General features: G+C 45.8%; 1 protein-coding gene across 1 annotated transcript; it reads left to right on the top strand.

Annotated features, from left to right (window-relative positions):
* The first annotated feature begins 17867 nt into the window (after positions 1 to 17867).
* On the top strand, positions 17868 to 44230 carry CUNH16orf78 (chromosome unknown C16orf78 homolog). Its single transcript, XM_028755470.1, has 6 exons — positions 17868 to 18014; positions 21649 to 21753; positions 22251 to 22374; positions 36936 to 36968; positions 41122 to 41377; positions 44083 to 44230. Exons 1-6 carry the CDS (start codon positions 17868 to 17870, stop codon positions 44228 to 44230), a joined length of 813 nt encoding a protein of 270 aa, XP_028611303.1.
* The last annotated feature ends 27859 nt before the right edge of the window (positions 44231 to 72089 follow it).

The raw sequence follows: 72089 nt of genomic DNA, 5'->3' as shown, positions 1-72089 counted from the left end.
ACCCAAGAGCTCTGCTGGCATGGCACTTTGGACATGGCTTGCTGTGCCACATACTTCCTGGCCTCCGTTGGACACATGTACAGTGAAAACTAAACAGGCTCCACTTAGCCACACTCTCCTGCCACCCCTGACCTTCCACATCAACAGAAAGATGAAAAAGAGCCCAGCAGGAAGAGACAGAGAAGACATGGAGAAGCCTGAGTCTTGAATGCACTCCTGCAGTAGGCTGCTTTTAAAATAGCTCTCGTACCTTCTCCTCTCAGCATCCTGTGCCGTTCCCTCTATCTGGGAGCAGCTGACAGAATGACTTGTTTCTCATAAACAGAATATGGCATGAATGATGAATGTTGCTTACCAGGTAAGGGTCCAAGCTGCCGGCTTCTGCTTAGGCCTCCCTTTTCCTCTCTTTCTTCTCTCTTGCTTCTTGGATTCAATCAAGTTACATTGGAGAGAGGTCCATCACTTAGGAACCACAGATGGCCTCCTGCCAATTCAAGCAAAGAACTGATGCTCTCGGTTCCTGGGCTCTGTAAGGAACACACTCCTCCACTCAATACATGCAGCTTGGAAACAGATCTCTCCCATGTCAAGGCAATACCCAGGCTATAACAGCCTTTCTTAGAGGACCCTGTGAAGGCCTCACAAAAACTGTGAGATCATCAGTGTTTTGTCTTAAACCATAGAACTACCGGATAACAGGTCACTGGTATGGTCCCCTCTTCTTAGGAGAGGACCAGTGGCTTTGGCCTGCAATATGTGATCAAGTCCTGTCAGTCAGTCACGCAGAGACAGTGAGGACTACTATGCCTGCATTGAGAAGCAAGAATATAAAATGCTAAATCATAAACATTAGCAGGTTCACTCTAAGACAGAGAATTTACAGCCTCTCTTCAGGCAGGAACTACAAGATTCTCAGAGCCTGAGTGATTTCTTAAGTAAAAAAAAATAAAATAAATACGGTCTGAGTTGATGTAGGCAGGGATCAGAATCCATCAAGACTTAATCTGAGGAAGTCTCCTGTACTTCTGCTGGGTATTAAAGTTTTGCTGTATGTATACATTGCAGTATTGTCCAACTAAGGTATTTAGCATGCACTCTGTATAATTATTAATATGTTGTGACAATATTTTAATGTCTAACTTTCTTGCTGCAGAGAACAGCAAGACAAAAAGGCAGTGGTGAGCACAGACAGGAAATCGACATCAACAAGGAACCCTGAAAGCACTTGACCCAAGAAACCCACTGCCCACCAATGCTTTCTTTAAAACTGGAGGGAGTATAACTGCATTGCCATGCAGCAACAAAGCTCATCAGTGTTTGTAAAGTGAATGACTTCAGATGCAAAACAAAACCCATTCTACCTATGAGCCCATTTGTACAATGTCCAAAATAAACAAACACAGTAACTTAGAAGTTAGATGCCCCTGAGGGCAGCCAGATAGTCCTGCGCCAGGGGAGGTACCAAGGTGTGAAGTCTGTTGATAATTCTGACAGACTGGCTGCATTCATCGGCTACTCAAAAAAACTGATCTTATCAGCCCTTCCCTACTGGACTGCCTTATCACTTCCTGTGTTTCCCTGTATTTCCCGTCTGCGCAGAACTCCCGACCTCTAAGGCCCTGTTTTTGGCATCATTTTTAACATAGCCATTATGGCCTTTGTTGATCCTTAAATATGACATACCCCCACTCTCCGCCCTGGGGCACATGCTCATCCATCTGGATGTGTATTGTACATTGGTGTAACCAGAATACCAGAGCTCACAGTGCCTGATACCACAAATGTCCATGAGCAGAAACATTTTAAATTAATTCTGTGAGAATTTCATACAATGTATTTCACCAGCCACCCAACTTTGCGTCCTTTTTTTTTTATCCTATCAAGTCCAAATTGTACTGCCCATTTACTCTTAGGTGTGTTGACATATGAGAAGCCATGCCCTTAAAAAAATTGACTCTTCTACTCCCAGAAGCTATCAATAGCTCCTCAACTAGGGGTGGGACTTCAAATCCCTTTGTTCTCGTTGCTGGGATTTTGTCTAGCTTGACCTTGTTCAGGTCTTGAGCATGCTGTTGGACAGCTGTGAGTTCATATGAGCAGTTGCCCAGGTGTATTCAGGAAATATTATTTCCTTGTAGCCATCCCCCACCTCTGTCCCTTACAGTCTTCTTCCCCTTTCCCCAATGAGCCCTGAGCCTTGGGAGGAGGGGATGTGGTAGATTTCCCATCTAGGGCTGAGCATTCCACAGTCTTAGTCTCTGGGTCGACCAGCTGTGGCTCTCTGCCTTGATCATCATTTACTATAGAAAGAAGTTTCTCCAGTGAGGGTTGTGAGGTAGGTCCATTAATCTGCGGGTATAGCGGTGAGTCATTAAGAACCAGTTTAATACTGTCCGTTTAGGAAAATGTCAGTAGGGTCTTCTCTACAATTGATATTTTTAAACTTCTACTGATTCTTTGTTAACCAGTGCAACCCAATCCTACTCTTCTCCCCGTCCCTTCGTGTCCACATTTGCCCTCTCCCCTCTTAACTTGCCCTCTAAAAAGAAAATCAAAAAACAAAAATTAAAAAAATAAGCAGAACAAAACACACACACAAATCTGATCATGGAAGCTACAGTATGTGACAGTGTGTCCCACAGTACACCCTTTGGTCCACACATCTTTGCTTGCATATATTCATTACAATAAGTCGTTGGTCTGATTCAAGGCTTCTGCTATACCATCAACACTGGATCCTCACCAGGACTCCTCTTGGATATGCCATTGTTGTCCTGTGTCATGAAGGTTCTGAAGCTTTAGGTCTGCAGGACTGGCCCTTTCACATGCTCTGGCACTTCATAGATGAGGTAGACGTTGGGTAGGCCAACTCAAAACCCTGGATCTAGGCCTGGGTGGTAGCTGAGTTGGTAAGCTCAACAGCTCCCCTGCACCCACAAAACCAGGGTAAGCTTTCCAGCACTGCCCTGGCTAGCTCATCTAATACTACAGCTGTCAAGAGGCAGGGTCAGTTCTCCCATGCTCATGCCTTCCAGGTGTCTCACCTGGCCTTCACCATCAGGGTCAAGTCTACTGTGCTGCTGAGGTAAGGAACAAGGCCTGATCTCCCAAGTACTGTAGCCTTCAAGAGACAGAGCCAAGCTCTCCTGCTTTCAGGATCCTGGAGCCAGTTCTCCTGACTGCTGCAGGTAGTAAGGGATGGTGGATACAATGGATTCATTAAATCATGCTTTATTCAGAGCAGTGATAGCGGCTAACAGAAGGGTTTATTCTCCATCAATGAAAGAATTCAAAGACAAGGAGACCCTTGAGTAAAAGTGCAAGTTTATCACCAAGCATTACAGATGTCTCCAGTAGGGAAACAAACTTCTCACCCTCCAGAGCTGGGGAGAGCACCAACCCTGAGGGAGTTTGGGTTTTTAGTTGCATTTAGGGTGACCCACTCCATGATCATCCTCTCTTTCTTTTTCGATGGTCTAAAGGTGTCCTTTTCTGTATCAAGGATGGATCTCTGTCTCTGTCTTAGATCACAGAAATAACTTGCTTGTCAGGGTAGGAATGAGCCCCACAACCTCCTGTGCTCTTTGTGCTGTAACAGATACAAAGAGACTCCCTACATGAGAGGGGAAATGGGTTACCTTTCAGAGAAATGGAAACTTACTGCTGTGGACAAATAGCCACAAAAAAATGGACACTTCTATATTGGACCCAAAAAGCCATTAAAAATCTCAAAGTGGTGTAGGAGGAGCTAAGGTGGGAGGAGTAAGGAGAGGAAGAGGAGGAGTTGGGAGAGGAAGAGAAAAAAGGAGAGGAGGAGCTAGAGAGGGCAGAGATGTAGGAGGATGGAGAACCACACAGGTATGGAGAGCACTCGTGGGGAACAACTTACAAACTTATAATTAGGTTAGCTAATTGGGATACAACTCTCTTTGTATGGGTATCTTGTTATTAATCATTATCAAATATATAAAGCCTTTGATTAATCTGTAAGAATTAGAGTCTCGTCCTCTTACTGGGCCCGCATGGATGGCAGAATGGTCTGGGCAATGCCCTGCCTTGCGGAGACAGTGTGGAAGATTGGCAGAGCCATCTCTCATGCTGGCATCTAGTGGGTGGCAGGGCTGGTGTTTCTGGCAGGCCAGTTCTAGCTGCAGCAAGCACATGGCCTCAGGCTGAGAAGCATGGCGGCTGGGCTAGGCAGAGCCACTGCAGCTTAGCTAGTCGGATGAACCAGAGGCCGAATTTAAATAATTACTACAACACAGTGGTTTTATGCTGCCCCATATTCTGTCCTAACTGTCCACAGCCAGTAGCAGGTTGATATCTTTTTTTCTTTCTCCAAACATATTTTTATTGATTATTTGGGAATTTCACATAATGCACTCCAGTCACATTCACTTTCCAGTTCTCACAGGCTCAACCCCCTACCCTGAAACCTCCGCCAGAAGAAGAAGGAGGAGGAAGAAGAAGAAGAGGAAGAAGAGGAAGAGGAGGAAGAAGAGGAGGAAGAAGAGAAGCATGGTCAAACTCCCAGTGGCCAGCCCCTTAAAGAAAACTGAATCCTTCCCTACCCCTACCAGAAGCCATCAACTGTGAAGAGCTATACTTCAGCATCCCCATGACAATTTTCAAGAGTTCTCTTCAATGACTTTCCATCTAGACTGTTTCTTTGTGCATTGGGGGTGGGGGGATGTCACAGAAACCTTCTCAACTCTGAGTCTGTAGTCATCAAGACCACTGGCGCAATAAAGCTTCCTCTACCTTTACAGACAGCAACAGCAGAGACTTCCACATGGCCTCTGATGTCAACATGGACTATGGACCTCAGCATGGTCTTCAGTGGCAGTACATCCCACAGACAACAATATGGCCCTTGGCTGCATCATAGACCTCAAGACATCAACTGCATTGACTTGTGTCATATCTCTGGCCAGCACGCTCATACGTAAGGCGGGGGGGGGGCAACAGGGGCTGACTATTCTACAGCTCAATTTTGCACCTCTAGTTATGATGTCAGTCAGACTTCTGTAATTCTGCTACCAAGGTGGTAAGGGTTTGGCCTCGATGCTTCCAGGTTCTTTACCTCTCATTCAAGGAATTGAAATAAAGGTGTATATTGTAGGCATAATTTTTTTTGCAACCTACTTTTGTAACAGGAGATATTAGAAAGTGGGCAGCAGACTCCACTAGCTCTCTGACGCAGCCATGTTCCCACTCTAAGTTCCTGCACTACCAGCACTGGCTAGCCAGGAGCACCAGCCCAGGACCCACGAGATGTTGATGTGGGTGCTGCCTCTGCCAGTCAGCTCAGTGGCATCCACAACTCTAAGCATGTCCCTTGGGCCAACTCCACTACCCTCATAGCTCAACCCCAGACAGTATCTGCCATCTTCACAGTACTCAGTAGCATGAAGACTCTTAATCCTTAAAGATTATCCAATGGATTTATATATCAGCAAATACTCAATACACAAGATGCCCACACAATTTGAATTGCTAACCCAACCCAATTACCTCACCTTGATATTTATAACTACCTTAGACTGCTAGAGAAACGAGGACATCCACTGCCATCTTCTCTCCTCTCTCTTTCCTCTCTTCTCCCTCACTCTTTCCTCCTTCCAACTCCTTGCTCCACCTCCCTCTTCTCTATCCAATGATCAAGCTCCACTGCAAATACAATGGGCATGAAAAATTATACAACATACTTTTAATAAGGGTTCTACCTTTACTCTAGCCCACTACCCAACAGAGGTAGTAGAAAAGTTATTATGCTATGGGGAAAGTAGACCTGTTCCGCAGTAGTTCTTTGCAGGTAAGCTCAATCTTCTTTGGCAGCAGTTCAGTCCTGTAGTAACCACCGAATATGACTCAGCAACTGCAGACCAGTTCTCTAGGCAGGCAGACAGCATACATGAACAACAGCTATAGTCCAACCCTTCAGCAGAAAGATACCAGGTATGAACCAGCAACTGTAGTTCAATCCTGAAGAAACCACCAGGCTCATCAACCAGCCTGAGGAGAGGCCACTAAAGTGACAAGCTTCCACAAAAACCTCAAGAGCAGTTCTTGGGCAAGTTTTTTGTGGTGGTGGTGGTGGCGGTGTTATCACAAGTTGAGCTGAACAACACTATATAAGGTGAGCCAATACATGTGTGTCATTAGCAAAGAATAGTGAAGCAACGAAAACCAAACCAATGCTCAGTGCTCATCTCCCACTGTCTGTAGGGTTATAGTTATACTCCTTCATCAAGTGTCCTTTCACGTGTCTTCTTTGGCAAGACATCCTTCCACCTGTGTGCCCCAGCAAAACGTCATTTGACATAACTATCTCTCCAAACAAACTAGAAGTTTCCACTTTAGTATACAGATCACAAAATGGCATGGAGAAGTTATTCAAAGCAAAGTGATAGTACATATTAGAAAGAAATACATTGTCAAGACAGCTGGCCACCTGAGTGAGGGCACTCACAGGCTCTGGTCATTGTTTGGGGATAGGAGTTTGGTTACTAGGGATACAGTAGGTGGTTCTCTATTTTGATTGACAGATTAAGTTCTGTGACCACTTCCCCACCTCATAAACTCCTTTCCATAATGCATTTGCTATTGATCAGTGTGTGTCTATTAATGTAAAAGCATAAGATAGTAAATAGATGACTGTCCCTAAAAGTTCACCTTGAGGACACAGTTTGCCTTATTTTGCCTTCATGGAAAACCAGTCCAGACTATGACTGAATGAAATCTAAGTTTGGTGATTGTTAAGGGGAAAGGGACTTATTACATTGTTCAGCAAGGGGAACATTGTAGCTCAATTCAGGGCTCCCAGGTTGCTAACAAGTTGCTAACTGCATTGTTCAGAAAGAGATGTGTATAGTGCTTTCAGGCTGTCAAGTGCATGGTTAGAAGAGGGGTCTGTGTGTATGTAGTTCATGCTAAGTGTCCCAGGCTGCTAAGCTATTGCCTCCACTTGCCTGCTTCACTTCTCTCGTTAGCATTCTTTGCTCTCTTGTCTCATTTCCTGAATTTCTGGGCTTAAGCATCCTTTCTGAAATGCTGGGTCTAATTAGTGGTTGCTTGTGTCCATCTTGTACTCTTCCAGAGACATCTTAGACAGAGGGGAGTGATTGACTCAGAACAAACCATTCACTGTGTGTATAGGCTAAGCTATTAATAACATGTACATATGAATCTCATCTTGCAATATGGAGTACAAATGGGCTCTTACAGTGTAAAATATAAAAGCATCCCTCTCCATTCCTCTTGCTACCTACCATCGGGGCTGTGGTAATGACACAACAAAACTGTGTAGCTCATGGACCACAGACATCTGTTTCTCATCAGCCTGGAGGCCAAGAAATCGAAAGCTTGGGCGGGCAGATCCAGTGTCCAGGAAGGGCCCCTTCCCTCTGTGTCTGCCCATGATGAGCTGCTAGCTTGCTGTGGTTGCTTTCTATAATGGTGCTGAGCTGGTTAGTTTGGGGTTAACATAGCACAACCTAGAGTTGTAAAGCCCAACCAATCCTATTTTTAAAGAAACACCATTTTGTGCAAAACCAGGGGCTAAACTCCAGTTCCAGAAAGAAAACCAGAGTCCAAGTGAGCATACATTCCAGTGTACAACACCCCCACCCCTTAGCAATAATAAGTCAAGTTACAATAGCAGAGTCAAAGTACATATAGATAACAGAAGACATCCTGCAGAGAATAGGTAACTTGGCCATCCTGTTTGTCAGGTGGTCTTGTCCCTGTGTTCCTATGGGTTGTGCCAGAAATGCAGTTTTTAAAATATTAACCTGCTGACTGTATGGAAATCCCCCAAGTTTGCTGTAACCACAATAAAAACTCTACACCTCTAGACTTGGGGCTCTCACTCTGACCAGCTGTGATGGGGACAGTGGGAGACATTGCTAGCAAGCTTGTAATAAAAGACCTTTTTGTGTTTGCATGGGTGTTGGCTCCTTAGTGGGTTTGCGGATTCCTGCAACTTGGGCATAACATTTTGGTGCATTGGCCAGGAAGCCCAAGACCCCCCGGGACTCCCAACCAAAGGGTAGAAAGGCCATCTGGTAAGGAGACATCTCATTGTTGATCTTTATGTCAATGCCTTGTCTGTTGGATTTGTGTCAATGCCTTGTCTCAGATTTGTATCTGTGTGCCTTGGCTGTCAGATTTTTTCATCATGGCGGAGACAACTAAAGTGGATGTGAAACCCCACTACAGCAGACACAGATCCACTGGAAGGTCATAGCTGCAGGGACTTGGAAGACATTGCAGAGCCAGGCAGACATAGGGGACGGAGTGCCCTGGGGTTAATTTCTGGGAAGAACAAAATGAGATGTACTGTTTCCACCCCAACAGTAGACTTGGTCTTAGGACATTTTAAGCTAGTCAAGTTCTACGCACATAATTTGTCAGTAAAGGTTAAAAAAGAAAAGATGTAGACCTCATTTTTCCCACTCTCTAGCAACCCAATTCCCAGCCTATATATGACCCTACCATAGAATATGGAGCTGTGCTGGAATCCCTGGTCCTGGTCACAGAGCCCTCCATATCCTCTCAGAGGAACAGGGACCTGCCCAAGGAATGAGGGGATATCCCAGAAGAATAAACAATCCCTGATTCTACAGCCCTCCCCCTGAGAGCTGTTGTCCCTCCCCCATGACCAAGGAAACCAGCCTCATCTCTGCTAGCCCTTTACTACTGATGACTTATATAATTAAAAGTCTCAAAATGGCCCTTTGTTCAGAGAACCTTCATAACCCTGCTAGAAACTGTCCTTTTACCTATCAACTCACTTAGGATGACAATTACAGACATCTTGGGTACAGAGAGCTACAGGAAAGAAACAATATGCATGGACTACTCAAAAAAAAAGTAGACCTTGGTGTGGACCAAGTATCCCACTCTTTTCTAGTAATCCCTAAGTGTTTGTACCCACTGTTGTGGCATGACTTATTAACCAAGATGAGGACACAGATACATTTTACTCCTAAAGGAGCCAAAGTATTGACTGGAACAGGACATCCCATCCCAGTGCTGACTGTGGACTGACTGATGAATACAGGTTGCTTAAGACTCCCAGAGAACCAAGCCATGAAATTGAAGTCCGGTTATAGCAATTCCCATCTTTGTGGGTTGAAACAGGCAGGATGGGACTAGCCAAACACCACTCCCTGCCTGGATTTGTTGAGCTCCAAACAGGAGTGGATCCAATGCAGCTCCAGCAGTACCCCATGTCTAAGGAAGTCCACTAAGGGATCATGTCTCACATCAGGCAGTTATTAGATCTGAGGGTCTTACGAGTTTGCCAGTCAGTCTAGAATATAACTCTGTTACCCATCAACAAGCCTAATTCCAATGACTACTACCCAGTGCAAGGTCTGAGAGAAGTTAACAAAAGGGTGATGGACATTCACCCCACAATCTCTGACCCATATACCTTGCTCTCTACCGCCAGACCATGTTTGGTATATAGTACTGGACTTAAAGGATGCTTTATTTAGCCTCCCTTTAGCCCCCAAAAGTCAAAATTATTTTGTTTTTGAATGGTGTTACACTGACAAAATGATTAATGGACAATTAACCTGGACCTGACTTCCCTAAGGCTTCAAAAACTCTCCAACCATCTTTGATGAGGCCTTGCATGACGACTTGAGAGAGCTTTGCTCCCTGCACCCCCAAATAACTCTTTTACAATATGTAGAAGGTTTGTTCATTGCAGCCAGCAGACAGAAACTATGCCCGAAAGGCACTAAACAACTTCTACAGACCCTAGGGAAACTAGAGTACCATGCATCAGCCATGAAGGCTAAGGTTTGCAAAAAGGGAGTGTAATATTTGGGTTGCATCCTCAGAAGAGGTAAGAGATGGCTATACTGATCCAGAAAAGAAACAGTCCTGAGAATCTCCACACCCCAAAATGCAAGGGAAGTGAGGGAATTCCTGGGAATGGCAAGCTACTGCCACCCCCACCTATGAATCTCTGGGTTTGCCAAATTGGCCAAGCCCCTGTTTGAAGCCACCAAGGAACATCCAGGCTTCACATGGACTGATAGCTATCAGAAGGCCCTGGATACACTTAAATAAGCCCTCTTGTCAGCACCCACCCACACACATACACACACCCTTAGGGCTGCCAGATGTTACTAAGCCCTCCCACTTGTTTGTATATGAACATAAAGGACTACCCAAAGGGGTACTAACCAAGCATCAGGGACCATCTTGGTGCCTGATAGCTTATCTATTCAAAAAAAACTTAATCCAGTAGCTGCGGGATGGCCAGAAATACAGTTTTTAAAATATTAACTTGCTGACCTATATGGAAATTCTCCAAGTTTGCTGTAACCACAATAAAAACTCTGCACCCCTTGACTCAGGGCTCTCACTCTGACCAGCTGTTATGGGGACAATGAGAGAACTTGCTCATGTGTTTATAATAAAAGAACCTTGTGTGTTTTATCAGAATTGGCTCCTCGGTGGTCTTTGGGGTCCCTGTGACTTGGGCATAACAGAGTTATCTGAGAAGATGGAATCTTGAAGAATTTGCTTCCTTCAGATTGGCCCGTGGACCCTGTGGGAAGGTGGTACCAAGTGACATAAGAAAGCAGTCTCAGCAAGCCACTGGGAATAAGCCAGTAAGCAGTGTTCATCCATGGTCTTTGCTTCAGTTCCTGACTCCAGGTTCCTGCCTTAAGTTCCTCTCCTGTCTTCCATCTACAACCTGAAAAGTGTGGTAACGTCTCTCCTTCTCAAGTTTCTTCTTATCACAGTCTTTATCACAGCAAAAGAATGAAAAATAAGGCAAGGGCTGACCTCATAAGGCATATCTTTAAGATTTAATCACCTTTGAAAGCCTCTCTTCATAATGACATCACTTTAGAGTTTTAATAGATGAATTTGAATTTGAGAAACACAAATGTGTTCAGACCAGATCAGCCCTGTTAAAGTTTACTTACCCTTTAGCTCTTTGCTTAAGTGGGAGCCACTCAACTCTGCTTCTGTCATCAGGGACTGAATCACATTCTTTTTCTTTGTTGCATCCTTCTTCAATGCTAATAGAAGACTCCTGTGGTCTCTGCCTGCCTCTTGTCCCTCCATATGGATTATGCTTCCAGGACACAATCTATCATTGAAGAGAAGTCAGGGCAGGCACTTGCACAGAACCCATGGAAGAATGCTGTTTGCCACCATACTCAACTGAATATCTTACACAGTACAGACACAGACCCACCAGCCTAAGGATGTTGCTACCCACAGTGGCCCATGCCCTCCCACATCAGTCATCAGTAAAGGCAGTCTCTTACCGATGGGCACTGGCCAACCTGATCTGAGCCATCCCTCTACTGAGATTCTTCAGATGACTGTAGCCTATGTCATATTGACAGCTGAAGCTACGTAAGTTGTCATGCCTGATCCCAAGAGAGAGGAGGACAAAGGGATTCTGAAGGGAGAGGCATTCCTCCCAGCAATAAATAATGAGGCTTATAAAAAGCTTCACTCAATCTAAAGGTTTTGATGTCCAGGTGAAGACCTCAGATGCTTCCCAGCGGGACACAGGCAGCCCTTGATGCCTTCTGAGGAAAGGAGCTTCCACGCTGACCTTTGTTTAGTAGGTTTGGGTGGGAGTGAGGATGTTGTGTAGTGATTTTCTCCAAATTGAAATGTTTCCTCTTGGAGGAGGGGGGGAAAGCTAAAGAAACTCACAAATTTAGTTGTTATGTGGTTAAACCATGGAGAGCTAAAACTAACAAGATCCATAAGGTCTCTGTCTGAGGCTATACACATAGTATGCTCCCTCAGGTAGGAGAGTTTTCCATGAGATGAGCTGCCTGGAGGAGATTCTGCAAATGTGCAGAGAGATCTAAGCTTTCAGGTTTCATGAGTCAGCATCCATTTTGGGTGGAATTTTCAGTGACACAGGTGCCTTTGAGTTGCCCCTATAAGTAACCTCACACCCACTCATTCATAGTTCCATTAACCCTTCACTCCTATTCCTATAGGATCCCCCCCAACAAACTTTAGTGTAATTGTTACGTTGACATGTCATTGGTTTCCTGTCTATAATGAATAGATGATTGTGTCATGTTTCGCACAACAACCTGGCACCTGAACACTGAGCAGAAGATGGGCCTAGACTCTAGAGACATTACATATTCCTGGTTATGGGGTAACAAGACATACCACTGAGGCTGAGCAGTCTGAGGCTAGAGCCTCAGATGGGGAAAATCCGAATATGTGTGCAGTGTGCTTTTTTACTGAGGCTGTAATTGCATTGACCTTGTATTGGGTATTGAGACATAAAACCAAGACTAAGTCCTCTAATCAGAGGGGAAATCTTGGTAGGGAGTTTACTGGGTGAATACTGGCAGGCTGTCTTCTTCTATATATTATGGAATGATGTGCCTGAGTTATGAGTGGGATTTATGAATGACTACATGAGGGCAGAGATGCCCTAAGAGTGGGTATGATGGTTTGTATATGCTTGGCCCAGGAAGTGGCACTATTAGGAGGTGTGGCCTTGTTGAGTACGTGTGACCTTGTTTTAGCAGGTGTGTCACTGTAGGCATGGACTTAAAGACCCTCTTCCTAGCTGCCTGGAAGCCATTCTTCTCCTGTTTCCTTTTGAACAAGATGTGCAACTCTCAGCTTCTCCCGTACCATGCCTGCCTGGATGCAACCATGTTCCCTCCTTGATGATAACGGACTGAACCTCTGAACCTGTAAGCCAGCCCCATTTAACTACTGTCCCTTATAAGAGTTGCCTGGGTCATGATGTCTCTTCATAACTATGAAACCCTAACTAAGACAGATGTTGGTACCAGGGACTGGTGTATTGCTGTGATAAGCTTGGCCATGCTTTTGTTTGGAAAAATGTACATTTGGGGATTTTGGATTTGGAAAGCAGAGGAATGCTTTAGGTGAGGCATAATGGGCTATTCTAGTAAGAATTATCGAAGACTTTTTTTGCTGAGAGTGATTTGAACTGTGCAGACCTAGCCCAACAGGTTTCAGTGGAGAATTTCAGTATGTGGCCTAGAGACTGTTTTGTGTGTTTTGGTGAAAAATGGTGGCTTCTTTTTACCCTTGTTCAAAATGTCTGCCCCTGGCTTCCTTTGGATAAAGATGTAGACCTCTCACTTCCTTCTCCAACACCATGCCTGCATTGATGCTATCATGCTTCCTGCTATGATGATAACAAACTGAACTTCTGAACCTATAAGCTAGCTCCAATTAAATGTCTCTTATAAGAGTTGCCTTGGTCATGGTATATTTTCAAAGCAATGAAAATCTAACTAACACAGCTTGTTTGTCTAGTAATGTGCATATTTTCATGTTCCTCCTTTGAGGACTGTCCTCTTATAGAGTGAAAAATTATGAAGATCATTTTATAAAATGATCTATAGATTCTTCCTTAGGTTTTTCTTTAAAAGGGCATGGAAAATTCTCTCTGAAGCAAGCTAAGAATGTGGAGCAAGCTAAGAATGTGGACAGGCTAGTTATGAGAACTGGCTAACTACAAAAAGAGAAGAAAAGAATGCAAGTCAGCTAGGTGGAACCAGGAAGCTGGTAACCACAATGACAGGGCAAGGCCGCAGTGACAGGACAGGACCACATTTTTGAGAAGAATAGGTACACAGAGTGTTTTTCATATGACCCTGACTCATGTAGGTCGGGTTCCTCTGGAATTTTCCACTATTTTTATGTTATGTCTCCTTAACAACCCCCTCGCCCCCTCCTCACCCTGGTTTGCGGTTTTCTCCTTTTCTCCTTGTGAGCATCAGCCTCAGTTGACTGATACCCTGAAATCCGGAAATAAAGCCTTTTGCGGTTTGCGTCCAGTTTCGGTGTCTTGCGAGTTATTAGATGGTCGTGTCATCCCGAGATTTGAGTGTGGGTCTCCCCTGACTGGAGGTCTTCACTCTCTGCCAAAGTTAATGACTCCATGATAATTAGAGACAGCAAGAGTTTGGAAATTGAGGGTGTGGCTAATGTTTCAGCCAAATGGTACAACACTGTGACCTTCAGGACAGTCCTTAAGGCTGTGGGAAAGAACTCTGAAAATATGAGCTCAAATATATATATAATTTGTCAACCATGCAAAATTCAATATGAACTGTATAAGGAGCTTCACAGATCTAAAGGAACAGAGGCAGCTGCACTATGAGCCAGCTTGTCAGAAAGGTACTAAGGAAAGGGATAAAGAGATTTAGAGAGTAGTGATCACAGGACAAGATCCCACCCAGCTAAGTTTTTGTTTGTGCTTACAAAGGCAGACAGATTCCTGAGTTCAAGGTTAGCCTGAAAGAGCTAATTTAGGTCTAGGGGTGGTCAGAATGGTAATTTTAGGAGGGGAAATGCTGATTCATGGGATGGTCAAGAAGAAAGCTGGAGTAAATGGCTGAATTGATATGTAAATTAAAAAACAAGGCTTTTGGTGTGTATGAAATGAGATAGCAGAAAGCCATAGTGGAGCCAGGCGGTGGTGGCACACACCTTTAATCCCAACGCTTGGGAGGTAGAGGCAGGCAGATTTCTGAGTTCAAGAGTTTGAGGCTAGCCTGGTCTACAGAGTGAGTTCCAGGACAGCCAGGGCTACACAGAGAAACCCTGTCTCGAAAAACCAAACCAAAAAGAAAGAGAGAAAGAAAGAAAGAAAGAAAGAAAGAAAGAAGGAAGGAAGGAAGGAAGGAAGGAAGGAAGGAAGGAAGGAAGGAAAGAAAGAAAGAAAGAAAGAAAGAAAGAAAGAAAGCCATAGCAGTTCCTTCTTCCTTCAAAGCAGTTCTTCCTAGCAAGAGCTGAGCTACCTGGAGATCTCTGGAAAGTGAACACAGCTCTTTTAGAAATTTTTTTTCTAACAGGATTCCTAATTTTGGTTGGAAAATCCATGGAGAGTAAACACAGATCTTTTCGAATGTTTTCTAGCAGCTATCCAGAGAAAGCTGTCTGAAGAGCAAACACAGCTCTTTTGGGATTTTTTTCTGGCTTTTTTATTTTGATTGGAAAACCCAAGAATTGTTTTTAGAATTTTCCCAATGAGATTTCTGACTTAATTGGGAAATCCAACAATTTTTTTTATATCAGCTTTTCTGACTTTGATGGGAAAACCGATGACCTATCCAGAGGGCATTTAGAATTTTTTCAAATCTGGAAGAGTTGAGTCAGTCTGTCAGGGAGCTGTCTCCAGAAAGCTGTTTCAAGCAGAAAGCTATCTGGAGCAGACTACAGAACCAAGAGCTGTCTACAGAGAGCTATCTAGGAAGTCATCGTGGGCAGAACACAGGCTGTCATCTTGGACCCACAGTTTGACTTCAAGTTGTTTGTTTCACACTCCCAGACACCATTCTCTCAGGAACCCCAGCCTAGCCAAGGCTGGACCTTGGCAGACTCTAATTATTGGGGGATGAGGGAGAAAAATACAGAAAAAGGAAATGGGAGGGTAAAATAATAGCAAGGTTTGTCTGGAAAAGTCATAAAAAAATCATACTTTAATTACCTACCTAAAAATAGCTGTGATACACATAAGATAGTATATAGATATACAAATATAATTGAAATAAATTATATTTATTTATACAATGCTTCCCCCAGAGCCATGGACCATTCAACAAAAACCCCAACACCAATCTTGAGCATTGTCCAAGAGACTCCAAAAATATTATGGGCTATTGATGTTGCCCTTGTTTGCCTCCCAGAAGTATAAGTCTCTATTGCTGAAGACACCTTACACTTTGGATCTATGGCTCAGATGCCATAAGCTAGATCTGTTCTGAAAGCCTTCTCTGCAGACTAACTTTCAGGGTACCAGAAAGCATCATGCAAACTTGCAAAGAAGGGGGAAAAAACAATAATCCTACCCAGCTATGATGCTTATGAACAGTGACTAGCACTGCTCAATGACCCCAAAGATATAGTAGTGGGGTGCATACCTTGACAGTAAAAAAAGCAACTTCCTAATTGGGCTTACAACCTGTTCAACAAGAGGGAAATCATGCCTGCTACTGGAAACCTAGCCAGGGCTAGTAAAATCATGGATCTTAGAAGAGAACCTACAACTTCCATTTTACTAGACCAGCATAACTCCAAACTGTATTCTAAATGTTTGTTCTTACACCAACAGATAAGTGTAGTCCTAACCCCTTATCAAGAAAACTTCTCTTTGCAATAAATAGAGGCCATCACTAAAACAACCACAACCAATCAAAATGCAGAGCTGTGGATCCCAGTCCCAAATGATACATCTACAATACAACTCTTAAACCTAAGTCTCAGAGGTCACTATAGAAGATGGGGCAGGTAGATTCTAAGATCCAGGGGAAGAGGTAATTTGCTGGGAAATTGCACAACAGGGCTAGACAATGCAGAATTTCCTCCATCTTGTATTCTGATGGAGGCCATTTCAGGTTTAACTAGAACCTTTTTATCTCCTTGATGAAGAATCCCATGGAAAAGTTAGTCTAGGGACCCAAGGTCAGCTACCTTATCCTGGCTTCCTTTAACCTGCCTGTTTGTGCAGAAACCCCTCCAGCTAACCACTTATCTTAGCTGCTGTTAAAATGCTTGCTTCTATGAAACTCCCCTGCAGCTACAGAGCAAGATGTCAGAATCTGGTTTTTTTTGCCTTCCAAAACTCTGTGTTCTAGATACTCGGGGCTAAACCAAGGTCCCTATTTATTTGAATGTAGACTCAGAAGACTGAAATAAAGACTTTCAGTTTGCTATAAGCTGTATCTGAGTGGTCATCTCTGGTAATATACTCATAACAACTGTATTTTCTGGAAATGTCAGAATCTACGCCCATGAGGTCTCACCAATATGGCTGCCCTAACATGAGCAAAATAAGGACAAGGATGATACCAATAGACATGCTAATATGCCCAGGGGAAATCGCATAGGGCATTAACCATACACACAGAATTACATCTAAGGAACGCTGAGAGCAGGAGAAATCTTCTTCCCCCAGGAAGAGCACACCAGTTGGTCAATACTAAATGGTCAGCCTGAAAACATGCATACAAGTAACATTAATACAGTGAACTGGTTGTATTTTTATATTTAGAAATATATATATATATATATAATTTAGGAAAATATGCACATAATCATAGCAATTTAAAAGATTATGAACTTGAAATAAAACAATGGGGAAGTATGTGGAAGAGTCTAGGGGAGGGATGGAAGAAATGATTATATTATCTCTAAATTTTTTCTAAGTCTTAAAGATAGAGCAATTTGAGAGGAACAAAGAGGAGGCAGAACTGCCAGGAAGAGGCCTGCTGACCTATGAACAACCTGCCAGGGATTGAGCAGGCAGCTCCCAGGTTGCCGTGTTTATGAGCTGTCAATCACAAGCAGGTGCTGAGGTGGGCTTGGCTTTTAGTGATTCAGATACCTGTGAGTCTTAACCACTCTTATAAGGAAGTCCTCTGCCATACACCTAAATCAACTCATCGGCTAGCTAATTTAAACTTCGGTACAATTGTTATTTTGGTCTCTTATTGGTTCCTTCTCTTGGGTGAATAAACATTTGTGTTACATAGCCTCAGGAAAAATCTCACATAACGTGAACAGAGAGACCTTAGAATTCAGGGGAAACAGGAAACCAGAGATAAGATATGCTCTCATGTAAGTAGCTTACATCCTACCTCCACTCTGACCCCCTGACCTAGGGGCCAGTTGCTAAGTCAACAGTGACATCACAATCACTCTGTAGACTTTCTATCCTCACTGCCAATAGCCCTTTGCTTCCTGCTTCTGTCCTTTGTCATTACATCCAGAGGCCACATCCTGCCTCTGAGTCCCATACTAGCCAACCAGGGACTCAGAGAAGAGTGACAGACTCTGCTGTAGGGCACATCTAAGATATCAACATGACAGAAGAAATAGAAGACACCGAGAATCTGATGCCCACTGAGAGGAAATCCTTCTGGAGGACAGCAGAGGAGAGACGAATGTCTGATCTTACCCGGGTGCTGGAATGGCTGGAGCGGAGGCAGGGCAAGAACCGTGCCCTTCAGGTGAGTACAATGGAAGAATTTGCTGGAAGACTATGCAAAATTATTAACAGGAAAGAGAATTGGAATTCAACACCTCCAAACAAAGGGGGACCATTTTTTAAGCACTGGAGTAAGCTAGTGGACAAGTCCTAGAGGAGAGATGGCTCACCATAGATAGGCTGTCCTTGTTTCCTGATGGCAGTTATCATGATTGGGCTCCTCCTAGCCTATCAACGACAGGATTACAATCTTTCCTAGTGACCGTATTTTAGAGAATGGCTCCTGGTCCTTGAGAAAGATGCTTCTCTATAGATGTTTCTCTATAGAAAATGTAGGACGAGGCTAACAGATTTCCCTTTGTCAGAGGGAAAGACAAAGAAGTTGCTCAAATACAAGTGATCTGAAGGAGACACTCTAGAAAGTGCTTGAGTCAGAGTCTGTAGTTAGAAGGAAGTCTCTAAAGTTAGATCAGACTGTGGACATTGCTAATATCTCTCAGAGTTGGAAACAGTCGTGGGCATTGGCTTATGGGTTCTCCATGTAGGGACAGGAGCCCTTCTACTGTCTCCAGACCTTCCCTCCTCTGGGATAGATCATTCATTCCTACTCCTGTAGCCACACTGAGACTCCTACTAGTATATACCTCCCTCTTCCCCCACCTCAGGGGCTGCTCTCACCAGCCCGATCCTCTCTCTCCAGGAATCTTAGATATTAAATTTGCCCCAGAGCTTAGGTCCCCTGGCCCCATCGTCTATGAAAATCAAGTCAGGCCTACAGAAAGTGGGACCCTCTTCAGAAGATACTCAGAGACAACATCTCCCAGACAGAAAGGATGCTTGGATCCTAGAGCCTACAGTCCCAGGGCTTGTCCATAATGATGACATGACTAAGAATGGCAGTCATCCTACTCTGTGCTGCTGTGCACTTCTAGGCAGGCTATATGGCCAAGGACCATGATTACCTACAGATAAAAAACAAGGAAACTCGACCAACAAAAGTCACAGCGTTAGGAAAGCACAGGGCAATATCTCAAGTTCAGATTTAGTCAGTTTCTGCATCTGAGCTTTGTTACAGTTCCCTCTGATCTCTCTGCAGTCCATGCTCTGCTTTCAGCAGATGCTTGCCTGCTCGTCTGTTTACTCCTCTCATGCAGCCAGAAGGACCTCCTATAGCCTGCCCGTCCCATCATCTGGGGTTGAGGGTGGTGGAGGGCTAGCTGCTGGATCTCTTAAAATTCAGTGTCAGTCTCTGGAACTCTCTTTTTTTTTTCAAGGTTAATAGGTCCCCATCTCCTTTCAGAGAGATTATATTCTAGCGTTTCAGTGGCTTTGCCTTGCACATAGCTTCAGTATAAATAATTTGAAACTATGGAGGAAGCAAATTTACATTTAAAACACAAACCTCCATCCCTCACTGTGTGCCCCAGAAGCATCTAGATTTCTGAAGACAGGTGACAAGTCTTTCATGGGAGGAGATCCTTGTTCTCCATTCCTCTTTCACTGGGTCAGGCCTGCAACTCTGACTTTGCCCCTAATTAGGTGACTCCCTATGCACTGTGGCAACACCTAACAGAAATTGCAGGGAGGGAGTGCATAGTGGGGAGTGTGCAGTGAAGAAGAGCAGTTCACATCATGACAGCAGGGAGAAGAGAAAACACCAGAAAGGGAAGGGTAGAATATTACCCTTACTACATACCCCCTGGAACCTACTCCTCTCAGTGGGTCCTAACCCCCACTCGCCCCACTACTCAATCATCATGTTATGAATTCATCAAGAGATGAATCTTGACTGGGTCAGATCCCTTAGGATCTGACTGTCTCTGGAAATATCACAGACACACACAGAGACATGCTCTGCTAACCTCCTAGGTGACTCTCCGTCCTGACTGAACAGCACAGTTCCCTTCCAGACTCCTCATGATGCTGCTGGCACCAAGGGCACTTGGGCTGACAAGCCCTTGAGATCCAGAAATATCTCCGTCACAGAGGACTTAGAATTACTGTCTTCGGCACGTTGCTTGAGTCTAAGGCTCTACCAGATCGCATTCCCAGCAATCCCCCAAACCCACTGTAAATAGAACTGTTCTGAGTGACCCTGTGAGGACATGGGTTCTTGAGTGTCAGAGTGCACCCTGGAAAAGGAAATACCCTATCCCTTTTTCCACCTGCAAATCCAGCCTTGGCCCAAATTCTAACTCCTTTTTCCACTAAGCGATACAAAACCATGCTGACGTGGACTAGCTGCCCTCCTTGGAAGGCAGCTTTATGACTCCTGGCCTTAAATACTGTGCCGGGTAGTTTTTCTGTCAGTCTAAAACAAGCTAGGATCATCTCAGTAGAGGCAACATCAACTGAGAAATGCCTCCATCAGACTAGCACGTAGGCAAATATGCAGGACATTTTATTGACTGATTGTGGTGGGAGGGACCAGCTCACCGTGGGCAGTTGCCAGCCCTAGGCACTAGGATTCTGGATGCTCTAAGAAAGCAGGCTGAGCAGACTATGGAAATCAAGCCAATAAGCAGCATTCCTTCATGGCCTCTACAGCAGTTCCTGTCACTATGTTTCTGCTTGTGTTTCTGTCCTGACTTCCCTTTATGGTGGAAAGACATATAAGATAGATAACCCTCTCTTCCCAAGTTGCTTTTGGTCATGGAGTTTTATGAAAACTATAGAAAACAAACTAAAACAGATAAACCCTAGATATTTTTTGTGTTGCTCCTTGCCAGCTCAGCAATCAGCCCACAGCCCTCTCAGGGTCTTCATGGCACATCCAGAGAGCAGTTATTGTTCATGGACCCTAAACTGAACCAGAGAGAGAGCAGGCATTTGCCCAGGGTAGTGCAGCCACTAAGCAAGTGACGGGGCAAGGTGACCTGGAACTGAAAGACTGGGCCATCCAACCCTGGAAACCACAAGTGGCATACTCTGAAGCTGCTCAAGCTGATCTTTCCCACAATAGTTCAGCATCCTCTCCCCATCTTCATAAGGCTGAATAGGCTTCTTCCCAGTGGTGTTATCCTAAATGTGCTCTGAGACGCTCTTTGTCCATAGAAACTTGGAGATCCCCAGGAACTGTCCTCTCTGTTCCCACTAGAGAACAGCAAAGCCATCACAGGTCACAGACAATGTTCAAGAGCAGATCTCAGAATCCATCCATATAAAAAGCCAGACATGGTGACCCCCCCACCCTTAAATCTTAGCACAGGGGTCTGGAAATAAAGATTCTGAGGAGTTGCTGGCCAGACAACCTAGCCTAAATGTTGAGCTCCATGCTCGGTGAGAAACCCTGTCTCAAAAATAAGGTTGAGAAGAATTTGAAGATGGACGTTGACTTCTGTAGCCTCCCACAGTTACTATCATGAGCAAGTATCTGCATACACACATAAGAATACACACACATCACAAACACACCAAAAATATCTGTTAGTGGGAGCAGGGAAGCCAACTCCTAGGAATCTGGGGTCATTTGGGGGTCTTGTCAAGGATACCAGGGGTAGATGTCAGAGTGGTCCAGAGGCCAAGGGACAGTGAAGGGCTCTAGAGTATTGGTACTAAAGCTTGGTTTCCAACTTGCCAGGTATGTCCTCCTATTTAGAAACAGTGGGTAGAACCCTCACAGGATGGCTGCAGAGACCTTTATCCTGCCTTTTCAGAAAAAGAAGGAAGAGAAAAAGGGTGCAGAAGAGAAGGTAGGAAAGAAAAGCACAGGTGCTAAGAAGAAGCCAGACAAAGTCGGCCGCAAAGTGACCTTCAACAAGGTAACCACCTCTCTGCCTCCCCTACAGCTATTCCTCTGCTGTGGTGTCTGCCACATGATTTACGAAGACCCCAAGATACCTCTCTCCCTCATGATACCCCAACACACACACACACACACACACACACACACACACACACACACCCTCCTTTGCAGCCTTACCATCAACCCCTTCTTTCCTGAAGTCCAGTTTAAGGGCAAGTGTCTCACATTCCTCCACCCACATCCCTCCACACCCCATGCTGCCAGGGCCCAGGAGCCAAGGGGACACTCAGCCCTGTACCTAAAGGGTATCCCAGATCTGCCTGCAAGAATAGGCTGCATGTACCCCTATGAGAAAAGGAGCCAGCATGGAGGACACTTCTGTCCCCTTAAACTCTTCCTGGGCTCAGGCCAGGTCCTCAAGCAAGCTGTGGGCATTTCTCAGTTTGGGTTTAGAGGATGCTGAGCAAGCATAACTTCTATAAGCAGAGCATAACTTCTGTCCTGCTTTCCAAGAGCCAACTTCGTATTGTCAAGAAGGAATCCAGCATTTACCGCAAGGGGACTGAAACAGACAAAAAGAGCAGGAGTCTGAGCATGATCTCTAGCAACTTCAGCAGGGATAGCAATAAGAAGCCTGGTAAGGAAAACACACGGGCCCTGGGATACCACAAGTGACCTCCCTTGTCCAGTTTCTAAGAGAGAATGGAAGAGCTACAGCATGCATGCCGATCCAACCTGTGTACACAGGAGCCAGAAGCCAGCATTCGGGGTTCTGAGGGAATCACCCAGGGTGCTTTGACAATCGGGGCGTGCTGTGGGACTCTACTTATCCCCAGGTATTGTCAGGAATCCAGCACAGTGTGATGCCTGCTCCTGAACTATTTCGGTGACACTGCCTGTTCCAAATTTTCTAACTTAAACACCATGGCATTGTCTACTACAGAAGGTGCCATCCTGGTACCCTGACCTCTGTCAAGTGGTATGCATTCCTAGAGAGGGACAGGCCTGGGTTGCAGCCCTGCTCTACCACCATAACCAACTCAACTGTATCATCCTGGCCGTGCTCTCAGCTCTGGGTCTAGATTAGGCACATATAGAATGGTGTAGCAACTCTACTTTCTCTGTTTTGAGGCTGTGAGGCTGCAGTGATGGAGGCCTGTCAATCACCAGCCTGACACAGGAAATGCCAGGAAGGTGGTGCCAGAGGGCTGGAAAACAGATACATTAAGCTTTTGTTGGGAGTACTCTCTTGGGAGACAAGCTTAAGTTGTAAGTGGAAATTTCTACTTGCCCAGGTGGAAAGTTGGTGGGCACTTGGAGCAGGGGTTACTAAGTTGTTTCCCTTGTGTCCCAAAAAGAAATCCCCTCCCCAACATTTCATTAAGTATACCAAAGTCGTGGTAAGCAAACCAAAGCCTCTGGTCTGTCACAGTTCAGTATGACAGAGGATCTCTCTTAGGGCTGCAGTGCTAAAAGCATTGTGGGACACTGGATTGAACCCACAACAACACATTAGCAGGACACTCATCTAATCCAAAGAATCTATGCAAATGGTCAGCCATAGATCCCTCGCTTTTGGTAAATGCGCTCTGGTTATATGTAGCTGATCTTGGCTACTTCGTGGGTTCTTCTTTTCCCGTGCTTTATCCCCCTGGTTTCTTCCCCCAACACTACATAGGAGAGAAGGGATAGTGTGTGTGTGTGTGTGTGTGTGTGTGTGTGTGTGTGTGTGTGTGGAGAGAGAGAGAGAGAGAGAGAGAGAGAGAGAGAGAGACCCCTGAATCTGATTTCTTTCTGTTTCTCCTTTGACATGGCTACTAACAAACCACAGTCAACCTCCCTAAATAATCAGCAATCACCACCTCCTCTGCCTCTGAGATCTGACCATTTATGTACTGTCTGAAAAGTTCCCAGAATTCCAAATGTCACCCAATTGCAGAAATTTTCTGAAGCTGGCAAAGCTACGCTTCTGCTAGAGCATGAGGCAAATCATAGCTGCTGTGGACAGTCCAAAGCAGCCCCGCCTCCCTACCTGGGGTTAAAATGAAAGCACATTCTTAATATTTCTCTGTTTTTTAAAGAAACCAATATTCTGAAATTCTAAATGAAATCACTACAGTTATGAAATATTATCTCTCAGGAAAAGTGAGTAAGCCGGTAGTAGAAGCCCTTTTTGTTTTCTTTGAACCTGTTCTAACTGTTCTTATTATATAAAACTATATACGTTCTTAATTAGAAATAAAGGCAAGATGAGAGGGAAGCTCTGTACTCTAGTCAAGCTCTGTGGCTCCCGTTATCACCAAGCTGGCCCCGTTGGGTTCACGAGCTTCCTTAGATCTTGCTTCCAGCAGAACCTCACCTCTTCCTCCGCTTCCTGAAGCCTTGCCATTGTGATTTCTGCCCAGACTCCTCAGAGGAAGTCTTTGTGTGTGAGCAGACTTTACTGAGACTTTCAGGGGCAGCAGAGGGTAAGAATCCACATCACAGAGGTACATCGCTAACAAATCAGAGGCCGATCGTGAGACCCCACTTTCATTCTTCAGAGTCCTTTGTCTCCTAGCCCCACAAAGATTTCCTTGGCTGCACTTGTAAGTAGGGAAAGCTTCCTGGGGTTTTCTGAAAGTTCCAGACTGAGTTTAGAGTTAGACAACCAGAAGTCCTGGGATTCATTGTTGCCGGCTCTGCTTGTGGGAGAGAGCAAAAGCCAGCTTAAGGCTCTTTCCTCAGTCTGAGTCCTCTCTTCCTCCATCCTCGCCTCCAACTCTGCACTCTCCACTTCACACAGTGCCACTGGCTTTTTATTTACTCTGACTTTTGTTTCTTCTGTCTCATTCCTAAAGTGTGCGATCAAGATATTTTCCTAAACAAAATTTGTCTCTTCCCTAATTGAACCTCCTGGCAATAGAGTAATGGTTTTCAGCTCACTGTACAAGTTACAGACATGAAGGCTGACTTGCAGGCAATTTCATCCACTGTTGGCCTCTTACCCTCTTCCTCACCACCTAAGACAGATTTACCAAGTCTGAGAACCGGGAAGTCTATGCTGCTTTTGATGTGAAACAGCCCATAGCCACCGGAGGGCAGTAAAGGGGTCCAAGCAAACACAGGAGCAGGTGTGTTCAGAGGCATCAAAGAAGCACCTGCACCTGCCAGCATTTGGCACCCAGGACTGAGTCAGGCTGAACTTAGCCACAGTAAGGACACATTCCTGGGCAGTCTTGTAAGCTACCTCAGACAAGCAGGCAGGATCTGAAATGGGAGACAAGATGGAGATCAGGCAGCCTCAGAGCAGGGATGCAGTTAACTCCCAATGTCACTATGAACTATACAGCCTCAACTAGCTTTGCCCACCTCAGAGGAGGGCAGTGCAATTGCAGAAGCAGAAAGAGATCCACCCTTCTTGGTATCCTTCTCCTTCAACCTTCATGGCCTGGTCTGATGCTTCTCCTGTCTTCATGTCTTCGTCTGTTTACCTTCCCTTTTCCTTCCCCACTGTTCTTTTAATTTGTACTTACTCCTCCACTGAGCCAGACTCTTGCAGCTCTGGCTTCAGTGGCTGCCGCATTCACCTTCCTAATTTGTGTGTTTGTGTTTAATGTGGTTTTCTTCACAGTGTTGCCACAGAAAATAATAAAACTCATATGATGGGTAAATTACCACAAAGGAATTGCAGATCAGTGAACTGACTGAAAAAGAATTCAAAACAATCTTAAAGCTTAATGAACTATAAGGTAACCATCATCAGAGTAGTATCCTCCAGTAGATGAGAACTAATTCAAGGACTCACAACTGGACATTGTTTCAAAATAGCCCTGGAGCTCTCAGTCCTAAATGGGATGTCGCCATCAAATTCCTCTCCTCAGGGATCAGGGAGCTTTATGGAAGAGGAGGTGAGAGATTGTAAGAGCCAGAAAAGATGGAGAACACCATGGAAACAAGGCCTTCTAAACACAGCAGATCCAACACAGAGGCTGTGGCAACACACACAGGGCCTGTACCTGTCCAGTCGAGATAAAATCTCAGTGCTGAGAGGCGAAGGTGGACACGACATGAGGTGCCATCCCTCACCAAGAAGCCATCTCCAATTGATAACCACTTGCAAAAGAAAAGGGAGTTGTCTCCAGTGAAGTCTTACTGGAACATAGACCCCACTTAGGAAAACTCCACACCCAGCAATAGATCGCCAACACAAAATGAACTCAGTGGTATTCTTAGAAGGGTTTTTTGGGGGTTGTTTGTTTGTTGTCTTATATTTGTTGCTTTGTCTCAGAATTTGCCACCTCACTGCTCTTTTGCTTTTGCATATTATGATTTCTGTTCCTATGTTTTTATGGGTTCTATTTGAGTGGTGGTGGTGGTGGTGGTAGTGGTGGTGTTTCTGGTGTGTCTGTGTCTGTGTCTGTGTCTGTGTCTGTGTCTGTGTCTGTGTCTGTGTCTGTGTCTGTGTCTCTGTATGTGCACACTCGTGCCTGCATGTGTGCTTCTTGTGCTTTTTCTTTGTTTTGTTTTTTTCAATTCTGGGTTTTTTGTTTGGTTGATTTTGCTTGTTCGATTTCTAGAAAGGGAGAAGGATAGAGGGAGGGAGGAAGAAAGGAAAGAAAGAAGGGAAAGAGGGAGGAGAGAGAGAAGACACGGAGTTGGACGGGTGAGGAGGATCTAGGATGGATCTGAGATAAGGGAGAGGAAAACATTATCAGAATACATTGTACAAAAATGTATTTTCAATTTAAAAATCAGGAGACTAAAAGATAAAACTGGCAACAAAATGAAATTAGGAAAAGCATGTTTGAATAAAATGAGAAGTGCAGGAAAAATCAGCATCACTTAAAAAAAAAACAGAAATCTAAAAGTCTGAGAATCACATAGTGTCTAAAATGAGACCAGCAATGGAGCCTTCTACCATCATAGCCAATAAAATAGAACACACTTCAATTCAAAGCCACTTTTGATATGATCTAGTGAGAGGGAAAAGATGAAATTCAAGAAAATAAAGTAATACATGCATTGTGGTTGCCCAAAAAAGAGAAGATCAGGGGAAGATCATCTAAGGAGTAAAGACCCAGGCATGGTCACGGCGGTGTGCACCTCTAATCCCTGTACTCATCAGGTATAGGGATCCTCTGTAGGTGGATCTCTGTGAGCCTGAGGCCAGCCTGGTCTACAGAGTAAGTCTCAGGCTAGTCAAGGCCCGAAGACACCCTGTTTGTGAATGAATGAATGAATGAATGAATGAATGAATGAATGAATGAAAACTTCCAAAACTTGAGAGGGGAGAGGAAAATCTTCCAGATTTATAAGGCCCCAAAACATCTATACCAAGAGACATTATTAAATCCCAAGTCTAAGCAAAACAAAAAGCTTGAAAGTGACAGAAAAAGTAACTTCACACACAGCGAGCTTCCAGAAGACTGAATCTCTAAACAGAAATGCTGAGGTCAGGACACAGGTAAATGACATATTCAACATTTTGAAACCAGGGACACCTGATACCCCAAAATATTAACCAAGAGAATGTGTACCTTAGACGTGGAAGAGACAAGCAGACATGCTGGCACATGCCTGTGGCCCCAGCGCTCAGGGGCTGAACTTGCAAAGTCACAAGTCAAGGCCAGCCTAGACTATATGAGACCTTGACTCGGAGAAAAGGGGGTGGGGACAGTTAGTATTTTCTCAAACAGGCAAAATTGGAAGGAGTTCATCTGTATTACAAATAGAGTATTTCTCAACAGAACTAAGAGGATATGTATTAACAGAATACAAACTAACGAATGTAACACTCTCCCTGGCAACAGTAACTATGGTCAAACTCAGAATTCTGTGGCATTGTAATGCTTGTAATGTAATATAATGGTTCTATATAAATCATATCCGAAGGTAAACACGTTTCTTAGATTTACTCATGCACACTTGTGTGGTGTGTAGGCTGTACGTGGATGTGCACCCATGAGTAAAAGTGCCTGAGAGGCCAGTGTTAGAGCTCCTGAAGCTGGCGATTCAGGTACGTGTGAGCCACCTGATTGTGGGTTCCAGGAACCAAACCCAGGTCCTCTGCAAGAAGAGCATGTGCTCTTAACTACTCGACATGTCTGCACCCCCAAAATCAAACACCTTCAAAGCTATAATTATGAGATATATCTAGTAAGGGCAAAGATTTTTCATTTTTTTGTCTTTTATAATTGACTATATAATATTGGCACACATTTACAATAATCGTGGAACTTACCAAATTATTGTGAGTGTGCATTGTGAGTCATATATTTGTTATCGTGTGTGTCCACTAGCAGATTTTATGAGCTATTTAAAATTATGAACTGGGATTATTGCTTTCTCCAAAAGGTTAACAAATTGCAATATTTTTAGGAAAAAAAACTATAACTATACTCCTTTGCTAATTTTTTTTTTTTTGGTTTTTCTAGACAGGGTTTCTCTGTATAGCCCGGGCTGTCCTGGAACTCACTCTGTAGACCAGGCTGGCCTCGAACTCAGAAATCCGCCTGCCTCTGCCTCCCAAGTGCTGGGATTAAAGGCATGCGCCACTACCACCCGGCACTGCTTTGCTAATTAATACACAAAATTAAAAATTTTAAATTGTGTGCTTGGAAGGCAGTAGTTCAATAGTAGAGACCTTGCCTAGAACAAGAGGCTGAAGTACAATGCCCAGTACCACAAATGGAAGCCATTTCTGTGCCATCACGGCTAACTGCTAGGAGCTTAAAATAGGATGTTGTAACTGTCACATGATTCGAGTAAGCCTCATGGTAGCCACAGAAGAAAAACCTGTAGTAGATGTGCAAGAGAAAGGGTCAAGACAACACTGCAAGATGTCATAAACACACAAGGGAGGATGGGGGTGGGAGAAGAAACTAAAGGAGCGCAGGCCCTTGGAGACAAAGTAGCAAGAGTAAATCCTTGTCTTTAAACATAAAAGGAAAGTGTCCCCAATCCATTTCTGTCCCTGTAACAATGCTGTGCACGGACAAAGAGAAAGGCTTATTTACCTCCCCTTGGAGAGTACAAGGCCTAAGGGTATGCCGGCAGCTGTCCTGTATCATAAATAGTTGAAGGTGAAGGGCAGCTGGTATGTTCAGGAAAGGAAGTGTGGAGAATGGACTCGCTACCTGACAACATGCTCTCCTGACAGTATTAATCAGGCAGCTCTCCACAACCCACTTTCCCAACACCACTCAATCGAGGCTCAAGTTTCCAACATGTGAATTTGAGGTGTACATGTAGACTATAGCATTTGCTAATCCAAATAGAACAGCTTGAAAGCTTTAAAAAATCAAGCTATGCGAACCGCAGAAACTGGCTTGAACTTTTAAAATCACACATGGGCTGAAAGTAAAGAGCTGGAAGAAAGACACTCTTGTGTAAACGGAAAAGGCAGGAGGTGGCTGGACTGGCACCAGATGAAATAGACCATGAAGGTTACTATATAACAGTGAAGAGGTCAATTCGCCAGAAGACCCAACAGTTGTAAATATCTATGCACCCAACCTTGGATCACCTGAATAGATAAAACAAATGTTAACACCACTGAAAGCAGAAATAAATACCAAGGCAATAATAGTAGCGGATTCAATAACCTAGAGAGGGGGAAATGATACATCATCTGGACAGAAAATCAATCGGGGGAAACAGCAGATCGGAAAAACACAAAACCAGTGGACCTAACAGATACACACGGAGCATCCGTGTGTCTGACAGCAGCTGCTGTGCATGCTTCTCAGGCAGGGTGGGCATTCTCCAGGGTAGAGCAAACATTAGGCCTCAGATTCATGAAAATGTCTCCTCTGCATTCAACCAGACTCAAAGGAAAATGGTAAATAGCGCTCTTCTGAACAACCAGGATATCCCAGAAGTCCAAAAGTACTTAGTATGAATCTGGAGACGTGAGAAGGGACACCATGCACATGAGAGCTGAAGGTGACCTGCAACTGCAGTCATGATGTCTATGACGACAGGCTCTGTCCTACAGAAATAGTAAATTGCAAGTAAATAAAAATTACTTTTAAAAAACCCTAAATACATGTTAACAGAACAAAGTAAATAACAAAGATAATTATTACTAAGTAGACTCTTCCATAATAAAATGGCCAATGAAACTAACAGTTGGTGTTACAAAGAGGTGGCCAATTGATAAATCTCTAACTAGACTGACCAAAAAAAAAAAAAGATGACTTTGTAAATAAAAAGTCTACATTGAAGATACCACAGAAGAGCAAAGAATGTGAGGAACTGTTATAACTGACTATATAACAGTAAGTCACTGCCTGAAAGACACCTCGAGAAAAATGAAATCTGTCAAAATTGAATCATAAGGAATCAAACCAATAGAAAGGAGAGTGAATCAATAATCAGTAGTCAAAACCTATCAATTAAAAGGCCAGGACCTGATGGCTTCATGGGGAGCCCTACCAAAGGTTTAAATGAGAATCAACACCAATCCTTCTCAAGCTTTTCTAAGCCACCGAATAACAGAAAATACTTTAAAGCCTATTTACAATACCAAAGCCTATTTCTTGATACCAAGGCCAGATTTAGAAAGAAGACAGGAAAAAGAACCTCACAGGTCAGTATCCGTGGTAGCAGCTGGGTTTAGCACCACACTAGAATGACTGTGCCACAGTGACCAAGCACAAGCTACCTTCTCAACATAGAAGGATGCTCAACACATGAAAATTGACACACAGAGTGACACTAGCAGAACCAAGAGAGTGACACTAGCAGAGTAACACTAGCAGAACCAAGAACAGAAATCAGGTCAAAAGTTTTTGTCCAGACTCAACGTCATTTCATGATGCAGGCTCAACAAACCACAGGAAATTCACATCACCAGAGCAGAGACCACACATGACAAGCCAACAGCTGATGGTCACACTCACTGTTAAACTCCGAGATGAGGAACCAGACAAGGGTGCCCATTAGCCCTTTCTGTTCACCATGACACTGGATGCCCTGGCCAGAGCAATTAGGTGAGAAAAAGAAAATAGGAGACCGAAACCAGAGAGGATGAAATAAAATCATCTGTTTTCAGATGTCATAGTCCCAAAGCTCTAAAGACTTCAAAAACAAACAAAACACAACAGAATTAATGAGCAAATTAAAGTTAAACAGATTAGAATTGATTTTACTTCTGTTTTACTGGCATGCATTCATCACCCACAGCAATGGCTTTCCTAACACTGTCAACTGTATCATGTATTCGACCTCATTCACCCTTTTCTTGCTAGTCTTTCTTTTCCTAGATACTTCCACATCTACTTTCATTCTTGGTTAAACATAAATGAATTCATGTACACACACACACAAAGACACACACAGACACACACAGAGACACACACAGACACATTCACAGATACACAGACACACACACAGATACACACACACAGAGACACACACAGACACACACAGAGACACACAGACATAGATACACACGCAGAGACACACACACAAACACACACAGAGACACACACAGATACACACACAGACACACACACGCACACACACCATCCGCATGAGAGAAAACACTATCAGTCTGGCTTATTTAGCTTAATAGATATTTATTGCATTTCTTAACAAATGCTGAAAAGGAAATTTTTTATGATTTTATTTGTGTGTGTGTGTGTGTGTCTGTGGGTGTGTGTGTCTGTGGGTGTGTGTGTCTGTGGGTGTGTGTGTCTGTGTGTGTGTGTAGTGCCTGTATGTGTGTGGTGCCCAGAGAGGTCAAAAGAGGGCATGAGACTCCCTGGATTTGATGTTACAGGCAGTTGTAAGCCTCCTGGTATGGGTGCTGGGAACCAAACAAGAACTCTTACCCACTGAGCCGTCTCCCCAGTCCCTGAAAAAAAAAATTTCCAAGACTAACATTTATGCTGGCATCTAAACAATAAAGAGGAAAAGAGACAGATGCTTTGAAAACGTAGAGCAGTACCGAAGCCACAGGTAAATGACAAGGGACCTTGGTTCATAGATTGGAAAAATGCTCTCAGATTTTCTACATTACCCAACATAGTCTACAGAGTCAATGTAAGATCTGTCAAAATTCCTATTACATTTTCACCAAAAAAAAGGTAAGAAAGAAGAAAAAAGTCAGAGGCACCAGATTTTCTGATCTCTAACTGTTTTCTAAAGCTGTAGTAATCAAAGCAGTGTGACATCAGGTTAAAAACAGAGACGTCAGATCAATAGAACACAGCCTAGGAATAATCCCACACATATGATCAGTTAATATTTGACAAGGGTGCCAAGAACATATGAAAGAGAATAATCTATGCAGTGAGTGATACTGGCAAAATGGCTAAACACACACAAAGGAGTGTGTCCTATGGCACTCAAAACTCTTAAAACTCAAAAGCAAAAAATTTGGTAGGTTGAAGATTGAACTGTGAGACCTGAAACTTTATCAACTTCTGTAATAAACACAGGGAGAAACTCTTTCACATTGGTCTTCACAATGACTTTATGATCTCTCTCTCTCTCTCTCTCTCTCTCTCTCTCTCTCTCTCTCTCACACACACACACACACACACACACACACACACACACACACACACCACAGATAATTAATGCAAAATATAAACCAAAGGACAATGTCAAAATAAAAGACATCTGTGCAGCAAACTGAATTTGCAAAAATAAATAACACCAGGAAGAAGGGAGTGTTAGCAACCTGCCTGCTAACTTTTAATCCAGATCTTTCGGGGTGAAAAGATCTACCTTTAATCTGGGTCACACCTTCTACTAGCAGTGGATATAAAGGGCACAGAAGAAGGAAGCTTTTGACCTTTGCCTGTTTGCTCTCTAGTTTGCTAGTAAGTCCATTCCTTCATCAGCATTAGAGCCTCCTTCTTCGGGATTTTGAAGTATATTGAAAACTGAGATATCCAACCTCATGGACTGAATTACTGGATTCTTGAACCTTCCATTGGTAGATAGTCATTTTTGTATTAGCTAGACCACAGCCTGTAAATGATTCTATTAAATCCTGTATATATATTTATATGTTTATATAATATAGCATATATACCTATATGCCTATATATTATATATGTTTATATTATAATATATTTCATATGCCTATAATTTATCTATATTTTAATATTCCCTATTATGTGCAAATTTATATATTATATTATATTATACCTATACATTACAATTTATAAAGATTTATTAGAATAATAAATTTTATTTATAAAAATATAATATATAGGATAGAGATAGAGGTACACACTCATTCTATAAGTTCTGTTCCTCTAGAGCACCCTAACCCAGTAGCCAAAGCCACAGAGGGCACTACCTCATGCCCCACAGAATGGACAGAATCAAAGGACAACCAAGAGCAAATATCAGCAAGGGTGTGAAGAGACGAGAGCTTCATGCTGTTGGTGAGATTGTAAGCTGGCAGAGCATTTTGGAAAACATAAAATTTCTTTCTAAAATGAAAAAGAAATTTCCATATGATCCAACGATCCCACTCATGATACACAGCCAGGGAAAAGAACCTGGAGTGCAAAGGACATCAATGGGCTTGTGCCTTCAAGGCAGCGCTAGCCACAGCAGCCAAGAAACAGCCTAAGAGGCATTGATGGATGAGTGTGCATACAATGGAATATTAGACAGGAATGAAAAAGAAGTAACTTCTCTATTAACAACACAGAAGAACTGAGAGAGCTTCAGACTAAGTGAAAAATTGGAGAAAGACAAATGTTATGTGAGCCCATGTGTGTACGTGGATCTAAGCTTCTAGAAATAGGAGAATGGTGGTTGCTGAGGACCTCGAGTGTCAAAATGGGGACATTCATGTCAAAGGTATAGGCATTCAGTACAAGATAAAATCCTGAGACCTTCACAGATAGCAGAGCGACAGGCTGAGGAAGGCAAGAAGCAAGTTCGCTTCAACACAGCTTAGTACCAGGTGTTGGTTCAAACTTCAGGAGGCTGGAGGTTTATTTTAGGCATATTTCAGCAGAGCACAATTTGATAAAAACTATTCTGCACATAATTAACTCAATCCCGAGTGCACAACAAAACATACATAAATCTCCCTGGGGAGTGAAGTAAGCTAAATATACATCAAACGTGATTGGACAAAAAAACTCTGTAAAATCCATGAAGACAGGTTCGATAGATTGACGGGGAGAGGGGTGGAATATGATAAGGGTCTGGGGGAATGCTGGAAAGTCTCCAGACACACAGATAATGTAAAGGTCACCAGGCTAGAAAGCAGTCCACTGCAGCTTCCTGGGTAGATAACAGGTACTGCATTCTCTTCCTTGAAGGAACGGCCATCGGTGCCTGGCATTCCAGGTCCCTCTAATGCTTGTGTGAGCACAAAGACCTCCGCCCTCACTTGAGGTCTAATACAATGGATTCGTAGTGTAGTTAGCAGCCCTGCATGACACGCTTGAACTTGTTACACTATTGGGAAACACAGCATTACACGCTTCAAACTTGCTAAGAGAATTGAGCTTGGCCGGCTACACAAAGTGTAGTCATGCTGCTGGATGCCTAAACATGATGGCTTTAGTCATACCCCAATCCACGAGGACATCAAATCATCATGGTATACACTTTAAATACAAGCAAGATTATCTGTCAATAATACCTCAACAAAGCTATAAAAGGTATGTCGCATTAGATGAACACAGTAGTATTGCTGACGTGGCTGGGTTTACAAACTGTTTCGGGTATTTCTTTCTTTCTGATTCTGTCCCTCCTTCTCCCTTTTCTTCTGCCCCATGGGTGATTTTGTTCCTGTCTCCTCTTTCTTGGTTTGTCATCTACAACTCTGACACACTGGCGTCATTTCTCACAGTCTCCTCCTCTTCCTGCCAGCATAAGGGACCTGCAAGAAGACGTTTCCATTCCCTGTCCCTTCATGTTGTGCTGCCAGCCCCACAGCTCTCCACGTGTGACAAGTTCATAAAGCATCATTGGTATTTCATAAACACACACACACCCCATGCACACACACACACATACACACATACCCCATACACACACACCCCATACACACACACACACCACACCACACACATACACACACACCACATAGACACACCACACACACACCACACACACACCACACACACACCACACACACCACACACACACACACACACATACACATACACACACACACACACACACACACACTTGCCTGTGTTCCAAGTGTTCTTCATTCCTTTTCATAGATCCAGAATTCTGTCTGGAGTAATTCCCTTTCCCTTGAAGCTTTTCTTTTAGCACATATGAAAAACAGAGTAAGATCTTGCAGCTTTTGCGCATCCGAAGAGGTCTTTATTTCAAATTCATGCAGTCCTGGCTGAGGGTCTTTCTTGTCCCAGGTCTCTAGCAGCTCCTCCTGCTGGACTGGGGTTGCCAGTGGAAGTCTGGAAGCTGGAAGCTGGCTGCTCTCTGGAACTTGATACACCTCATTCCTAGGCATTCTTTTAAGGTCTTCCTCTAAGGGGTTTTCCAGAGATGAGCCTCAGTATCATTTGCTTTGTACTTCATATAGTTGTGTTTGAGGTTTGTGGGGCTTCTTGGTTTCTGCTTTTTATCAATTTTGCACAATTTTAGCCATTATATTTTCTTAGTTCTTCACTCTCTTCTCTGTCTTCCTGACACCCTAACCACATATTGAATGAAGTTCCTCAGGTCATTAGTTTTGTCTTTCAGCCTTCTCTCTCTCCATGAGTTACGGTGTGTCATCTCTGTGGCTATGCCCCCAAACTTCTTGTCTTTGTTTGCAATGCCCAATCTGGTGTTACTCCCACATAGTTGCATTTGAAACATTGTTATTTTCGTCTCTAGAACTTCAATTTGAGTCACTTTGAATCTTCTGTTTCCCCGCCCCCTAGCATGCTCATGTCTTGGTGAGCATAATGGTACATTTAAATAGACATTTCTAGACTTCAGGGTATAGCTCAATCAGTAGGGAGCTTGCTTAACATGCACAAAGTCTTGTGTTCAAGCCCCAGAACCATCACATAGTACCAAGCATGATGGAACACACGTGTAATCCCAGGATTTGAGAGGTGGAGGCAGGAAGGAAAGAAATCTAAGGTTATCCTCTGTATAGCATCAGGGCCACCCTAGGCTACATGAGACTCCCTCTCCCAAACTTAAGTACATTCTTGTTCTGATCTACCATTCCTACCACTATGCCCCATCCTTTCCTGCACTGGCTGATCAGCACTGAGCTAAGAGGAGATTTTCAACCATCTGCAATAGTCTATAGAGACATTTCCTGTTGCCAGCTGGTTTTCCCTACATGACCCACTGTCACTCAACTTGGGGGAGCTCCCCTGTGTTATCCTAAATAGACGTACCTGCTGCAACCTGGGACAGTTATGGGGCTTATGTCTTTTATTTCTTCTCACCACCTCGTGCTGCCTGTTGTCCAAAGTCTCGATGCTGTGTTCTCTCAGGTTTCCTTTTCGTTGTGTTGGAGGGCAGAATCCCACTTTCTGTTATCCAGTCTCTGCCGAAAACAAATTTTGATTGACTTTTCCAGAAGAGAAGCTTTCTTGAAATACAATAGCTAGCCACTGCATGAATTAAAATAGGGAACTACAAAATTGGGTTTGAACTTTAGAATTGTTGCCCTGGACAGAGGTCAGAGAATTTTAGTATGGTCACCCTGGACAGAAATCAGAGAACTTTAGTATGCTCACCCTGGACAGAGGTCAGAAAAAGCTCCTAGAAAAACATGAAACATATTCCATGACAGAGATCCTGGTGAAATCCAAATACTAGCAAGAAGAGGCTTCTAGCAACCATCCTCCTTGGATGCCTATATGTACTCTGCAGCTCTCGAGGCCAAGGGTGGCCTTTCTAATGGGAAAGGCTAAGAACAAGGGCCATACATATGGACCCTCTGTCAACATGAATCATCACCTTGAGTCCCAAATGTGGCCCACTTAAAGTCTAACTTTTCTGTTCAGTTATATACCAGAGATGGGAATGGTTTTTCCCCAAATGAGTGGTCAGGAAAGGCTTCAGGAAAAGGTCCCTGGGTTCACATCATGGGCTCACCATGAATTAGATGGGATCTCTGATGCATGACATTTAGCCTGCTCACTAACCAAATGTATACGATATGGTTATGAAACTAGAGTGACTCTCCCCCACCCCAAGAAAGCCCTTGAACTGCTGTAATCTTTCATAGTGTTGCCGTTCTTTCCACTGTAGGTCCGTCTGGATCCAGAAGAACATCAGAGAGCACAGGAAAGTATATGTTGTTACTCTAAAATCCCTGATTTTCAGAGGACAGTGTGAAAGTGCCCCCTCCCTGGAACATAGCACCAACCTTACCATGCACAAGCAGACACGGCTAAGGCCACCCAATCCAGCCACCTTGTCAGGGACCAGGCATGGTCCAGAACACCAGATAAGGCGGGAAGTGTTCTAAGGCTACTTTGTATCCATCTGAGACCTTGGGGAAAGTCGAGTTACTCTCTATTCAATCCAATGGACCCAGGGGATATAGGGCTATCCTAAGAAGATTCCTGAATGTCATAAAACATTAAAGCTTACAGGGAAGTTTATGAGGAGAATCTTATGAGGAGAAAAGCATCAATCTGGCATGATGCTGGAAGCTGTTTTAGATTACAGAGAAAAGTCCACAATTCATAAACCTACACACACACACACACACACACATCTCATCAGGGTGACTGGTATCTACAAATCTGGAAATGTTAAAGATGCATAGTCATATTCATCTGTGGGGCTGATAGCTCACACGTGTGGGTGGGCATGGGTCCTGTTGGGCAGAGTTGTTCCCACATGTCTGCCACAGCTCAGAGAGGCAAAGCCAGCAGGGATTTGACTGAGTTCCCTCCACACAGTTCTGGGTGGACACTGGGCTGTGGGAATTCACTTGAGGCTCCACCCAGGTGTGGAGGGGTAGCAGTCTGAAGGTCCCGCAGGGGCAGGGCTTGAAGCCCTGAGAATGCCCCATGGGTTGGAGCATCTTGGTTAGGGTACTCAATTGGCTCAGCTCGGCTAGCTTGTTTGACTCAGTGGCCTCTACAGCGGAACGCAGAGAAGTCTTCCATGGGAGATTAGGCAGTGGCTCGGTAATCGAAGGCCTCCTCCACAGTTCTCCATAGACATGAGGAAGTCCATGGTTTTCATAAGGTTTATTGTCATGTCAGAAAGTGGATGAATGTGGATGCACCCCCCTCCTATTTGTCAGGGTAGGCCTGACTTAAATAGGGAGGGAGGAGGGTCTGGGCAAGAATGCTTAATTGGCTACACCCTCTGGCCTTCAGGTATCTCATTAATATGGAAATTTCTTGAGGCTGAGGCCTGTAGTCACGCCCTCTACCTGTGGATGGCCTGGTAGGGGCGTTGTCCTACATGACTATCAATGGAGCTCTTTGCCATGTGTCAGGAGCCTGGAGTCTGGGAGCGTGGCGAAATATATGCCGTCCCACGCAGGCATGGACTCCTGTTGGGTCTCTGGCCATCTCTAGCCAGTGCTCTACCAGAAACCAAGCTATCCTTTCAGGTTCCCACACACATCTCTGTCTATAGGAAATTCCACAAAAGAAAGCAATTCTATCAATTAGGAAATAGTGGATTTCAAAGTCAAGATTCAGATGCATCCTTAAAACCAAATGATTATATATATATATATATATATATATATATATATATATATATATATAAACAAAGGCTAAGGTTGAGATAAAACAAGGAAATGCAAATGAGATGAGGTAGCACAGGGTGGCAAGAGACATGGAAGAAGCAGAGATAGCTACTCTTAAATGTTAAAGATTCAGTAAGAACCTTATACAGCCACAACCAAGAATGTAACTCAATAGGGACCACAGAAGGAATATAGGAGAACCTTTTAAAACACATTCTGGGGCTAAAGGGACGGTTCAGTAGTTAAGAGCATCGTCTGTTCTTACAGAAGACTGGGGTTTAGTTTCCAACAGCCATGTGGTGGCTCAAAAATGTAACTTCTGTTCCAAAAGATCTGTCGCCACCCTCTGGCATCCTTGGGCACCAGGTGCACACACAGTGCATGTACATTCATACAAGCAAAACACTCATACACAAAAAATAAAAATAAATCTTTTTTGTAAAATATGACTACTTAGGAACTTTCAAATACTCCTCTTTCAAAATAAAAAGCTGTAGCAGAAAGTCAGAGGTTGCAGTCATGCAGTTAGAGACACTATACACTCACATCTAAAGAGCGTAAATCTTAAATTGTTCATCAACATCACCTATATACTTCACCAGAACAAAAAAAAAAGCTTTTATTTTGAAGCATAACTATTTTATTTTTAAATGTTTATTTTCATTTTATTCATTATTATACATATGCACACATATCCGAGTGTGGTTTTGTACACATGTGTACATGTGTCTTTGGAGGCTGGAGGGTATCAGATCCCTGGAGCTGGAGTCACAGGTGTTGTGAGCCACCAGACATGGGTGCTGGGACCTGCACTTGGGTGTTCTTCAAGAGTAATACAGAGTTTTAAACACCAAGACATCTCTTCAACTTCCTAAAACTTAAGGATTTTAGAGAGATCTACTTTGTCCTAAAATACTCAGGAGAAATGAAATTAAAAAAATACTCTTCAACCAAAAATAAATGACTAAGAAACACATAACAAAATTACTACATATCAAATGACTAATGCAAACAAGCCTTTTTTGTTTAAACCCTCTCGGCACAGAGAAACCGACACGAAAACAAAAAATAGAAGTAATGGTTCTTGCTTACATAAAACAAAGAAGACAAGCAATAACTTGGCTTTTTATACTGTAATTAAGTACAAACAGGCTCACTATGAAAAAGAGAGAGTAAATCATAGGTGAGATTAGAAAAAAAAAACAGAGAGGCCAAATACAATGCTTTCTAGAAAAGAAATCCATGTGCTCGGATACTAAGAATACTTGCACGCCTTAAGTCTTTTGTCTCTGCTGTTATAAAGAGTGCAGCCTGTATGAGAGCAGGTTGATACTGGCCTATGAAGAACAAATCACCCACTGTCCCTCTAGCTTTACAGATCATGTAAACCTGGACATCTTGGCATTAACTTAACAAACCATTATAACTCTACAGTAGCGTTATACCAAAAAGTAATACAACAAACTCACAGTTGTATAGATGCAAGAAATACTAAAAATACGTTAGCAAATATACCTAATCCGTGAAAATACATCAAACACTCCAGTGTCTGAAGTAATCACTAGCACTCCACGACTGAGTGGACTACATCTAGTGGGTGAGGGACCCTGAATACTCAGTACTCACAGCTAAGGGAGAAGCCACACAGTGGTTTCAATGGACGAAAGAAGTCATTCATAAAGCTAAGTGATCTTATTAACAAAAGTAAGAAAATAAACTGGCCAATCTCATTGGAAATGATGGGATGCTAAAGTCACTTTAATTAAAACCTAGACCAAAACGGAAGTGGTTTCAATCCGCCACCCTTACTGTTTTAGATGGTCAAATGCATTGTGCCAAGAATATGTAGTTTTTATAAATACTGGGAGGAAGATACTTTACTTTCTCCAAAATATTTGTAAAACTCAAGACATTCTAGTTGACAATGTATTTTTGAATGGATAGACTTTGCTCTGCACCTGTCACAGTAAGTAGACATGGAGTGAGTAGACAGACAGTGTGCCATTTGGTAGTTCTGTAAAACATGGAGAACAGTGGTTCTCAGCCTTCCTGATACTGCATGACCTTTTAACACTGTTCCTCATGCTGCAGTGACACACCCCCAACCATAACATCATTTTCATTGCACTTCATAACTGTAATTTTGCTGCGGTTATGAATCATAACGCAGGATATCTGATATGCAACCCCTATGAAAGCATGGTTCGACCCCTAAAGGGGTGAAACCACTGATGTCAAAGAATCTGACAAAAAAAAAAAGCAAAGGCATTTCAGCTTTGGCTTCATGTTTGGCTCGTGTCAGACATTTCTCAGTTTCACTACCTGTGCAGCTATGTACTGTTCCTCCATCCACAGGCGCCATCTGCAATGGGTCTCCTCGCCATAAACTGCTGCCCTGTTAGTCTCAGGTCAGTTTTACCTCTTCTGATCTCTTCTTCTGCACTAATTCCCTTTAGATAACCTTCCTCTGGGAAGGGAGGACGGCAAAGATTGAAAGAAAGGGGCAAGAGGGAAGCTGAGCAGGAAGGCGGTTGGGAAGGCTGGGAGAAGGCAAGCTGGCTAAAGCTAAATGCAGCCCTGCAGAAGAGCTTCCCAAGACCTCAGGTCTGCTGTGAGGAGTCCATACATTCTTTTTAGCTCCATCTTTATACTACCACCACACTTTCCTGCCCAACTCTCACCTCTGTCATGTTCTAACTTCCTGGGGGCATCTTCCAATTTCAGACATAGACATCAAGGATGTTATAGCCCTAGAAAACAACAGTCGGGTAAGCTCTTTCCGAAGACAAAGCTCCGCAGATCCTGGACTACAGGAGAGTATGTTTGGCAGCCGGAGAGCAGGCCTCCTGAGAGAATGGGCAAACAAAGCTACCGAAAATAACTATGAACGCAAGCTGAAGAGCCTCATGGAGAAAGGCATTGAGCCCAAGATGGAGAATGCCAAGATGCTGAAGCCAGAGGAGGTGCTAAGCTGCCGGTGAGCACCACGGGGGTGTATGGGAAGGCCCAAGACAGCAGTGTGTGAATGCACGCCTGAACAGAGAGAGGGCAGGCCTAGGTCAGTAGGCTGTGATCACATGCCTGGCCATGGAGGGGGCCAGCCCAGCCTTACCTGGCTCTAGCTGGCAAAGAATTGCTACAAGGCTACGAGCCCTGGGTTTCCCAGCCATCTTTACTGCCAGAGACTCCAAGTAATATATTTACCCCTATTAAAATTCCCCTGGTGAACAGCCAGGTTGGGGCGGGGAAGGCTACCATTTTGAGCTCTGCCTCTGGAAATTCACACTTTCTATTTGCTTTACAACAGAAGCTATAGAGATTCATCAGAAGGAAAATAACAGGTTGTCTGTGGCCTTTTTCTCACAAAGAAAACTGCCCTGGGTTCCCTCTCTCTGGTGAGCTTGGGCAAGACCGTCTATCTTGGTTACTCTTCTGTTACTATGCAAACACCACCACCAAGGCAACTTAGATGAGAAGGAGACTCTTGGGGTCTTTAGTTCCAGAGGGATCGTTCCCTAGTGACAGGGAGAACATTACCAAATTCAGAAGTAGCAGGGCCAGTGGCAGGAACAAGAAGCTGAGAGCTCATGTCTTCAAACACAAGCAAACTAGAAGTAGGGTGAGACTTCCTCAGAGTCCCTCCACCCCCCCTCCCAAATAATGCACTTCCTTCACTGAGACCACTCCCACTTAGACCTCCAAACCATGCCATCAACTGAAGGGCCCGGTATTCAAATAGAAGATCCTATGGTGGTCATTTCTCACAGTGTCACTCTCCCCAGTGACCTTCTTCTGTGTTTGGGGTTTAGATTCCCAAGAAAACCATGAGCTTCCAACTTACCCTCTTCTTTTCTCATGGCTGGAATGGATCCCAGGGCCTCACATGAGCCAAGCATTGTCCCACCCTTGAGACACAGCCCTACTTACCTCTTACTTCTTCTCTATCCATACCTCATAGCCAGGTCTCCACTCTGAAAACACCCAAAGCCAGGGTCATCCTTAACTCCCAGGCAAAGTTAAAAAAACCTTCAGCTGAGGAATCAAGGCAAGAGGGTAGTAGGGTCACTCTCACCAAGCTGGCAGTAATATAACCATCTTAGGTGAAAGTTGGCCCCAGCGCCTAGAAACTAACCAGTGCTACCTGCTGCTCCTGGAGACTAAGAGATGAAGCAGGGATGGGGCCGATGAGAAGCAACACCCAACCAACTGCGCTTATAAGAACAAGCAATGGGAGTGGCTCTAATTATGCCTGGCTCCACAGTGGAGGCTTCTTTCCCACCCAGAGCAGAAGCACTGAGACAGATGACATCCATGATGTCACTGAGGAGGCCAGGGTGAAGACCAGGGTGAAGATGGTCCAGTGGAATCTTAAGGAAGCCACATGTGAAAGTGCTGGTCCACTGCATCACTCTGCAGACTGTCCTGGGAGGAGAGAACTAGAGCCATAAACAAAGGCAGAAATAACCCAAGAGCCCACAGGCACGGGCATGGGCACAGACACGGGCAGAAAGCCAGGTGATGGCAACGCAACTCCTCCTTGTCACCCATAACCAGGCAGCAGGTGGCTGGTAGCATCCACCCTCTATGAAGGCTGGGACCAAGAAGTCAGCAGAGTAACAGCCTGTTATCCTAGCACTCAGGAGCTGAGGCAGGAGGATTTTGTGCTTGAGGTCAGTCACCTGAGCTACATAATGAGATCCTGTCTCCATATAACTAGATAAATGAAGTAATTAAATATAAAGTTGGCCCCAAGGTCAAGGTTGACAGTGGACTAAGGAACTCTGTCTGCATCCCACAGCACAGGTGGGATCAATTTCACTCTTCAGCAGAAGGCAGAATTACAAGGTTTTAGAAAACACTTTAAATCAATGGCCTTGGTGTTTAACTGTGTGTGTGTTAAGGAAGGGCACGCCTGCCTGCTCCTGTAGCTCTGTGTATACACACTCGAGGCCTCCAACCTTGGCTCAGATTCACTGCCTGCAACAGTGAGCAACACACCACGGTCCACCCTCTTACACATACCACACGCCATGCTAGCCACATCCTCTTTCTTCCTGGTGCTGTTCTCACAGAGTCTTCCAGACTCTATCTGGCTGTCACTGTTTGCATGGATCACTCCACTTCCCAAATGAGCACCTGTCTTTCCATAGCATAGCTTCTATTGACTTCCATGGACTCTGTGCTGAATGTCACGACTGGATCAATGCAAATTAGCCTGTTTTCTTTGGTGACACTCAGGATGATGCCTGGCAAGTTGGTTTCCAAGAGTTATAGCACCATGAGTTCTATCACCTCTGCCACCTGCAGGGTACCCCTCTTCAAGGACACACACAGAGGAGCCAGGACAAGGTCTCTTGCCTGGCCTTCTGCTTAAAGCCAACCCCTTTGCCTCACCCACTTCTTTATTTTTGCTTCTTTGTTTGCTTGTTTCGGTTTTCTTGCTTGTTTGTTTCTGGTTTTGTTTTTGTTTTTGAGACAGGGTCTCCCTGTATAGTTCTGGCTGTCCTGGAATTTACTATGTAGACCAGGCTAGCCTCAAACTCACAGAGATCTGCCTGTCTCTGCTTTCCAGAATGTTGGGAGTAAAGGTGTGGGCTACTACACCAAGCCCAAAAAGAATCCCTTTTTAGTGAAAGTCAGGTCCCATGGCTCCTTGTCACCTCTTCCTGTCGTCTCTTGAAGGTACCTGCGTTTGTCCAAGAACAACATCAAGACCCTGATCAAGCTGTGCAAGGATGCAGGGATGGATGTGGACATCCACCCTCACATGGTGGAGGCCGAGATAGACGCAAAGAAGATATTCGGACAGCGATTGAGCGTAGCTCTCTAGCCACTCTGCCCACTGGAGACTCATCCCATGGGGACTAAGCACCCTGCTGACTAGTTTCTGTAGACTGCACCAGGCGAATAAGTCGAATGCATCACCACTAGCTGATCTCAGCTCTGTCCTCAGTGCTACTTTGCATCAACCCAGGAGTAACCGGGAAGAGAGCTCCCTTAGAGGAAGCTTGCAGGGCACAGTGGTATTTGCCTGTATTCCAGTGCAGGTGGAGGCAGGGGGATCAAGGATTCAAGTTCAATGCCAGCTTGGGACACTGTATGAGGCCCTGTCTAAAACATCAAAATGGGGAGAGGGAGTACAAAGTTGTTTTTTTTTTTTTTAATTGCTTCTTAGTAGAGAACTCTTCTTGAGCAAGAAAATGGGGCTTCAAGTCCCCAGGGGAACTTCAGAGAGGAGAAAAAGTTGAACGGCTGTACGGTGACACATAACACTGCCCTATGAAGGACATTGGTGTGTGGGGAACTGGCCCTTGTGTGTAGGCCTGAGGCTGGTGGCTGAAGTCCTCTCTTAGAAGAACTGACTTCATGATAACTTCTCTCACTGTCCTGGTCCCCTCTGTGACCTAACTGTGCTTAGCCATAGCTCACTGACAACTCCTTAGTTAACCTCCAGATGTGTCCTTCCTTCTATGAACATTTTTTCCAAGGGGCCAGAGAGGATGTCTCCTCTTCTTTCCCTCATGGGAACTCCAGACAGAGGCTTGCAGGCCTGATCTCTGTCCTCCCTCTCTCTCCTCTCACCTCTTCAGGTATGAGAGGCTGATCCTTGCCACTGCCGATGCTGGGCTATGACAACACAGATTTTATTGATTATTTATCCATTGCCTACCAGGTATATTGCATGGCTTTCTGGATTCTTCTTAGGGGCCATTATGACCCCAGGTCCCATCCTCAGAGCTCGATCTGGCTGTACAGAAGCTCTGTCCCACAAGCTCTGGGACCTGTGTGCAAGACAAAGTTCCCAGGGGGGAAACTAGTGCAGCCCACAGTCTCGGGGAAGTTTACAGGGCAGGTAATCCCAAGACAGTGATCGGGATCCTGCTAGTCCATTATCCCACCCACCCACCCACCAACCCACAGGGCTTAGAGTCCCTATGACAGAGGAGTGAGCAGGTAGAAACCCTGGGCACAAAATGGACTCAAATCCCTGGAAAGGAAAGGCTTCTCGGAGAATGAGGCTGCTTTTACTGAGACACAAGAATGCCGGGAATCTGTAGGAGAGAGGGAAGAGTAGGCAGAGAGACCAGAGCTCGCAAGGGCTCAGAGGCTAGCACTACACAGTACTTGGGAAGCTGTAGTTAAGTCCGGATGGAGGGGACGGAGACAGCAAAGACAGTGAAAAGGAAATACCAGGGGCGAGGGAGTCATAAGCTTTGCAACTCTCCATGTGTACCCACTGTGTGTTGCTGCTACCAGGCTGAGGACAGTGTAAATGGGAACAGACTCCTGCCTCTGTGTAACTTGAACTCTGGAGAAAGGAGAGACTGAAAATGCTCATCAGCAGAAATCCTGAGGGGCCACGATCACAGGGAACTACAGAGGCAGCCCAGCATCTGCAGTGGCAAGGGCTAGCCTCTTACACCTGAAGAGATCAGGCCTGCAAGCCTCTGTCTGGAGATCCCATGAGGGGGAGAAGAGGAGACAACCCCTCTGGCCCCTTGGAGAAAGTGTACACAGAAGGGAGGGCAGATCTAGGGGTTAACTAAGGAGCTGCCTCAATGAGCTACACTGTGTAACAAGTCGCCCCTAAGCAGAGTTTAGAGCATCCACGTTCTACAAGCCTACAGGTCCACTGAGCCGAGGTGCTGTGTGTGGGCTTGGCAGACGTAGACTCTATGCCTGTGTCTGGGCTCAATTAGTGAGTCAGCTAGGGCAGGATGGTCCTGGAAAGTCCGGTTCAGGATGGCTGTTCTCTGGCCTAACAGACAAGCCTGGGCTTGTGTTAGGGGAATGTCTTTATTCTAAGAGGCAGCAAGGCCTAAGAGGCTTGGATCAGAACTAGGACATAAATTACACCATGTTCCAGTTCATGCTGGTCTATAGTACCAAGGTCAGCTCAGATTCAAAAGTTGAGACTATCCTGTATTCATAGAAGGAGAGAATCATAAAGTAACATTCCAAAGGGCCTGTCTGGGTCAGCAGTGTAAGAAACCAGCCATTGTTGCCATTAACAATAGTTGGGAGACTTAAACCAGGGTAACCATGTTGACAGCAAATGAGGTGAAGCTGGGACAATCCTGTCATTCAAAGCATGAACGTAAGGGATAGGTTTCTAGGGGACTCTTGAGTCATCCTGAGCCTGAGAGTGGTGTGTTGGGCCACACATTAGCTGAGGGAGAGCAGACAGAAGACCAGAGCAACTAGGTCTTTAGGGATCAGTTGGATGAGAATCACCCTCGGTCCCTACCATGTGTCTCCCATGGTCAGTAAGGAACCAGACAGGGAGACCGTGGAGAAAGATGCAGCAGGCAGAGGTACCAACCAGCCCTGTTCACAGGGCCTCCTGTTGCAGAGCTCTGGGAGATGGGGGTCCAAAATCAAGATACCGATGTGGCTGTACTCCTCCAAACTCTGAGGGAGCTCTTCCTGGTCCCATTGTCTAAGCCATGGGTGTCCCTGGCAGCAGACCACAAGTCCCACCTCCACTGTCACACGGCTTATTTGTGTTTCTGTCTCGTGGGTCATATCAAATTAGGGCTCATCTGAATAACCCCGTCTCAACCTACCAATCTTACAAAGGACCTAGTTTCAAATAAGGCGGTGTTTCAGGATTTCAGCAAATCTTTTGGTGAGACATAATCCACCCATAGCATAGAGAGATGAAGGGCAGAGTTCCCTTTAGGTCTCCCTGAGCTGTAGCAGAGCTCCCATTGGATCCCATAACCCACTGCCCTCTCTGACTGATCCTCTCAGGCACTGTGTCCCCACCAGGCTGGTGGCTCCATGTGGCAGAACCACTGCATTGTTTCTCACTAGAAACCTTAAACCAGAGTACGGGGGGATTCTCCTCCAGGCCCCCAGATAGAGAATCTGTGTGAACTGACTTCCTCTAGTAACTTGCTGATCTGAGTCACATCCCCAGGGGATTCACTGTGCCTCTGGGCCCTATTGAGGGCAGTCAGGAGCCATCTTCCATAGTTAAGCCTGTTGCTTCCTTGGACCTCGGCTAAGGCTGGAAGGATATGGGCTGCGCTCCATCTGCAACCAAGGAGGCTCTGTGGATGCTCTGTGAGGCCAGAGGTTTTCCAGGAAGGAGCCTACTGTGCATGTTCAGTTTCCTGATAACCTAGCCTAACAGTTCACAGTGAGTCCAAGCCCACAGAACAGACAGCACAGAAAAAAAAAATGCCCCAGCCAGTCCCAAGCCAGGTTCTGACAGCATCACCCACAGTGCACTGGGTCTTCCGAGGTCCTCATAAACTTTGGAATTTCCTGAAAACAGTACTGCCACATCATTCTCCCCAGAAACAGACACACAACAGAAACAGAGTGGCTCTGTCATGGCACACCAGAAGCCGAGCATCTTCCCAGCAGACCAGACAGGACACTTTAATATCCATATGGAAAATGCATATGGCCACATCATAAGCAAAATTTAATTCCCCGTGGATGCAGGTGGCGGGAATGCTTTGAGAACAAACTTGACCTTGGAGAAGGAAAACACATGTGCATGTGCACATACGCACATGCACATACGGACTGTATGAAAACGAAAATTTCTACTCAACAAAGAACAGTAAGAGTCAAAAACCAACTGCCCCAAGGGGGATGGATGGGTGTCTGGCACGCAGCGCAAGCTCACCAAACTGGAAACAGTCAAAAATCTAGCCATAGTGGAGGCATTTCACAAGATAGGATAGTTAAGTGGCTGATAAACCTAAAAATTTCTCAGTCCTCAGGATGTACAAATGATAGGGCACAAACACAATATATACAAAGTAAGTGTCACTGCATGCTAGACAGGATGGCCATGTGTGACAGTGACAATTACCAGTGAGCTTTATGGAGCAACCGGAATTCTTATGCACAGCTCTAGATACTGTGTTTGCCAACTACCAGAAAAATGTAGCACTTGCTAAGACCAACTTCAATGACCTCATCATCCAGCATTTTTGATTGGTGCACGTTGGCACTAGAGACACGCTAGCTGTTCATAGCAGCCCCCTTTTGCTGCAGCCAAGGCTGGACTCAAACCTGGGACCCATCAACAAAAGGAAAGACCTGAGGTCTGTTCACACAACATACTGCCATAGAGAAACCAGAGCCCACGTAGAAACTGACCAGCTCAAAACGTACAAACAGCATCATGCAAAGGCAGCAAAATTCGAGCAAAACTGCTCCTCAATTCTCACTTAACTCGGCCTCCCACCCAGTAACTTAGTGTTAGAAGCCAGAGCAGGGATGCCCTGTGAAATGCAGGATGGGGGAAGACTAGAAGACTCCGTGAGATGTTCCCTTGGGAGTTTTGGCCTTTTTGTGTAGTTGTGCCAAGCTTTAAAGAACATTTGGGCAGGAGAGGGGACTCAGTGGATATAGTGCTTACCCAGCATGCATGAGGGCCTGAGTTCAAATCCCCAGTACCCGTGTGAAAGCTGGATGCAGTCGCACATTTGTAATACCAGGACCACTCCTGACTGGAGACAGAAGAATCCCTGGAAACCCTTGGGCTAGCCTGGTGTACATCGCAGATCCTGTCCAAACAACATGGAAGATAAAAACCCAGAGTTCTCTTCTGACCCTCTCATTCATACTGTGGCATGCCCCACCATGCTGACAAGAACACACACACACACACACACACACTGCACAGTTAAGCCTTATGTGGAGGTATACATCTGTCACCCCAGCATCAGGTGACTAAGGTGAATAAGGCAAGTTTAAGGCCAACCTGGGTTACACATGTCTCAAACACAGAAGCTAAGAAAAGTACAAATAAAACAGTTATAGTCAGACTTTTGGTAACAATGTTCTGGTTTTGTGTTCGTAAAAAACCTCAACCTTGAAGGTGACTTCCTTCTTACCTGCCTTCCCTCCTTCCCTTCTTTCCTTCTTCCTTCCCAAGCATTTTCCCTTTACAGGCCACCAGGTGGCGCTCGATCCCAGCACAAGATGCTCTGCTGGAGGCACCCACAGATGTCCACTCAGCTGCTGACATAGCTGCAGGCCCATCCAAAGGTGGCTAGACATTCCACACTGAGCTCAGGGTGTCACATCCACGCAGCTATTCACAACGCAGCTGAGGGTTTCTGGGCATGTCACTTCCCCGAGGCTGTGATTCCTCCCCCAAAACAGGATCAAAAAATGTATTTCAGAACAAGGTGGTATCCATGTGTACCAACTAGACAGGACTTAAAGAGAATTCAGAAGGACATTAAAGCTGGTAACACCAAAGAAGGGACCCTCGGTGCCTTGTGGCAGCAGGGCACACATTCAGAGGTAAACCCTACCCTCTGACACATGCACATGGCCCTGGCCTGTGTGTAAACCCCAAAGGTCTATACATATTTACTGGTAGATACTAACCCCAGGGCTGATAGGATCTGTGGGGTCCTAGAGGCCACTCATATCTGGCATCATGTGAATGGCAAAATATTGTGGATGACAGAAGATGTGAAATATGACAAGTGGCATTCTAGCCTACACACACAAACACACACACGCACTGCTTCCAATAAATCACATGCATAGGTTCCTAAGGATGACCAGAATGAAGAGGGGAGGGAGAGGGAGGAGGGAAGGGAGGAGGGAGGAAAAAAAAGGGTGGGCATCCAGTCCTGGGCTGCTGCGAGAAGTCTGGGGAAGCTTCTTTGGCAGGCAATGATCACCCAGTAAACAATGATTTTTCTGCTGTGCCACGAGGTACTGGCAGTTTTTAAATGCCTGCTATGTGCATGCCAGGCAGGGTTCATACACTGTGGTGCACAGCAATGGACCATTTCCACCATCCTGCAGCTGACATGTTAGCAGCCTTGAGCACGCTTCCACTCTTGACAAGAAAAAGGCCACCCTTTCTTAGGTTGATGACGGTGCATCTGGTTTTGTACTCAGTCTTACTGGACAGTGGAAAACCCAGAATGTGACCCGAATACACTCCTACACCCCTGAGGCTAGAGATTGACAGGAGTACCATCTGGCACAAGTCTCAAGGGACTCCCAAATTCTGCCAGTCACCATCTAGAGCTGCCTCTAGGATTACTCCAGGATTCGCTGTGGCTGTGTGACTTTGCTCCTAGGGGCCACACAGGTCAACAAAGACGGCACCTCCCTGCCACCCTGCTGCTAGTCTGCCTCCATGATTCTGCCTGCCTCTCAGCCAGAATGAGACTCAAGGAGCCTGGCTTCCAGAGCCTGGGCCTTTTGTGTGCACGTGTCTTCTGCTCCCTGCCTGGGACAGCAGCTTTCTGCAGCTGCAGTTGAGCCAGCATGAAGCTGCCATCCTGGGGGAAGTGGGAGAGAGCTTCAGAGAACTGAGCACTGTGAATTCGCAGCTTTTTAAATTGTGAACAAAACACAAATTAAAATGGCAACAGATATCACTCCTATCAGTCGCACTTCTAGACGGTTAATTTATCCAGAATACTGATGTTACTGGACAGTAGATGCTCCAGGCACCAGCAGCTTTGATGGGTGTTGTGACTGCAAATGATCTGAAGAAGATGTTAGCAACGGCCATACCTGTCTTTGGCAAAAGTGGGAAGTCTGGGGCTAGTGAGATTGCTCAGTGGGTAATAACCCGTGCTGGGCAAGTATGAGAACTGGAATCTAAATCCGCAGCACCCACATTAAAAAGCCAGGCATGGAGAGCCCGTAGCCTCAGTGACCAGTGACAAGGGGTGGAGACAAGTGAATCCTGGGAGCTTACTGGTTGCTCAGCCTACCTGGAGTGGAAAGCTTGAGGTTCAGCAAGAATCCACATCTTCCTCCAGCTTCCGAATAAGCGTACACATGCATGTGTGCATACACAGACATGCACACATGCTTAGGGTATATGTTTGTGTGTGTATGTGTGTGCATATGTTTATATATTATGTAAATATGTGTGAATGTGTGTTTGTGTGTATGTGTGTATATGTGTGCATGCATGTATATGTGAGTTTGTGTGTATGTGTATGTTTATGTGTGGGTATGTATGTATTTGTATGTGTATATTTGTGTGTAAATGTGTATGCATGCATTTATATATCTGTATATGTGTGTGCATATGTATGTGTGTATATGTGTGCATGTGTTTATTTGTGTATGTTAATAGCATATGTGTATTTATGTATTTGTATGTGTGTTTGTATGTATTTGTGTGTATATGTGTGTATAAGTATATGTGTGTGCTTGTGTATATATGTGTGTGTGTGTGTGTGTGTGTGTGTGTGTCTGTACACTTTGTGTGATACCAAGAAGTGTCCAGAATCAGCATTTCTGCTCAAGGTATAAATCCCAGAGAGAGTTCCTGAGTGTCCTCTGCAGGGACAGCTGCTACCTATTGGCTCAGGAAAGGCCAAGTGATTTGAGGGCCATTCCTAATCAAAGCCACATGCTGAAAGACAGGAACCTCCCAAGAGCACAAAGGAGTTCCTTAGTTTTATATAAGGCTAGAGGTCACAGCCCTCAAGCAATGAGGAACCCTCAGCTTCCCCAGCGAGCATTGGAGCAGGACAAAGAAGCAACTAAATAGGAACTCTGGCTCTGTCATTGTGTGTGTGTGTGTGTGTGTGTGTGTGTGTGTGTGTGTGTGTGTTCATCAACTGTTCCAGACTGGTCACTGCCCTAGGGGCTGTCTGTGGGGGAGGGTCTTTGTCCATCAATGTCCAGGTCTCAAGGCTGGCTAGTGGGGAACACTCATACACATACACACCAATACGTACATGTACACACAAACACACATACATACACACACACATACACACCCAGAGTCACAGCCACCTATCAGGAGCTACCAGTGGGGACTGGCTGTTAGAGTTGGACATTACAGAAGGAAGGGACAGGGACATGAAGAAATGTGCTGCAGAAGTGGTGACCACACCCTTGAATTCTTGTGCTAGAGGAAGCTCAAGACAGGAATGCTATTAGTAATTCACTATCAGAAAAAACACAGATGTTAGCACTGAGGAGACCTGGGACCCCTGACCGCATTAATTTAGATTTAGGTAGAGAGATAGGTTGCACTGTAGAGGGGCGGAGCTGGTGCTGGGCTCTTCTGAGACATTTAAATGAGGCTGGACCGTGGTGAGCATTAGCAGACTGTGAAAAGCCCCAGGCCCTTCTGAACCTGATCGCTGATGTTCTCTGGGCCCTCCTTAGCTTCCCGATGCTACAACCCAAGGTCACTGGGCTTCAAGCACCCATTTCTCCAGCTGACTAACCCCCAAGAGAATGTCTACACAGCTAAGAGTAAAAGACAGGGCAGTGAATCTGTTTCTTTGATGTTAGGCCCTTTCTGAGACTGGGGACGGGCATTCAGCATACATGCACAGAATTCCCAGGGCTTGGGATGCTGGGCCCTCAGCTCTCAGAACAGGCCAAACTGCCTTGCCTAAGGCATCTGTTTACCCACTCCCACCCCACCCTACCCACCCCTGGGGTGCATTAGGTAGGCTTCATTGGTCAGAGCAGAGCAGCCTTCAAGTCTTTCGGAGAAAGACTCAAGAGGATCCATCGCTGTGGGGAGGCCATGGGGACTGGTTGGAGAAACAACAAAGGGGCCCACAGGGCCTTCCTCCTCTTTCTTCACGATGGAAAGAAGGAAGGCCTGAGGAGGGAGGCATGGAGGAAGAGTGGTGGAGAAGGCAGGCAGATAAAACTAAGATGCAGCCGGATGCTCTGGGACTGCAAACTCCCCTGTGTCTCACGGGCATGAAGAGGGTCTGGGCCCCATTCTCTACAGCAGTGGTTCTCAACCTTACAAACACTGCAGCCTTTTAATACGTTTCCTCATGTTGTGGTGACCCCAACCATAAAATTATTTTCATTTTGCTACTTTATAACTGCAGTTTTGCTAGTTATGAAACATAACGTAAAGGTCTCTGTTTTTCAATGGTCTTTGACAATCCCTGTGAAAGAGTCATTCAATAGCCTCCACAGAGGGGTTGAGTCCCACAGACTGAGAACTGCTGTTATACAGGATCCTCGGAACCCAGGCTGCTTCTCTGGACTCAAGTAAGGGAGGAGAGGCCACACTGGCCACCAACCTGTAGGTTCACAATAAACCAACTCACATATCAGAAGTAGACTTCCCTAAAGCCATGCTACTTAGGAGAGACAGCTCTATCCCACATCCTCAAAAACTTCTAGAGCAGGAAACCTCTGCTCAGCCAGCTCATGGCCTCGACAGAGAGGAGAGACATGACATAGCTCTGCTGGGGTCCACTTCACAATGTGACTTCAGTCCCTGGATACTCTCTGCACCTATGGTGACTCTGAGAAGAGTGATTTCACACTCGTTTTGTTGATAGAGAAACTGAGGCACAGAGAAGGGGAAAAAGTTGCCTAAGTGTGCAGAATTAGGAAATCGAAAAACCAGGGCAAATGAGCAATTTTCACAGGAGCCCTGGGTTCCCTCCTTAAACTGCCATTTTCTCCAGCTGCAGCCACCAACTGTGCCTTTCCTAGATGACAGGTGCTCAGTCCCTAGAGACTTTGAAAGGCAAATTCATACATTATTGCACCTCAAGGAGCTTTGGGGGTGAGCTGGGAACAGATCCTAAATAAGTCCTTTTAAATGTGTGGCTGTTATGTGTGAAGGAAACAATGGAAGACAAGTGCTTTAGAAAGGAAGGGGGTGGGCTGTCTGGCGGTACTTTTTAACCCATGTCCAGGAATAGCAGCAATGAGCACTGAGATCTATTTATAATGTCTGCGGTGGTCACTGGATTTGGAAGTGGATGGGGACTCCAAATAATTCTTTGCTTTCTTAGCTTTATCCCGTCTCCAAAACCTTTGCTTTGGAAAGAACTAGACATGACTCTGCTTTTCAATCTCTCATGAGGTAAAGAGGATGAACACTTCAGGAGAACCATGAGCCAACCTCATCACTAACCTCAACAGCAGAAAAATCAAGGAAGGAAGCAAATGATTGATGGAGACACTGCTCTCCACCAGGGAGATGCTAGCCAAGTCTTGAAGAGCCCCAGCAGGAGACTGGGGCATATTGAAAAGATGACAGTGCTTAGCACATGGACAGCCTTAGTGGAGAGGACAACTGAGCTTGTTCACATTCACATGTCTGCTTAGACTTGCCTCTCCGCCTACTTTCTGAGTACTGGCCCTGCTTCAGGCCACCAAGGAGAAATACTCTCCTCCCACCAGCTTCACTCTGTCAGCACGCCATTGGGTGCTCTACCAACATGGCCCCTGGCTTCTGTGGGTCTTGCTACATGCAGGTGGCCTGTTCAAAGTCCACAGGAAATGAGCAATCTGCCTTAAGGAGCAAGGATAGATCAACCTGCTCTCACCTATTCTGTCCGTCAGCCCTTTCTATGACTCTCAACTGTCCTTATACTAAGGACTATATCTCGCACACTCACCACCAAATACCCAGTATCCACAGGGAATGGATTGGTTTCCAGTCTCGTGTTGAATGTTAGAAGACTGAAAGATTTAAGATGGCAAGTTTGGACCTTGCCTCACACACCATTGGCTCTGGGTTTTAGGGTAGAGGGTGAGAGCAGTATGGCAGCCATTCCTCTGAGCGCCACTCCTAAGGCCTTGGGGCTGGGAGAGCTCCAGGAGGAGGTGAGCCCACAGCATCTAGCACCTACACTATCACTTCATGTTGGTTGAAGAAGCCCATGCTTTTTATTGGGCCTCTCTATTGGTCCTGTGCTATGTACTAGCATCTGCAGGCAGGGCCTGTGTTCCTGGGGAGCTGGTAGACCAGATGGACAGTCAAAGACAGTTAAATGCTCACAGGTCAGAATCAAAACTCAAAGACATGTTTGGTGAAGACGGAGAAGCTCAGAGACTCAGGACACACTGACCTTGTGCAAGTGGAGAAGGGAGTCTCAGAGAATGGAGCCTGATGTGGAAGAGAAGAAATAAGTTGGGATCAGCTTGGTATCAGTAGAAGTCTTGGGGAGCAGGAGTCCCTTGGAGGTGACTGGAAACAAAAGCTAAATGGAGCAGCTCATGGTAGACTTCGGTTCTTTGAGTGGTTTCAAGTTGAGCATATAGGTGCTAGGAAGCTATCATGAACTTTCTAGAGACAGGGATTCTGGGGGGTGGGGGGCAGCTGGAAGAAGATACACCCATGGCCCCAAGAAGCCAGATTTTGAAGAAAGGGAAAGACGCCCCAGGACACCAGTGATGGATGACTCTACAGACCTTGATTTTCAGAATGTGTCTCATCAAAGAAGCCGGCCACCTTGTTAGTCCTCACGACGGCACATCTTCCCCAGATCAAGACTCCTGTACAAACACAATGGCCACAAAGTGGGTTTTGTGTCTTGGTTTTTCTGGGCCTCCCTCCCCCGCCCGTATCTATTCTCCATTATTGGCCAGACAAAGCCCATCCCAAGATCTCACGTCTCCATTTGTCACTAACATCTGTCCTTTCTCACCTGTGCGTTTACCCATGCATGTCGCCACTGAATCTTTCATCCCGTCCACATTGTAAGGGTTCAAAGTAAGGAGGTTCACGTTGTCAAAGAAGCCTTGATCTGAGCGCCTTCCCCCACTTTTGCCTTAAATGAGTTGTTAACGGGAACCCAAGTGTCTGTTGAACCTAAAATACTTTTTCAAAAAAAAATAAAATAACATTTCAAGGTAACTTGCGACGCACACTTTAAGAAGCGAGGACTCAGCGTGTCCCCGGCTGCTTCCTCCTTGAAGCTCTGGTCTTCGGGGCTGTGGGAGGTATCCAATCAGACAGCCGCCGCTGAGGGCCAGGGAGGAGGGCTGCTGGGGGTTTTATTTCAGATTGAGCTAAGACCATGAAATGGAAGGCAGGAGAAGTGACGGAAGGAGCAAGTGTGTATCTGTGTGAAGACGGCCAGGATAATGAGTCGCACTAATTCACAGGATTCCATTTGGCCATCACACACGACCCCCTTCTCTCTTGAAGGCCACTTTGAAAAATCCCATTTTTAAAAGTCATTTACTTCCCCTAGGAGGGCAGGCCTTCTAAAAATATTCCCCATTTCTTATACCTTGGAAGCAAATTATTTATGTTAAAGCAGGTTCGTTATCCCGGCCCCACTGGGCCAGCTAGGAAATGGAGGTGACTTCCAGAAGGCACCATTGTCAATGGCAAAGTCTAGGAACAGCCTGTTTCCAACCAGACAAAGCAAGGCTTGCTGCTAGACCTAAGGGGCCCAAAGAGCATGTTCAGGTCCGTAAGGGAACCTGTCTTTTGGTCTCCCACAGGGAATGTGAATCAGACACAGCATGAAGCACTGGGGCACCCCAGTATGCATCTTGAGGTTCATTTCAACATGAGCTGACTGATGATTAATACTATCACAAATAGAAAAAAACAGCACAAATATGTACAGTCAAAACTGGACAGTGAATGATTGATAGTGTGACCTCTGAGTGGCACACAGTCAGCCCTGCATACCCGCTGGCCCCGTATCTACATATTCAACCAAACAGGAATAGACAAACGTTTGTTTTGTTTTGTTTTTTTTAAGAATGGGTCTACACTGCACATATAAGGACTTTTCTTCTGATCATGATCTCCTAAACAACACAAAGAAACAGTGACTTAGATGGAATTTACCCAGCATTGGGGATTACAAGTTATCGGAGATGGTTTACAATCTGATGCACAGGTCGTACGCGAATGCAGTGCCTCATTACAAAACGTGTCCAAGCATTGTGGTCCCAGAAGCCTTCCCCAGCAGACTCGTGGACTATGCTTTGACATCCCACAGGACTTGGGGTGAGGATCACCCAAGGCAGTGACCAAGAAAGAAGGAAAGAAAGATGTGGGGAAATCTAATATGGGTTCTGGGCGTGTGGCGGGAGTTCCCAGAACAAAGGTCTGAGGAAGGAAGAAGACAGTCAGTCTGCCTGGAGCAGAGAGCCAGGAGTTTTTTGGAGGGAGGGGAGGTCAGAGGAAGAATTCCCTCACTGACCTAGTCACAAGCTAGCTGAGCACTGGAGCCCCACAGAAGCTTGCCCCAATAAGCAGGAGGATGCTGGGAGACATCCCTGACCCACCCCTCTCATCTCCACTTCCTCTCTCCACCTGGGAAAACGCAATTAAAAATCACCTCTGAAAAGTCGGTGGGAGGAGGAGGGAAGCCGGGAGGGGATAGACATTCAATGTAGGTGGAACTGTCACAGGCCCCCTAGAGGGGAGTTTGTCCTCCCCCCTTTAATCAGCCGCAAGTCTTGTCATTATCCGGTGGGGGAGAGAGGCAGAGCGAGGCGAGGACTGGCTCCCTGGAGAAGCCCCTCCATTCTTCCGATGTCCATAAGGCAATTAAGTCTTCACGTTCACGAACCTGAAGGTTTTCCAGGCTGCGCCAATTGGTGTAGCTGCATAAGGAAGAGCCCTCCCTGGTCAGAGGTGGCGTGGCGGTCTAGACTGGGCCTCAATGCAGATTGGCCCCAGCACCGAGAGGTTGCCCTGGGTGGGGTAGGGGGGTAAGGGACAGAGGCCCTGGGGAAAGCAGAGAGTAGGTTATACCAGGATGATGAGGAGCACTCTGAGAAGTGTGCTAGGAGGGTGAGGCACGTCTGTGAACAGCCTCGTTCCCACTGAGCCTGGAACTAAGCCTTGACCGCAATCCTCTCTCATTAGGGAGCTAACTATTCAGCTGCTAGCCTGTGAACAGATGAGACAGAATGGTTCCCCCAGATTCCAGTGAAACCCTGGATCAGGAGATCTTGTGACTTTCCTGACATGCAGGGGAGGGGCTGAAGGTGAGCCAGCAAGGCCTGGGAGGGGACACATAAGATGTAGAGGACCCTGCTGCTGGCTGGCAAGACGAGGAAGAGACTTTCAGACCCAGAGTGCTGGAAGTAAAGAAAAGCAGCATCTGGCAGTAAGAACCGCACGTGTGCATGTGCAAAGGGCACTGGAGAGAGGCCCCACCAGAAGCTGGAGATGCTGTGATGCAGGCCGCAAGGGAAACCACAACAGTCAGGCCTTGAAGGTGATGGCTATTGTTTGAAAACAGAAGAGGGTGCTAGGGAGATGCTCTGGGTAAAGTACTTGCTTCACATGAGCATGAAGACTTGAGTTCAGATCCCCGGCACCCATATAGAATGGAGCTGGGTGTGGTGACACACATCTGTAGGCCTGGTCCTGGGACATAGAGATAGGTGGATCCCTGAAACTCACTGGCCAACCTGTCGAGTGGTAGAATGCTGCTGGGATGCACAGGACCCAGGATGTGAAATCCAAGGCTGCAAACAAAAAAGATCCAGGCTCAGGAAAGTGACCCATGCTGACAACAGCCCAGGGCTGGCTAGCTCCTCCAGCCAGTGATGAGCTGACGCTCCCTGTGTCATAGCAATGAGAGGATGGTGACTGGCATTCAGCATGGAGCAACACGACTGCCCTTGGCCTTGAGGTCACTTCCTGGTGCATACATAAATCCTCTCTCAGCTGTCTCCACCCAAAAAGCCTGAGGCCGGGCTACTTGCCACAGAGTTTAAGAGGCAGATCCAGTAAGGTAGGCTCTGACTTTCTTCACACCTACCCAACACCCAGCAAGACAGGAGCCGTGGTTGGGAGTCACTGTCCCTAACAAGTTAATCGTGATGATAGAACCTGTTTCCCCCACCCTGTCCCAATCTCATCAAAGCACTCCCTTAAGGACTTGAGACCGAGAAAGGAAACTGGAGATAACTAAAGGAGGCATCCTGCCTGTGCCAGGCAGCAGGGAGGAGCGGGGTGGTTTTGCTTAAGGAATGAACACTGCCAGGCCGTTCTGATGTGGTGTTCATTGTCTTGCAGACATGAAGCCAACATGGGGCTGGTAGATACTCAGATTCTTGTCATTACACACACACACACACACACACACACACACACACACACACACGCACCCACACACACACCCACGAGATCGCATGCATGGCAAACCCCCTCCACCATAGCAATTCTCCGTGGGGATTGTCACCTTGCCTGGAGGGAGGCTCAGCACTAGCCTCTCCTCTACTCAAAAACTCCCAGTGGCTCCCGAAGGTCCTCCAAAGTTGTTTTTCAAGCTCCCAAGTATTATTCTACATTGTAACTCTAAAAAGCTGAACATTGTACCTATTAGAGCTCCTTCAGTGGCATGTGACAACCAGACTCAGATGATAAAGCAACCAGGGTCATGTGATTAACGTCTACAGCCAGTCTGTCATCAGAATTAGCTTGGTTCAGGTTCTCTTCCTATTTTATCCTCTGTAAGCTTCCTTCTCAGGCAGATATTTGAGGACGGTAAAACAGCTGAACTGCCCAGTGTTGATCTCCAATGGCTTACAGACTGGCAGGAAGATCCTGGGATATTGTTTCCTGGTCACTCAAACAGCCTCTCGCTGCCTCTGATTGGCTGGGTCAGCTGTCTGATGCTTCATTCCAGACTTGCTTATGTGAAGCCAGGCCATGGAGTCTCCGAAGAAATGGTCTAGTAGGTTTTCAACTCTTCCTCTTCCAGCTTCATGACCCAATATCCATGCCTGGAGCTGGTGCCTTCCTTGAAGGACAACACCCCCTCTGGCAAGTCTCTGCTGCGGCTTAAGAAGGTGATGGGGAGCCAGTAGCTCAAAACAGACTACAGCAAAGCTGGTTTGGCTTAGGAGAAAGATATATCACCTCCAACCACCTCAACCGCCTGCTTCCAAAATGGAATCAGACAAGCTGAAGTTTATGAGATTGTCAGAATTATAGTCATGTGTTTAAAGTATTAACCTGGGGTCAGCATGGGTCAAGCACCCAACAAGCTGTGCTATAGTAGAATAGTTAATAGCCAGCAGGGCTTTGACACTGTTGGAAATCCCAAACACAAGGGAGGTCTGGGATAGGGTGTGTGTGGGTCTCCATCCCATACCCTAACCTTTCCTTCTCACTGGTGAACTCCACGTGGGCAGAGAAAGCCTGCTGTAAAGAGGCCCTGGTTCGCCGGCAGTGCCTTGCAGTCCCAGTGTGGCCATCTATTACCTGCTGCCCTGTTTGCAGGCTCCTTCACCCTTGGAGTAAGGACCCAGCACCCTGATCCCAGCCTACTTCCAGACATAATGTCACTTGTAAATCAGGATGATGAGGCTACTGGACAGGCGTGGCTTTCTGTGCTGTCTGTTTCCAAGGCCTGCTTCCCCTACCTTGAACTTGCCTACAACCAGTGACAAGGCCAGCAAGGACCTCTGTCTTCCTTGGCCTGGGGTGGCATTGGCCACCAGAACAGCTTCTGCAGAATATCAAAGACCTAGACACTCTTCTCAGAGCTCCCAGGAGAGGGGTTCCTACATGCTTCCTTTCTTCTCCCTTGTTTCCATGTTCATCGAAGTATAAAGGCAGTGACCGTGAATGCACAGTCAGCAGTGAGTCTGTGCCAAATCTAGTCCTTCATCTGTGACTCTCCACACACCTCTGGACATTTTTATGGAAAGGCTGGAGGCCACTCTTAACAATGTCCAAACTTTGGCCAGTCTTGTGTTGGTTTCTCCCACCCCAATCTGGATCCCATTAAACTTGAGGATTTAAAGAAAATGCCTGGTCTGGCCACACACCCTATCCTTCTGCCTCTGCCCTCTGATGACAGGGATTTAGGGTACATGCCATCACACTGGCACTAGGGGTTTCTTATAATATCTATCACCCTATTCTTGTTCAATTTTTGCCAGTTCCTTTCTAAATGCACATTTATCACAAATGCATATTTTCATCAAGCAAAGCTCACCGGTGTGTGTGCATGTGTGCGTGCACATGCATGTGCACATGACAAGGGTAGTACAGAGAAGGACAGAGACTCTATTTTCATGGGACACTGTCTGGAAAAAGGAGGTCACATGTTAGTACAGCCACATGGACCAGGGTACAATTCAAAGACAGATTTGGGGGAGAAACTAAGGGCTGTGACAAGTGAATCAGGCCCAGAGGCTTCTCTACGGAAATGACTTTGAGCACAGACTGATTGGAAAGTAGGGGCAGGTGGGGGACACTGCAGGGGGAACAGCAGGTACAAGGACCCTGTACAAGAAGGAGCCCAGGAGCTAGCCTTGGCAGCAGCAGGGAAACATTAGCTCATATTACAAAGGACTCTCAAGAGTCTCAGTACTACAGGAAACCCGGGATGAATGCACAGAATAAGGGTGGGCCCAGTATGGACACATGGACGGTGTATCAAAAGTTCAAATGGGGGAGCTAGGTATGGTGATAATATATTCCTATGACCCCTGTACTCAGGGAAGCTGAGACAGGAGGATTGAGAATTCCAGGCTAGCATAGGCTCCATTGCAAGACTCTGTCTCAAAAACAAAACTAAGACAAGAATTACATGTTGGGTGGGTTTGGGGTTTGATGCCTTTGAGATGCAAGGCTGGGGGCAGAATATTATTGCCTCTCCAGTTTATAGGATAGATCTGAGCTCTCACAGGTGAAGAGACACAAGCTCTGAGTGTCTAAGCAAGTATACAGTGGGGCTGGTTCTTCACTTGACTAGCAAGTCTCTTGATAGTCCAGCCCAGTAGGGGATTAACAGGGTGCACACCAGAATTCATCTGAAAGGTACAAAGACAGAGGCACAGAAGCCATTGGGCATACGCTCTAGAGCACATAGTAGGCTAGAGTCATGTGCCAGTGCCATTAGAAATGGCTAAGTGGGGCTGGAGAGATGGCTTAGCGGTTAAGAGCACTGACTGCTCTTCCAGAGGTCCTGAGTTCAAATCCCAGCAACCACATGGTGGCTCACAACCATCCGTAATGAGATTGGATGCCCTCTTCTGGTGTGTAATAAAATAAAGTGTACTCATAAATAAAATAAATAAATAAATCTTTAAAAAAAAAAAGAAAAAAGAAATGGCTAAGTGGGTCACCTGCTAACTGTGTCTATGCTACATGTCTGTATTGTATGTCTAAACTGAATGTGTCTACACCAAGAGGCTCCCACAAGTCAGAAACCACCTCCATTTTCTGGAAAGCCAAGCCTGTTCACAGAATGGATTCACAGCTGGGTTTTTGCCTGTCTGTCCTTTTAACTCCCTGAAGCTGTTCTACTCCTTCAGTGGACTCCCGAAGGGCCCAAGACATGTCACAGGGCTAGGAGATTCTGCAAAAGCAGTGACTGCAGGTTGGAAGGATGCTGACAGCAGTGTCTGGGGACAAGCATCGAGGATGGCGAGGGATCAAATGGAGCCAGGGCCCCGGTAGACTCTCACCAAGGAGAGGCAGCATGCGGAGAGTCGGAGAGCTGAGCCAGGAGAAGAAGCAAAAAACAGCAAAGCTCCAACTTGGAGTCTGCCTGTCTCCTGGGGTTGAGGAAGCTTGTGTCAGCCTCTGAGATGAGATGGCTTTTGGTCCCTACCCTGCAATCCAACAGCATGACACATGGTTTCAGATAAGGAAACTGAGGCTTGTTGCTATACAGTCTGTTAACGTGGACAAGAAAAAGCCCTCCTCCTTTCCACTAACCTCTGAGGGAGAGCTGCCATCCCTTCAGATGAAAAGTGCAGGCAATAAGGTCACAGAGCCCTCAAGACAGCACCACACATATCACAGCTTCCAAATGACAGTGGTCACCAGATCCCACAGGTGTTGTGCAATGTGCTCACAAGAAAGCACATTACCAAATAAAACAATCAAGAACGACTTAGGCAACTGTGCCTCCGATGCAGTGCTCTTCCAGCTCTTCTTGCATTTAAAGGCATCGCTCTGCAACTGTCAACGGGACTGCGGCATGATAAAGGTTAAAATCTCTTTCTTCAGTGGGTGAGAGCAGTTGGGTACCCTGCTGTCTGATGGCAGATGACCAGAGGTAGCCAGTGTTGGGAGAAACCTGACCTTTCTGACATAGGCCCCTACCCTTACTCCCACCCCCAGAAGGCCAGACAGAAGCTTCTGCAGCATGCAGAAATGTTGGGCCTCTGCTCCCTTGTCTTTAGTGTGGTCCGTAAGCTCCCATCTCCGTTGCCAACCCCACAGCAGAGCTATCTCCTTTACTCTGGTTCCCTTAACTTCTTGTTCCTCAAATATCCCCTAGTGCTGGCCCCTCCTGACCAGGGATCTGAACATTTGTCCCTTTACACCTCACTTCCCTTGCCCCTGTTGCTGTCACCATGCTGGCTCCCTCTGTCACATGCTGTCAAGTGTCAAGGACCTGACATCCACAAATGTACCACAGCTTTCATTGAAACATATTTGTAAGATATGCCTCTGGTCGCAACGTACATCGGTCGGCATTTTGCTGAACAGTGCTAAGATAACCAACAGCCTCGCTCAATCATACTGATACATAAATGCTGATTTCTTTCTCTGTTTTTGCTATCCAGTGTGCGGGCAGGATACTGGAAGAAATGAAGAGTAATGAATGGATTTCTGCTCAACTCAAGATGCTTGTCAGTCCAGGCAGACAGGGAAGGAATCATAAGGAGGCCCTATAGACTAGTGGTCACCGAAGAGTTAACCTATAAACATAAAAATGGGGCTCCAACAGGAATCGGAAGGAAGGAAAGATGCTGGAGTTGGGTGGGCCAAGGTGTGGAACTCGGTAGTGAAAAGATGCTAAAGCTGTCCCTTATGGCGGTCCCTCCTACTCCCATGCCCTTCCACTGACTAAGTACACGCTTTCTCCCCTCTGTGATAGGCTTTCCCCTTCTATTTCTAGTCTGTTAAAATTATCCAAAACTTCCTGTGCAGTTCACTGACCCATATTCTTCCAGGAAATGGATGGAGTCTTTTTCTGAGTCAAACCTACAGCAGAGAGGAAGGCATTAGTAACCTGATTTTACTCAGAAAGGAACTGGCAGCCAGAACTTAACAAGTGTCTAGTGGGCGTGTCACATCAGTGGGGAAGGACCACAGGCTCAGCACTCCTGCCTTGGGGAAGGTGTTCTGTCCCCAGATGCACACTGTATGTCTCATGGACACCAGGGATCAGTCAGGATCACAGATGCCCCAAACGCTCACTGAGGTTAAGGACCCTCCCAGGCATTTGGGAGGTTATGAAAAAAAATGACCACTGTCATCTTTTACTCCCACCCAGTTACCCCTGCCACACTGACCACCCTCTGCTGAACTGACAAGGTCTGTGGGTCCATTTCTAAGCCACGTCACATGTTCAGTTTTAAAAGTTAGGGAGGAGATCGGACATAGAACCCTCTACAATTCTGTGAGCTGCCATAATATGGTCACATTTGACAGGGGCCATGAAGGGGACAGCGAGGGCAATTTAAAGGTGACATACTGGACTAGATAAGTCAGATTATGATACTCCAAAATGCAGCCGTTCGGGGCTGCTTATGAACCTCCACTAGCAGGGCCTCCAAAGCATTGACAATTCCATCTCTCTGAGCTCACATCAGGGGAATCTTCCATATCACCAAGATAATACTATATTAAGCGAGGTTTTGTATTTGGTGTATTTAATGAGCAAGCAACTCCCCAAAGGCCTTTCAATAAAGCCAGTAAATTTAACAGGAGAAACGCGTCAATTGGCTTTGCTGCTCCGGCTAAGAGGGCTGCCGCTTTCTGCTTTTACACATCCTGCCGTGTATTATGCTAAGAAAGCCATGGAATCAATCTCTGAGAAGAGGTCTAAAAGGTGGGTGCAATTAAGCAGCCAGTGCTCAGCCCTCGGCTGCCCCAGCAGAAATTATTAGTTTAATGTAGAAGCAATGAAGTTGACGAGAAGTCACCAACCCACTCGCCATCAGAATGTCCCAGCCCTGAAGGGTCTCTGAGAGGCCGCTGTTCATAAGGCAGGCCAGAGACCAAATCAAAGACTAAGTGCATAAAGTCATGCTGTACCCCGAACAGCATGCTCGGGTGAAATTGATTTATGGAAAGCAATATTATAGGTTTTGACAAGAAGGGAGAGGAGATAAAATATTCATATCCTTCATCTCTTCGTGGTGACTGTGGACTACCCAGGTGCCCTTGCAGAGGGCTGACAGAGGGAGCTATGGTTTGAGATGCTGCAGTGAGCATGGCTCCATCTTGGGACAGGAAAGGGGGTTTAACTGCTCTTACCTTTGACCTTAACCATTTGCCTTCCCACCCAGCTCACAAAGCTCAGCCACGCTCTCCAGGTAGCTTCATTTGCTTTAGAACACTGAACATTTCAAAGCAGAACTAAAGTACACATGGCTCTCCTCCCCTGGGTGAACAGCTCAAGGAAGGGGTTCCACACCACACACAAGCACCTCCTGGCTCTGTGATGACAGGAGATCTTCAGACCTCAGAGGCGAACACACCACGGTGAGCATCTGTGGTCATCTGCATGCTAGGATCTGAGTATGACTGTCCTCAAACTCCCCCAGAAATTTGGTCCGCAGAGTCCGATGTAAAGAAGTTAAGAAATTAGAACAGTCATCCCACTGTGATGTTTAATGGTAGAGCCTTGGAAGAGTAATTAGATTGAGTAGGTCACTAGGGCAGAGCCTCCAGGAGAGGAAGACAAACCACAGACACATGTGGTCCTGCCTTGTCGGGGTGTGCCAAAGGGCACCCTTGCAAACCCCTGTGCTTGCTGTTGGGACTCTGAGCTTTTAGAACCATGCACCAAAATAAACTTCTTACTCCTTTTACTGAAGTAGCTTCCCTTGGCTATTTCATGATAGTCACAAAAAGCTGGCTGTTATACTGTCATACATGCATGTCTGGCAGAGAGCAGATGCGGAAGCAGGACCATTAGCAACTTCCCTTGTCCTCAGCTTTTCTCCCAGGCCACATTCCTCCTTGTCCCTCCTTCTTCCTGTGGAGAACCCATCAGCAGAGCAGTCGGCACTTGCTATCTGCTCTTTGTGCTTGCCCGTCCGCTCTGCAGAGACATTAGTCAACTACATAGTAAGTCTCTCCCTCCTCAAATCTCTGCTATCAGTAGCCAGTTGCACCATTGCTAAGAATACAGAGCGTGGACTGAGTGGCGTTCAAGTTCTCTGTCATGTGGTCATCAGGCTGGAAGCCCTGCTGTCACACAGCAACTAAGAGGCTCGAGTTGTTTGGTACGTGCCTAAACGGTGTGCTCTCCGGCGGATCAAGTATTCTACACATCAGGATCTTGCTCAGTCAGTGAGCCATGAGCTCCAGCTCTGCATTTGTCTCCTTCACTAATTCAGATCACTGTCCCAAGGTAAGTACACGGCCCAGGGTGCCCCATGGTCATCATATGAGACACTTCCACGTGTCCCTGCATCAGGAGCGCACAGGTCCCTGTGACCACACACACTTACATAGGCCCCTTCAGGGATGTTGCTGTTCCCCTCTGTTATGTGTTCTTTGTACCCTGAAGCTGCATCTCCTTCAGCATAGGTCAATGCAGATTGCTAGCCTTGGGCAGCATAGTGTTTTATCTCACTTATTCATGCCAACAATCCAGCAGAATAGGCTCTTGGTATTCCCCTCACATTCAGGGTATAGCGCTCCTAAAAGGATGGACCAGGATCCAGCACAGGAAGATGGCAGCTTAGTGAGGGTTTGCTCTCTAACCTTCCCTATGCATAATATATGTGGTTCCGTAGTGTAGACAGCTCAAGATTGGTTGGTGTTGCTGGTAGATTAGGTGGGGGGAGGTAGTTACCTTATTCCATCCTGTTAGCTTAATACTAATACCTGACTGGATCAGTCCGAAACTTGAGCACCTAACTTTTAGCTCGGGTTGTAAAGGAAGGAACTGGCTCCCTGTTCAGGAAGGGATCACAGTCTCTGCTGACTAACCTGACCCTAGACTTGTCACTTGTGAGAGGTACATCACAGACAAAACAGTGAGAGTTCCCTGGGGGGGGATCATGGTACCTCGCACCTAACGCCACCTGGGAAACCTCCCCTTTCCAATTCCAAAAGCATTCTCCATGCTTGGGCTGCCTAGAGGACAGCAGATGTTCTCAGTTCAGTCTACCAGACCCATAAAGGCCAAAGTGACTGGTCATTGTGGTCTCTTGATGTCAGTCTGGACTGGACCCCAGAATGTTTCATCAGTTCTGTCAGAGCAGGTGTGAGTCTGCCTGGCACTGCCACTCCTGCGTCCTTCTGCTCCAAACTAGACCAGGAACAGGCAGAGTGACTGATCTGAGCAGGTGACCAGGTGTAACCCTACTGCCCCATCTGGATCAGCGATTTCACGATGCAGGTTCTGCTTCCTCCATATCCAGTGCTTTATGAGCCCTACTCTGTGCCTCACACTCAGAATTCATTATCAGAGAAACCACATTCTTTCCTCCCAAAAGCTCACCATTCAATGAGATTCAGGCAAAGAGGAACAATGTGTAGCTGTCAGAAAGGTGGAAGCCAGCCTTCGCCTCTCACCCTTGGAATATCCACACACACAGAGCTCTCCCTGGTTCTGCCCGCTTCCTGCTCCCTCTTCCCCCTCCCCTTTTCCCCCTTCCCTTTTCTCCTCTGGAAGCCTTCTCTGATCTCTGTCACTCCTGCCTCTGAACTCCTAGCCTATGGCACACATGGTTCGAAATATTTCAGAAGACTATGTGCTGTCCTGTGTACTACAGGGTATGCTGTGTTCAAACAAAGCCTTTCTCAGATGGCTAGCAATGCATAGATACTTTACAAGATGCACAGGAGCCAAACCAAACCCAGACCACTCACCTTAAGGACATCTTGATGTCCCTGCTCCCGGCCCAGGGCTCTGTGGGCACCCTGGGCTGGTGGGGTTTGTTTTGTTTTGTTTTAATCTTGTCTTGTTTGTTTCCCTTTGCTTTATGTTTTCATTTGTTTTGTCTTGTTTGTTTATTGATGTTGGAAATTGTTTTGTTTTAATTTGCTAGATGGTAAGAATCGAATTCTCTATCTTCGTGCCCCAGAGGGAATCTGCCTGAGATGTTTTCCACATCAGCCCACACTACATTTTGCTTCCAACGGTAGGAACTCAGGAGAGTGAGGCCTGCTCATGTCCAGACCACTTCCCATTGGGACTTGGGGCCTTAGGAAGAAGTGTCTTGGGTCATGTGTCCCTGGTTACCGCAGTGATAGGCCTGAAGCTGGATTTTGGGCAGCAGTGCCCTGAAAGAGAATCTCACTCACCCACCAGACTATCGGTGGGACCCACAGCCCAAATATCAGCTCTGTGCCTGACCCCAACTAGGTCTTAGAGTGTTAAGCTAAATGACTAATGTCCTCACCACTTTCTTCTAAGGAACGTACTCATCCCTGATGTTCATACAGACAAGAGGGGCCCAGTGGAACGTTATCTCAACTATGCAGGGCCGGGCCCATTCCCTCCTCCAGATCCAGCAAACATTCATCAGAACCATACCGTGTCTATCGTCTGTAAATATTATAGGTACAACTATGAGGTACCTGGCTCCTTTCTTTTCTATTCCTTTCTTCTTTCTGGGGATACAGAAGCGACCAACATAGGGAAAAGCCTCGCCCTCATGGTATGTGAGAGTCCAAATACGAATCTAAGTGACCCAAGCAAGTTAAGCAGTGTGGACAAGTGGTTAGGGCCAGAGTGACGGGCCCTGAGGATAGTCTAGGACTGCAGAGGCAAAACATGATCTATAACAGGTATGTGTCTTTGTTAAGTTTCTGTTGCTGTAATAAAACATCACAACCAAAACCAGTTTGGTGAGGAAAGGGTTTATTTAAGCTTATGGTTCCACCTAAGAGTCCATTACTGAGGTAAGTCAGGGCGGAAACCTGGTTGATGCAAAGTCCATAAAGGAGTGCTGCTTACTGGCTTGCTCTCAAGGCCTGCTCAGCCTGCTTTCTTATACCATTCAGCTACGAGGTACCTGGCTCACCACTTTCTTCTAAGGAGCTTAGAAGAAAGAACTTCTAAGAAAGTGGTGCTTGTCTAGGGGTGTCATTGCCCACGATGAGCTAGACTTCCCCAGACCAATCATCAATCAAGAAAATACTCTACAGACTTGTCTACAGACAGCTAAGTAAAGTTGACATAAAAACTAGCCAACATACCAAGTGATTCATCTTCTTTTCTTCATGATTATTAGTTTTTCGATAATTTTATACAATGTGTTTTTATCACCTATGCCCCTCCCTCCATGGCTTGCCCCTTTCAATGACATCATAGTTGGACATGGCAGAGCCTTAGCCCCACCTATAGCAGAGATCTTAGTTATGCAGCCCCTCTCCCTCCACATATTGTTTTTTTAGATGTATTTGCTTTAGGTGTATGAGAATTTTTGCCTGCCTGCATGTGTGTACCATGTGAGTGCCTGATGCTCACAAGGGTCAGGAAAGGAAGTTGGATACTCTGGAACTGGAATTACAGACAGTAGTGAGTCACCATGTGGGTGCTGGGAACCAAGCCCATAGCCTCTGCAAGACCAAGTGCTCTTAACCATGGAGCCATCTCTCCAGCCTGGTTGTCCTGATTGTTGATTGATGTGGGAGGACCCAGCTTACTGTGGAAGGTACCACCCCTGAGCAAGTGGTCCTGAATTATCTAACAAAGAAAGCCAGCTGAGTAAGAGTCAGGAGAAGCAAGCCAGTAAGCAGTGTTCTGCTTCAGTTCCTGCCTCCAGGTCCTCTAGAGCTCATTGCTTTAGCCCTGGCTCCCATGATGGTAGACCATAAAGTGCAAGCCAAAATGAGCCCTTTTTTGCTCCTGGTTTTTGTCCCCGGAACAGAAAGGAAGATAGGACAGCAGAATGAGGTCCAGATGCAGGTAAGAGCTGAGGGTAGAGCTGCCACTGAGAGAGACATCAGCAGCCACAAGGACCAGCCAGTTATACCAGGGGAGGTGAATGGAGGGCCCACACAGTGGGCTGCAGATACAAAGCCCCAGGAAGACTTGTTAAACAGACGCCACCTTACCCTAGAGGAGCCTGCAGCCAATGAGAAGAGGTTGTGGACCAGTGTTTTGTCTCGATAATGACATGCCTGAGACTTAGGAAAGATGGAGGTTCACTCAGCTGTTTTGAAGGCTCAAGGGTGAGGTTCCTCCATCCACTTAGCTCCAACAGAATCTTCACAACTGGCCACACTGTGGTGGATCACAGTGGTAGGAATGCGTCCAAGAGCCAGAGGGCCACATCTGGAAAGCTTCATCCCCAGGGCACAATCCCCACCAGTCAGTGTCATACCATCTCCTAATGCTACCACTCTGGCCAAAGTGCCAATTACCATGAACCTGGGCCAGCCAAACCATACTTCAATTCTAACAAAAGGAAATAAGGTTAGATTCAGTCCTGACACAAAAGCCACCTCGCCGACACCGCCACCATGGAGGCTTCAGGTGGATGTAAGCATCAAGAGACTTTTTTAGAAGTTTGTGGAGAAAAAAAGAAAACACATTTGGGGGCCAGACAGACAGGTATCTGCATCAAAGAGGGAATTGTCTCATGAGTCAAAGTCCTTCCAAGGGATTAGATGCTGAAATTCCTTGAAGACCAGGATTTTGTTTCTACTCCAAGGGTGACTGTACCTTGGTCTCAATCCCCTTATTTTTCAAACAGAAAACAGCTTTTCCTAGTCAGTTAGTGGTTTGTGGGTCCAGATACAATACTGGCTATGAGCACATCTTGATGGTGTGTGTGTGTGTGTGTGTGTGTGTGTGCTGGGGATGGAACCCAGGGGCTGGAATGAAATGCCAAGGCCATGTGGCTCTCCTACAGGTACTCTGAGAATAGAATCTCTCACGGACACAGTCACTGTGATGCATTTGTGAGGAGCCCAGGATTGGCACTCAGAACAAGGTTGCCAGGGCAATAGCTTTGTGAGCCTACTTGGTGCATTGTAGAGTGGTCCAGCAGGGGCACCTGTGTCCTGGTGACATCATAGCCAAGACTGAGTGCCTCTGCAGAGCTGTGGGGATACGTGGGGAGTAGAGGCACCATTGTCCCAGTTTCCTTAAGCCAGTCCAGTGCTGAACCTCACATCCAGTGTCACAGCCAGGATCAGAAACCAGGCTACTGGAGGTCATGTCAGAGAAGGAAAGCAGCTACCTTGGGAGGAAAAGGAGAGAGCAGGGCCCAGAACTTCAGCTTTCAGAGAGTGATAGCTGGTCCTTCTGCCTAGGTCAAGCTCTGGGATTCCCAGGGACCATGCCTCCAGCCAAATCTGCCACAACCATTCCAAAGGAGAAACATCCTCAGTGACAGTGAGAACATCTCAGGGACTGCCACCAAGAACAAGGATGCACACTGGAGGGCAGGGGGCAGCAAAGGCCCACAGAAAATCCAGGCCCCACAGGAAGGCCATTCTCCACACTCACGGCAAACTCTCCAGACGCAAGGTTGGATGAACCAAAGGAAATATGTCAATCAAGAGAAGTGGTGCCAGGTTCTAGATCAGAGGTTCTCAACTGGGGGGCCATGACCCCTTTGAGGCCACATATCAGATATCCTGAATATCAGATATTTGTATTATGATTCATAACAGTAGCAAAATTACAGTTATGAAGTAGCAATGAAATAATTTTATGGATGGAGGTCAGCACAGCATGAGGAACTTTATTAAAGGGTAAAAGCGTTAAGATTGAGAACCATTGTTCTGGAGAAGAGAGGAATACATGTGACTTCTTGGGACACTGTAAGTGTGTGTGTGTGTGTGCGCGTGTGTGTGAATGAACATGTATGGGAGCATGTGTGTGTGTGAATGGGTCTGAATGTATGTGAGAGTACATGAGTGTATTTATCTATGTGTGTGAGGGGATACCTGAGTGTGAGAATACATGAGTGTGTGTGAATGGATGTATATGACATCATATGTGTGTGTGAATATGTGTGAATACCTACGGCTGACTGTGGGTGAGTACGTGTGTGAGAGTATGTATGAGTGTGTG

Source organism: Grammomys surdaster, unplaced genomic scaffold, assembly GCF_004785775.1.
Source record: "Grammomys surdaster isolate TR1022 unplaced genomic scaffold, NIH_TR_1.0 126063, whole genome shotgun sequence".
NCBI lineage: Eukaryota > Metazoa > Chordata > Mammalia > Rodentia > Muridae > Grammomys > Grammomys surdaster.
Note: the sequence above shows the minus strand (reverse complement) of the source record. Positions and strands in the feature narration are given on the sequence as shown.

Coding starts and splice junctions, on each gene's coding strand:
- CUNH16orf78 (XM_028755470.1), top strand. CDS start 17,868: ATGACAGAAGAAATAGAAGACACCGAGAATCTGATGCCCACTGAGAGG. Junction 18,015..21,648: donor GCAAGAACCGTGCCCTTCAG/GTGAGTACAATG, acceptor CTGCCTTTTCAG/AAAAAGAAGGAAGAGAAAAA. Junction 22,375..36,935: donor GGATAGCAATAAGAAGCCTG/GTAAGGAAAACA, acceptor TTTCCACTGTAG/GTCCGTCTGGATCCAGAAGA.